The following is a 72,089-nucleotide window of genomic DNA, read 5'->3' on the forward strand; positions in this document are numbered from 1 at the left end:
GAAATTACTATGCAACTGCAAAAACTTATTGGAAATCAACGTCAAAGCATGTATCTTGTGTATGTGTGTTTTTTTTTTTTGTTTTTTTTATTTTAGTTTTTTTATTTTTTTATTTTTTTTAGTGTAGTTTGATTTTTTTTAGGTTAAATTGAAGTTGAATTTTTAACTATCTTCTTTTTTATTTTCAACCATATTTTTTATTTTTTTAGTGTAGTTTGATTTTTTTTAGGTAAAATTGAAGTTGAATTTTTAACTATCTTCTTTTTTATTTTCAACCATATTTTGTTGAAGTTAATTTTTTTTTTTTAAAAAAGACATGTATATATGAGTTGAGTGGGCGGGTTTGAGAATACATACATTTTTAAGGTAAGATTTGAAATGATCATGTACGCCTGATATTTATACCATGCTAGGCTTAGATAGACAATAAAGTCTCATACTAAAATAGTGCAAGCCCAACCCGACCCTAGCTTGGCTCGATAAATGTCAGCCTTAGTTCCAATACCTCATAAGGGTGCCTAGGGGCTCAACAGCCTACCCAACTTAATATTTTCCGAGCTTGGAAACAATATTTAGCCTATAAGACTGGATTGAGTTGAAATTGTGAACCCATTTAATTTTTAAACTAGATTTGGATTATAGAGTTTTAGCCTAATCTAAGTCGGCATGTCCATTTATAAAATATTACTATTAATTTTATATTATTGTAATGACTCGAATTCTAATACGTATCGAATTGGTGTAAATTGGTGGCCGTCACCTTAAAACTTGTATGATTCTTGGACTCTTGGTATTCATGGGTTGGCAAAGTGAACCTTAAATATTATAATTGAGGACCCCTGGGTGATATTTGAAACCTTGATTGAAGCCTTAAACAAGGTATTTAGGCAAGATTAGATCAAAAGCCGCAAATTTGAGTTTTCATTTTTGACCAACTTTCACTCTTTTTCCTTTTTCTCTTTCCACACTTTGAATTTAGATGTGAGACTAGAACCATTGAAAATCTTGTTTTCGGGGCTCCGATTTGGACACAAGAACGACCTAAAACGGAGTCAGAAACAGAAAGTTATGCCTGTTTGAATTTTGAGTTTTTGTGTTGGAAACAAGCTTGCTCGAGCAAACTTTTCTTCGCTCAAGTGAACTGCGCGATTTTTAGAGATTCTAGGAGCTTCTTTTCTATGATCGAGCCAAGCTTTCCTCGCTCGAGCGACCTAGTCGATAGCAGGCCTTATAAAATGACTTTTTGGCCCAAAAACTTTATTTTTTCTTTTTCTCTTCTTATCCTCCATACCCAAAACCCTAACACTCCAAACTCTTGATTTCTCTTCTTTTTACCCAAGATTCACCCCAAATCTTTCAAGAAGGTTGAAGAGCAAGCATAAATCAAGACTTCTACTAATTGTTTTTCAATTTCATTTGAGTTTCAAGTTGGGTCTTCATCTTTGGCTTCCAATCTTGAGGTAAGGAGTTCTCTTAGCCTTAAATATTTATGATTCAAAGTGATTTTGGTGACATTTTAGGATTTTGAGTTGATTATGGGTTAGAAAACATTAACGGCTAATTGTTTAAGTACAAATGGGGTTTTCCCTCAAATTTTCAATGGGTGTTGAATGTTTTAGCATATCAATAAATAATAATTGATGATTTGAGGATTTAACAAAGAAAAGAGGAAAACCCTCAATTTTCTTTAAAGCCCTAAGTTTGAAATGTTGAATAAAAAGGGGGTTTTGAAACTAAATGATAGTTTTATGTTAAAATTGACATTAATATGGTATTGGAATACATGGAGATTATGAAATGGGTAAATCCTAATAATATGATGAAACTATTTTGGGGATAGAAGTTGTGGATTAAATCATTTTGGAACCTTAGCTTGGGAGTTTAATGGAAATGAGATAACTTACCTAAGTAATGTTTAAAAGTGGAATTAGAGTTGTTTTGAGTTGATATTCACATGATGTTGGAACAATGGAGAATTTGGGATTGATGTTGTTATATTAGATGATTATGGAAATTGTTGAGATTGCCTTGCTTATGTTTCATGTTAATTATTCTTGTAGTAATGATTTGAACCTTAGGCAAACTATGATATTGGCAAAACAATTGCATTGCATTGTATTGTATCTTCATGGCTTTGGGATCAAGTGGGTAGAGTTAATTAAAAATAGGTTATTTTGAAATGTGTTGTGTGTGATGAGGTGCCCAATTGCCCTTCCGTGCTTATTGGTTAGTAAATGTGGGGGGGAAAGCTATAATGATTGATGGGTGTCCAATTGCCCTTCCATGCTCGGTAGTCGGAAAATGTGGAGATGTTTTACGAATGAAATGGATGTCCAATTGCCCCTCCGTGCTCGGTGGCCAGTAAATGTGAAGGTTTTCTAAAAGTAAAAGGTGCCCACTTGCCCTACTATGGTCGGTGGCCAGTAAATATGGGGAGTGTTTATGACATATAATATGTAGTTAGTTACAAAATGAAGGTCCATGGTTAAGTCAGTGGTTGACAAATTGGGTCAAACTTGAAATACGAATTTAGCATTTTACAAATTGGTTTTCTAATAAAGTTAAGTTGTATGCATGGCATGACATAACATGAACATAATCACTTTGAGCATACTTATTTGTTATTAAATTTATTTCCTACTAAGCGTCAAAGCTCACTCCCTTTTTATGGGTTGGATATCCTAAGAATCTAGGTGTTGAAGGTGTACCATGATAGTGTCGAAAAGCAAATGAAATTTAATATGGAGCGTCGAAGCTTCTTTGATGTTGTTTGCCTACAGCCATTGAGCTTGTTTGTCGAGTTAGGAATTTTATTTGTTGAATCAAGGCTCTTAGTTTTGATAGGTGTAAGCCCTTGTGGCAATTTAGATGGATATTTTTATATTACCGTGTATTGTAATTTTATTACTTTGAGCTTGACAAGAAATTATGAGAATGTGATAGATTCTAGTTATTAAATTGTATACCTTTGCTTATTGTTCATATATTGGGTTGGTAGCATATCGTGGTATAAATATCGGGCGTTACAACTTGGTATCAGGGCGAGGTAGGTTTGAATACCTTGGGCTCGTGGGAAGTGACATTTGTCACAATGGGTTACAAGGTAGTAATGGGACGTTTAAGTATTTGCTCTGATTGGTGTGTACCAACGTTACTATGTGAGTATGGGATTAAACTCTTAAGATAAAGTTTGTGCTCATGAATTTCTTATAAGTCTTGTTAGAAGGCACCTGATCAATGCCATTCTAACTTGAATTCTTTCAACATTTGTGGGGCAAATTAGTATCTTTGGAGGATCATCTGTATGTGCTTTATGTGACTATGTGTTTGTGTGGTATGCTATTGTGAAAATCATTATGTGCATAGACAAATGTAGACATTTTAGGTAAAGAGTAGAGTTTTGTTTAGGTTGATTTGTAAGTTAAGTTTATTCTTATTCTTATTTAGAATGTCTGGACGTAATGGTGGAAGCCGTGGTAGACCTCGTTATGGTGGTCAGGGTGTCTCTTCTCGAGGAGAGGGGGTAGGCCAAGCTAGTATGGCCGAACAAGAGGTGCAGGGTGTTATGGACTTGTTGGCTCGGGAGTTGGCAAGTACACTTCGGGAATCTATAAAAATTTGGAGGGCTAAAAAAGCAGCACAAGCAGCCATAGGAGAGACTAGATCTTATTCCTTGGCTAAGGAGTTCTTTAAATCTAACCCTATGGAGTTTTATGGTGGTGCTAATCCACTTCTAGCGGATACGTGGCTTAAATAAATAGTGAAGACGTTTGAGGTGTTTCACGTAGTGGATGATGAACTTTGGGTTTCGTTGGGGGCTTTTCAATTGAAAGGGGACGCTAGTCAATGGTGGAAATATGCCAAAGACCGTATAGTGCACACATGGGAGGCCTTCATTCATGCCTTTTAGGGGAAGTACCTTCCACCCTTAGCTAGAGAGCGTTTGGGAAAATAGTTTGAAGAGCTCGAATAGCACGACACAACAGTAGCAGAGTTTAAGGCAGCTTGTACTAGCTTGTCTAGGTTTGCACTGGAGTTAGTGGCAACCGAAGAGTGCCATTGTTTGGAATTTAAGATGAGACTTAGGTGGGAAATTAAGATGAAAGTGGTTGGTAGTATGATTCAAAATTATGATAGACTCGTAGAAGTAGCCGCACATGTGGAAATCACCTTGGAAAGGGAAAAGAAACAAAAGGGTAAGAGACAAGGGAAAAACGAGTCACAGGGTGACTCAGGAATATCTAAGAAGTCGAAAGGCAATATTAGAATGCTTTTGCAATTGCAGTAGACTGAGCCTCAGAGTTTGGCAATAAGGACGAGTTTAGGAGGTACCAGTCGGAATAAGATGACTTGTTTTCGATGTGGCCAGCAGGGTCACAAGGCTTCAGCTTGCCCTTAAAGGGAAGGAAACCAACTATAGCAGCAGTCAGCTCGTCCTCAGAGCCAGTCTCAGGATAGTGGTCGAGTGTCCACCTGTTATCAGTGCGGACAATCAGGGCATGTGAAGAGACTTTGCCCTTAGTTGGTAGGAGTCCTTAGTCCTTCGGGATCCCAGCAATCGTACGACCTTCTATCGGATTCAAACCAGGAACAACTCCACCAGTCAGTCCAATTACAAGATAGGATACTGCCTATTTTCTTTAAGTGCAATTAGTCGGGCCATGTTAAGCGCCATTCCCCCGAGAGAGGACAGAACTAATTCGTTGATCCTAGTAAGGACAGTAATGTTGGGAAGGAGTAGTGTGATCTATTGTTGTTTTGGTATGATAATACTACGAAATGATAGGTAAGGAAGTGTAATCACAAATATTACATATGTATATATATGTATGTGTGTTCTCGGAACCCAACAGTGTGGTAATGTAATTAAACCTCTGAACCTGTTTATATTGGGAAGTACTATCAGAAATTGTAATCTTAGCATTTTGTTATGTAGCAGTTTCTATTCCCTGAATGAAGTATGTATTGGTTTATGAGTCTTAAATTGAATTAAAGTGTTTGTAGAGAGAGGATTGGTCACGGGACTATCCTAGGAGGTTGCCTCAGTGTGGCAATAATATGTTTAATGTATTGTTGAATGGTATAATGTTTGATAGAGCTGAGTAACTTTGGCATACGTGTTCGTTGTTTGTTAACCTTATGTAGCCTAGTGTTAGGATGATTGTTGTTGCAGTGTGGTTTGTGAGTAGAACTCCGGGTGATATAGTAATGTTGTGTGGAGCAGGTGTTATTGACCCTATCGGTCCTTGTGGGTGCAGTGTGAGGTATTTGGTTGCCACGAGTATATGTATGTATGCAGACACCCCATTTTTGATGGCCCTTTAAGACTTGGATGTTCTTGCAGGTACATTTGATAATAAGTCTGATTGCTCAACGAGGGCTCAAAGTCTGCGGCAGAATGCCACACATTTGAGTTTTCCAAACCCTACATTCATTTTTGCCTTATCTTTGAACCATGCCTAGGTCTTTTCAGCATGAAGTCTTAAATGGCCTACCAGCTATCCTTGGAGGCTGTCGGCCGCCACTCCTCCTTTGCCAGCCATTGATGTGCCCTACCGGCCATCAATGAAGCCTTGCTGGCCATCAGTGTTTCCTGCAAATATTTTGTGATATTTTGTGCCAGCTGTTTGCACAGGTTCATGCATCTTCCAACACGTGTACGGCTGGATGTTTGTGAGGGGGTTTTGTATTTTCTATATATAGGACCCCTCTCTTGCATGTGTGGGGGTTAGAAAATTTGAAGACAAAAAATTCTCTCTCTCTAGATTTCTTTCTCTCTCTCTCTCTCTTACAATTTTGTGCTAAGTGCTTGCTTTCTTTACACTTTCACATACACTACCTTAACCAAAGTTGCTAGTCTTGGAGCTAAGGTAACTTGGGACCTTCTTTGAGCTCTAGAAGATGATTTTGGCTTGGATTGTTGGCCAATTTGTGTTTTGCTTCAAAGGTATAGCACTTGCCTTGTTTATACTTGTTTTGTATACTTGTTTTGCCATTCTTTTCAATTGTTTTGGGGTTGGTTTTGAGCTGTAAAAAGCTCTATTTTGGTGGCTTAAAATGGTGTTTTGAACCTCTCTTAGTTAGGGGTGGTTCACCCTTCTTATTTCCTTGTGTGTAAAGCTTTTGTGCCTTGATTCATCACTTTAAAGCCAACTTTTTTTTTGGGCCTTTTAACCACTGAATTTTAGAGGTTTTTCAGTGGTAAAAAACTTATTTTGAAGTCTAAAATTGGAGGGGTTAGCCTCCACTCCTTGTGTCTTGCTTGCATGCCTAACTAGCTTCACATGTTAGCATGTTTTTTAAGCCTAACTTAGCCCAAGTCCAGCATGTCTTAGCCTCTGAAATAATCTATTTTAGCTTTGTTTTGGGCTGGTTAGTTTGTTTGAGTCTTATTTTGCATAGTTATAGTGCAACCCCATGCGTTAGCTTAATGTTTTGGCTTTTTATGTCTTGAGTCCAGCATGTTTTATATCATATTTAGGGCTATTTTGCCTCTGTTTTTGGTTGTTTGTTTCATTTGAGCCTTGCATGGCATGGTTGTAGTGTTAATTCCTTCACTAGCTTAGTGTTTTAAGGCCTTAACTCTCATTAGAGTGAGTTGGTTGCATGTTTTAGTGCTTTTATCATTCATTTCCAGCACTTAATCATTTCTGCAATCCCCCTCAATTTTTCACTTTTGATTTGCTTTGAAAGTGGTTTCAACCACTTGTTTGCCTAAGTGTGAAATAGAGGTGTTACACCTAATGGTTTAATCCCTTAGAGGGTTCATTACCAATAATGTAATGCCTCTTTCAAGCCCAAAGCAACTTGTGATTTGAGCTCTCTTTCCATTAGAGGACACTCACCAATGGACTTAATGGATTAAAGAATGATTTAGTAATTCAAATGTGTAAACAAAAATTGACAAGTAAAAGTGACAAGATAAGCATGTCTTTGTGTTGTATTGCATGTGTTCAAACCCGACGTTAGTTTGAACACAAGGAAAATGGGGCATTTTATACTCAAAAGTGATGAAATATGCCATTTTCCTTGGTCTCCATTGCCCTTGATCATGCATGATAGGGTGGTGGTCATTCGAGTTTTATTTGTGCATTTATCGAAATTGTACAACTTGGATCTTTGGCCATCATGCAATGAAATTACTTGATTGGTGGTTTTAGATCCAAGTGTGTCATTCCTTTGAGGTTTTGAGATGATAAGGAGGGATACAGTATAAAAAAATCCTTGGAAAAACCTTCCTTTTGCTCTGTTTATGCTCTGTTGCAGTATAGTGATTCAAAGCATCAGTAGCCGGCAGTGCCTCTTTTTTGGTTGGTAGTACACATTTCTGGCCAACAGATGGCCGGCAGCAACCATCCATGGCTGGCGGGCCACTGGTGTAAGCCTCAAGGAATATTTGGTAAGGTGGAGCAGAAAGGTTCTGGAAATGTTCAACCTTGCAAACAGAGACTTCCGAGAGCAAAACGGTGGTCTTCTCGAGCGAGAACCGAGCATGTGCATTTTTCCACTTCCCGAGGCAGAGCAGTGGCAGCATAGTTTAATGTCTTACATGCTTAGTTAGTGCACATTTGTTTTGTAAATTAATTAATTAGTTTGCTAATTAGGTAAAGTGTTGTAATAATTAGTAATTAGTTCGCTAGTTATTCATTTGATTTGTAATAATTAGTCTAATTAGCTTAATTAGATTAGTTTAATTAGTGTAGCTAGTTAGCTCTTGTTCATTTAAACCCTCCTTCGCGAGGGCATAATGTTGTAATAAGTGTGCGTGCGTGTGTGTATGTTTTCTAACCTCACGTCTTTCTCCCTTTTATTTAATTGCTTTTGATGGTTAGACTAGGGATCATATTTCAATTAGCATATCGCATGCTTGCATCCATTCATTCGTATTGCATGCACCGAGGCTCGGCGCATCATTCAAACTGCATTGCAATTTCAATATCTTATTTGAATACGTGTTTAATCGTATGTTGTTCAAATCAATTTGTATGCCATATTAGTAGCTGGGCCTATTAATTGCATTATTGCATGCATTACATTAGGCATCTTGTATAGTTAGGATCATGTATCTTTCTAACTAGTTTCTGTTTTGGCTTGGAGTACTCAGTAATAGCATACTTGCATAAGTGTGAATGTTGCCATGATTAGCATGCTTGCCATGAGGCTATGTGCTTAAATGCTAAACTGTTTGAATGCTTGTAGATGAAGGCTTGTTGCTCAAATCGGAACGATTCAACGAATGTATGTTTTAAGCCTATTTTGTTGAGTGGCAAAGCATGGTTTAAGCCCACTATGTTTGGTGGCAAATCCGCAATTTTTAAGCCCACTTGAGGTGGCAAATTCAAAACATTTTCGCAAAAACAAACATGAGTTGAGTTGTTCCAAATTGAGCAAACTAGTCTATACTTGCTTGTGCACATCACATAGTAATGTTAGCTAATAACCGAAACAAGAGCACATAATGTTTATAAAATCATATCATGATTAGTAGAGGCCGATCTTTGATCGGGCTAGCGGGGGTGCTCAATTCATGACCTTTCCCCTTTCGTACCTAAGTTCCCGATCTGAGGCAACTTTGGTGATGACGGACATGTGGCCTTTGGCACGAGTCAAGGTTTCCTAAATTTTCCCAAAAACAAAATATTTAGGTGGCGACTCTGTATCTAGCAAAGCAGTCCAATTTTGGCATTATTTGATTTAAAATCCATTTTCCAAAAAGATTTGCTGGATTTGGACTCTTTAGTATTTATCAATTTCATATTGCACTTGTGAGACTAGATTTAGAACTGCGGGAGTCCGACCTATGAGGCCTTCATTTCAAACCTTTCTGAAAGGCGGGGCGCGGAGAAAGACGAGTCCACTACGTGTTGATTTGGGGAGGGTGAGTTGCGTGTTTAGGCCTTTAGGAGTCCAGCTCAGGCGCATGTATGATGTGAGGATGTGTTTGTCGTGTAGGCTTATGTGTAGTGGATTAATTGGGAGTAAGAATAATGTGCTTTAACTTTGAGGGATCCAATGTGATTCACTGGGAATGTGAGAGTGTGTGTGGAACACCATATCAGAGTTAGTGAAGATAAATAATATGTTGGTGTTTAGTGTCAAGTGTAGGATTGTTATGTGGTTATTGGTTGACATATAGTCAAGCTTGGCGTTGAGTACAAGTGTCTAAGGTGGAGCAATGTCGTAGTGTGGACTTGTAAAGCGTTAAGTCTCGTATAGTCAAGTGAGAAGTGGTGTGAGTTTGTGATAACTGGTTTGGAGTTACAAGTGGAAACTTTGGTTTGGGTGAGTGCTTTTCCTCCATTATATGATTAGTGATTGTGTTTTCTTTCTTCTTATGATTCGTATGCGGTTAGCACCATGCTAATACCTAGGGATTGTGTAATAGAGCTATGGTGTGGGTGTTATGGCATCATCGTCGGTGTGATGAGTGTTGTTGGGTGACTGTTGAGGTTCACCGGGGAAGTGTTGAGAAATGATTTTGGGAAAGACAAAACCACAAATTTCTTTTGGTGTTGTGGCCTTGAATGGTCTTATTGAACTGAGATTGTTTTAGCTCCCAAAAAAAAAATGTAAGTTTTTAACTTAATAAAAGCTCAATCTAACAAATCACAAAAATGAAATTGGTTTTGTGTTATGAATAACACTTGTTGTTTTGGAAAATGGTTTTGGAAAGTGTGGAGTTTCATGGTAAAGGATTGAAAATGTATTTTGGTTATGGGCCGTGCGAAGTTGAGCACCTTTTGAGGAAGGAAAGTGTTTTAAGGCAAATGGAGAAAAAAATGAATTTTCTTTAACTTGGGTGTGTTATCTTGTATTGTTGAATTGTGTAGTGATCTAGCCTGAGTTGCTAATTATGTGTTATGTAATTGTTATGCAGTATTTGTTGTCTTTTGACCATGTTTTGTGTTGAGCTCTCTCTTGTTATGAGAGCTGGCCAAGAGTTTTGTGTAAGAGTAATTTTCTTGTTCTCCTTAGACGGGTGTTGAGCACTCGAGGTTGGTCTAGGTATTGCTGGTGGTTAAGACATGGTTGACGTCTTTAAATCCTTGTTGTTGTTGAGGTTGTTGTTCCTTGTTTCACAGACCCCAGTGAGTTATATGGGTCGACGAGGTATTCGTGATCTTCCCTTGGTGTTTTTTTGTTGTTGTCTGGATATCTTTGGGACCCTAGGTGTTGGACTAGGATCTGAGAACTTATCCCAAATAGGATCTAAGCTTGGGTTGGTGTTGTGTTTTCTTTTATAGGTTATGGCTTTTTTTTGTTCTTGACTTTTCTTCAATTTCGAGGACGTTATTTCCTAAGGAGGGGAGATTGTAATGACTCGGATTCTAATACATATTGGATTAGTGTAATTGGTGCCCGTCACTTTAAAACTTGTATGGTTGTTGGACTCTTGGTATTGATGGGTTGGCAAAGTGAACCTTAAATATTATAATTGAGGACCCTTAGGTAATGTTTGGAACCTTGATTGAAGCCTTAAATAAGGTATTTAGGCAAGATTAGAACAAAAGTCGCAAATTTGAGTTTTCGTTTTTGGCCAACCTTCACTCTTTTTCCCTTTTCTCTTTCCACACTTTGAATTTGGATATGAGACTAGAACCATTGGAAAGCTTGTTTTTAGGGATCCGATTTGGACACAAAAACAACCTAAAACAGAGTTTGAATGAGAAAGTTATGCCGATTTGAATTTTGAGTTTCTGTGCTGCAAGCAAGCTCGCTCGAGCAAGCGTTTCTTCGCTTGAGCAAACTGCGCGATTTTCAAAGATTCTGGGAGTTTCTTTTCTACACTCAAGCCAAGCTTTCTTCGCTCGAGCGACTTGGTCGATAACAGGCATTATAAAATGACTTTTTGGCCCAAAAACTTTATTCTTTCTTCTTTTTTTCTCTTTCTATCCTCCATACCTGAAACCCTAACACTCCAAACCCTTTATTTCTCTTCTTTTTACCCAAGATTCACCCCAAATCTTTCAAGAAGGTTGAAGAGCAAGCATAGATCAAGACTTTTACTGATTATTTTGTGATTTCATTGGAGTTCCAAGTCGGATCTTCATGTTTGGCTTCCAATCTTGAGGTAGGGGGTTCTTTTAGCCTTAAATATTTAAAATTCATAGTGATGTTGGTGACATTTTGGAATTTTGAATTAATTATGGGTTAGAAAATATTAATGGCTTGTTGTTTAAGTACAAATGGGGTTTTCACTCAAATTTTTAAAAGATGTTAAATGTTTTAGCATATTGATAAATAATAATTGATGATTCAAGGATTCAACTAAGAAAAGAGGAAAACCCCCAATTTTCTTTAAAGCCCTAGGTTTGAAATGTTGAGTAAAAAGGGGGTTTATGTTAAAATTGACATTAATATGGTATTGGAATACATGGAGATTATGAAATGGGTAAATCCTAATAATTTGATGAAACTAGTGTGGGGATAGAAGTTGTGGATTAAATCATTTTGGAACCTTAACTTGGGAGTTTAATGGAAATGAGATAACTTACCTAAGTAATGTTTAAAAGTGGAATTAGAGTTGTTTTGAGTTGATATTCACATGAAGTTGGAACAATGGAGAATTTGGGATTGATGTTGCTATATTAGATGATTATGGAAATTGTTGAGATTGCCTTGCTTATGTTTCATGTTAATTATTCTTGGAGTAATGATTTGAACCTTAGGCAAACTATGATATTGGCAAACCTATTGCATTGCATTGCATTGTATCTTCATGGCTTTGGGATCAAGTGGGTAGAGTTAATTAAAAATGGGTTTATTTTGAAATGTGTTGTGTGTGTTGAAGTGCCCAATTGCCCTTCCATGCTTGTAGGCCGAAAAATGTAGGGATGTTATTGGTATGTCGGTAAAGGTGCCCAATTGTCCTTTCGTGCTTATAGACCAGTAAATGTGGGGGAAAAAGTTACAATGATTGATGAGTGTCCAATTGCCCCTCCGTGCTTGGTGGCCGAAAAATGTGGAGATGTTTTAAGAATGAAATGGGTGTCCAATTGCCCCTGCATGCTTGGTGGCCTGTAAATGTGGAGGTTTTCTAAAAGTAAGAGGTGCCCACTTGCCCTAATATGCTTGGTGGCCAATAAATGTGGGGAGTGTTATGACATATAACGTGGAGTCAGTTACAAAATGAAGGTTCATGGTTAAATAAGTGGTTAACAAATTGGGTCAAACTTGGAATACGAATTTAGTATTTTACAAATTAGTTTTCTAAAAAAGTTAAGTTGTATGCATGGCATGACATTGCATGAACATAATCACTTTGAGCATACTTATTTGTTGTTAAGTTTATTTCCTACTGAGCGTCAAAGCTCACTCCCTTTTTATGGGCTGGATATCCTAAAAATCCAGGTGTTAAAGGTGTACCATGATAATGTTGAAAAGCGAATGGAATTCAATGAGGAGCGCCGAAGCTTCTTTTGATGTTGTTTGCCTACCGCCATTGAGCTTGTTTATCGAGTTAGGAATTTTATTTGTTGAATCAAGGCTCTTAGTTTTGATAGGTGTAAGCCCTTGTGGCAATTTAGATGGATATTTTTATATTACTGTGTATTGTAATTTTATTACTTTGAGCTTGGCAAGAAATTATGAGAATGTGATAGATTCCAGTTATTGAATTGTATACCTTTACTTATTGTTCATATATTGGGTTGGTAGCATATCGTGGTATAAATATCGGGGCATTACAATTATTTTGTTACAAAATAAACAATAAATAAATAAATAACAAAGGATAAGAAAATAATATTTATTTATTTTAAAAAAGATTCATTAAAAGACTATTTATTTCACAGTTGAATTTTATTAATATTTCAAATTGAAATAATTGTTACAAAAATTTAAATAATTTAAACCCTTCAAGATAAATAAAAAATAAATAAATTTAAGAACTCATATTTATTTATACTATTTTCTATTATATTAAGTGAAAGCTAAACTTGGTATCCAAGTCTTTATTCACTTCTCCTTATGCCATGTATTTTTCATTTCTCTATTTAAAATATAATAAAAGAATTATATAGATAAATGTACAAAGCTTGAAACCTTAATCTTGAGTTTCAAAAAGAAAACATTTATCACTTGAGCAATACATATTGCGATATTAATTAATTTATTATTTATTATTATTTTTACTTACTTGAAGTGCGTGTGCCAATCGTTACTTTGAGAATTGAAAGTTCTTTTCAATCGAATTTGTGATGACTCGTATGCTTTTATTATATAGTACAAATTCGATTTGAATTCAATCGAACATGGTAAATGTTTTCTATTAGTCCAATACCTATGGCTCATTTTAAGGGAACTTACAGGCCGATCCTATAGACTAGACTTAATATGCAATAATCTTACACCAAATTAATAGATTTCACTAATCCATAATTTTTAACTCATATCAATTCTTACAAGAAACTCACTATTTTTCTAACGATTTTCGACAACAAAATACATGACTTCAAAACTAATATATCAATAAGAACCTCACTCAATACTAAAGGCCTATTTCGTAGCATTTATATTTATTGTTTTATGTTTATGTTTATAGAATTTTTTAAAACAGTAAACAAAAAATCGTTTGGTTTCTATTTTCATTTTCAAAAAATTGTAAACGCATCAAAGCCTCCGTTTGGGAAGTGGGTTGACTTTTTGGCTTTTTGACTTTTTAAGCTATTTTAGCCTGGGGCTAAAAAGCCTGGTTTGGGAAGGGCTTTTTGACTTTTTTGACTTTTTGACTTTTTGGTGATGTGTGTTCCTGTTAATTTACCAAAGTGCCCTTCCCAAAACACATCTACCTTAATTGCAAGGGCCATGTCGTCCACGTCAGCAAGCCAACTGTGCGAAATAGTTGTTGTTCTTTTTTAATTTTTTTTTTTAATATATTTTCGATTTGGAGTTGCGTTTTTTGCTAACCTTTTTTTTTATTTTTTTTATTTTAGGTTTGCATTTGGCATATTTTGTTTAAATTTTTTTATTTTTTATTTTTGGGTTTTATTTTGGGGTATTTTGGTAAAATATTTATTTGTTTATTAGTTGTTTATTTTGGATTTTGATTTGACGTATTTTGCTTAATTTTTGTAATTTTTTTTGAATTTATGTTTTTGTCATTTTTATTTTTTTATACATTGAAATAAGTTCTTGTTCTTTAATTCACGTTTTTTGTAATATTTTGTTTTATTTTTTTTTATTTTTTTTCATTTTCTGTGAAATGATAAAAAGTGAGATTTTATTTTATTGTCCTGTGTAATTTAAATAATTTAATTTTAATTTAATTTTAAATATTTAATTTTAATTTTAATTTTAATTTAATTTTTATTGTAAATATTTAAATAATGTAAATGATCTAAAAAATTTAATAAGCAAAAATTTAAAATAAATATTCAAAAAATTTAAAGCGTAAAAATTTAAATAATTTAAATATTCAAAAAATTATTTTAACAAAAAAATTTAAATAATTTAAATATTCAAAAAATTTAAATAATTTAAAATGTTAATATTTTAAATTTAAAAACAACTCTACACTCAAATCGTAACTAAACACATAAAACAAAACTTAATTAAAAAATTATTTTTAAAACTCATAGCCAAACACATAATTTGAAACTCCATACTACTTTCATAATTCTACACTCAAATCATAACCAAATACCTAACAAAAAAATTAAAATATTTAAAAATATTTTTATAAAATAGAGTTTGAATTTTTTTTATAAAAAATTTTAAAATTTAAAAAATTCAAATTGTAATATTTTGAAATTAAAATATTTAAAAATATTAAAAAACGTTTTCCTTTTTGCTGTTGACATGACTTGGCTGGTTGAGGTTATACTTTAGTGCAGCTGAGTAGGACACGTGGACGGTAGTGGCTAATTGGTTCAACATTTCCAACATGGGGCATTTTGGTAATTTAATCCCTTGTTGTATGTGAGCTACCATTCAAATGGAGGCTGATTCATATTTTGTCGCCTTATAGCTAATTTAGCCAATTTAGCCAATTTTGTCGTGTTTTGGCTAAATTAGCCCACAACCGACTTCCCAAACGTACCCAAAATATAGCGACCCCGGTCTTCTCCCATTTGATTATTGTATCCGGACTTAGGTTCCGTAGATTCTGTCATTGTATAACGGTTGTTGTTGTCCCTTATTTCTCATTTGGAATTATAGGGTGTGTTAGGCAGGTTTGTTTCAGGTTGGTTGGGTTTAGAAATCAAGTGTTGCTGTCCAGTATTTTGGTTCTTCGCTCGAGCGAGGAGTTTGTCGCTCGAGCGAGATGTTGTTTTTGGTTCTTCGCTCGAGCCGGGGTTTGATAGCTCGAGCGAGAGTTTGTGTCTGGTTTGGACCTGTAGCTTTGCACTCTTGGCTCGAGCGAGCTTTTCTTCGCTCGAGCGAGTTAGTTGTTCTTCGCTCGAGCAATAGTTCCTTCGCTCGAGCGTGTGTCTGATTACAGACCTGAGGGTTTGAGTTCTTCGCTCGATCGAGCTTTCTTTCGCTCGAGCGAGCTTTTGGCTTGTTGGCTCGAGCAAGGCTTCCTTGGCTCGAGCGTAGTTTCTCTGTGTCTGGTCGCTCGAGCGACCAAGTCTTCGCTCGAGCGAGCCTGTCCAGTTTATATACCCAGCAGCGGGTTTTGATCAGTCTTTTCTTATTCTTTTTGGTTCTAAACCCTAGGTCCGACTTCTCTCCCTCAAAACTCATCTTCTCTTTAGGTGTTCATCTACTTCTAGTGTGAATCCATCTTAAGTTCTTTGTAAGAAAGATAGAGGGCGGCTTGGGCTTCATTCTAATCTGAACATTTGGTGATTTGGAGCACATTGGTATTTAGGCACTCATCTCTGTCTTCACCATTTTGAGTTGTTGTCTTCGAGGTAGGGATTTCCTACTCCATTTTATAGGTTTTGTTTTAAGTTTTGGTATTTTGACATGTTGGGATACTTTGGTAAATTTTGGGAAAACCCTAGTTGTATTGTTGAATTAATTTGTATAAGTAATTCATGGAATTGGGAAAGGAGGGTTAAATTCATGGAATTTATTGATTAAATGGCGTAATTGGGTGATTGGTATCATTTTTCTATTGAATTGTTTACATAGTTATTTTCAGTTTAGAAATAACTATTTTGGGCTATCGGTGGAGGATAGTCGTGATTGTTGTAGACATTGCATGTGGATTAGGAATAACTGAAACTAATCACATCGGTTAAATAATTAATTTTTACTATGGCATTGATACAGAAAATACATGTATTGATTGAGCATTGCATTTGCATACATTGTTTTGTGTGTGGGAGGAGATAAGGGATGTACTCCACGGTTTAGGGGAAGATAGGGGATGGACCTCTAAACCGGATTTTGTTTGGGAGGAGATAGGGGATGGACTCCACTAGCATCACTTTTATGTGTGCTTATTTATATAGAAGTGTTTTATTGATACAGCACTAAAATGTGTATCAATCTGGAAGTATGAAGTGTTTGATTTGAGCTTGAGTCTCATTTGTTTGTTGATATTGGAAGGTTGTGAATATTATATATGTGATTCACTGTTGTAAGTTTGGCCAGGTTCTGAGCCATGTTGATAGAATTGGTAAGTAAAGCGTATCTTTGGCAATAGTGTCATGAGATTGTAAAATGAAGTAATTGATTATTTTGGTTGACCATCTGTTGAATGCTAATGCTTTATTCATTGCTTATATGTGGTTTAGTATATTTCTACTGGGCTGTGGCTCACCCTTTATGGGAACATCATTTTCAGGTTCAGGCGATAAACTACCTCCAAGGACTTAGCTTGGGAGGGTTTGGCATCTAGATTGAAGAAAACTACCTTTAGTTAATAGTTGTTATTTATTAGTACATGTAAACATTCAAGCCTAGGGCTTTTCTTGTAATGAGATTAGAACTCATATTTTTTAATCCAAGTGTTGGCTTGGAAGGATGTAAGCCTGTAGGGCATTTTATTCGATGTTACATGTGATGCTTTATTTAGTAATACTCTGATGAATGAACTAATTAATTGTCTTCTTTAAATAATGCATGTCAATGATATATATATAATGGGTTAATTTTGAGGGCGTTACAACTTGGTATCAGAGCGTACCGGGTTTGAATACTTTGGGTACGTGGGAAGTGATTAGTATCACATTGGGTTCGTCTCGTTTGATAGAGACTTAGTGTAATGTTATATGCTTATGTGATAACACGTTTATGTGATTATGTGGGTATGGAATGTAGTTTCTGGGATGTTGATTGAACCCTTGAGTTTCTAGTAGTCTTGTTGGAAAGGCACTTGATCACTGCTGCTTCCAACCGGAACTATAGTAATGCATTGGGACTATCATTATCCGGGAATGAAATTCGTAGGTGCTTATGTGATTATGTGCTTACGTGGAATGAATTATTGTTGTCCATTGCATTAGGACGCGAGTGTTTAGCTTCGGCACATTTATTAATGTGCTAATGTCTTTGTTTCCTTTATTAGGATGTCAGGGCGAGGACGAGGACGCGGTAGGCGTGGTAGGCCGGGTAGGCAGGAGGTGCCTGTGCCAGAGGAGATTCCGGCAGTTCAAGAGGGAATTGGCCAGGCCAATGTGGCCGAGCCAGTAGGCCAGCAGGCTATGGGCGCTCTAGCCCGAGAGATAGCAGGTGCATTCAGGGAGTTAGTAGGCATTCTCAGAGCTGAGAATCAAGCTCAGGCTGTTATTGTAGATGCAGGACCTTCCTTTCTGAAGAGGGAGTTCTTCCGGTCTAATCCGGATGAATTTGTGGGTGATCCTAAAGAGCCGCTTAAGGCAGATGAGTGGCTCGAACAGACAACGAAGACGTTTGAGATGCTTGGCATCGAAGACGAGGGGTTGAAAGTGACCTTGGCATCTTTCCAGTTGAAGGGGGATGCGGGTCAGTGGTGGAAGTTTACTAAGGGGCGTATAGGAGGTACGTGGGAGGCTTTTGTGAATGCTTTCCAGGAGAAATTTTTATCTCCGGCAGTCAGGGAGAAGCTGCGAGACCAGTTTTGTCAGCTTAAGCAGGCGAGTTCTTCAGTGGCCGAGTTTGAGGCTGCATTTACTAGTTTGTCTAGGTTTGCACCTGAGTTGGTGGCGTCTGAGGAACGCCGCTGTATTGAGTTTGAGAAGAAGTTGAGGCGTGGCCTCAAGCTGAGAGTTGGGGGAACTATGATTCGGGATTATGGGCGTATGGTTGATGCTGCAGCCCATATGGAGATCATGATGCAGGAGGAGGAAGAAGGGCAGAAGGGCTCCAAGAGGAGTCAGGATAGTCAGAATGATGGTAGGAGACAGAAGGGTTTTAATCCCCAGCAGTCTCAGGGTAGCTTTTCGAGATCGACTTTTCCTGTACCGAGTGCTAGTTCGGGGAAAGGCAGTCAGGGAGACATTACCTGTTTCAAGTGTGGCCAGCTGGGCCACAAGTCTCCAGTTTGTCCTCAGAGGGGAGGAGTGCAGAGAGCAGCATCATCTTCGGCTCGATCTCAGAGCCAGAGTCAGGGTAGAGGTCAGCCACTCTCGTGTTTTCAGTGTGGTCAGCCAGGGCATATGAAGAGGTATTGCCCACAGTTGGGTGGCACACCTGGTGCATCTGGTTTGAGGCCGATTCAGGGTCAGCAGCCAGCTCAGTCGGGTCAGGCCTCGAGGGCCAATCAGGGGGCTTCATCGTCTCAATCGATGCAGCAATCTTATGCTCCTAGGGTTGAGCAGGTTGATCAGAGGTCGTCTGGGCGCGTGTATGCTGTTACCGCGCAGGATCTTGTGCCAGCACCATCAGTTGTGAGAGGTACCTTCTTGTTTTGCAACTCGGTTGCTAATGTTTTGATTGATACGGGTGCATCTCATTCCTTTATGTCTGCTGCATTTGCATCTGTTTTGGAGTTGGAGTTAGCACAGTTAGCATCTCCTATTTGTGTAGTGTCACCTCTTGGGGGTGAATTGATTTTGAAACAAGGTGTTAGGGGTTGTGATATAGAGGTTGATTATCATAGAATCCCATTTTCCTTTGTAGTTATGCCTATGAGGGGTTTCGATGTTATTTTGGGTATGGACTGGTTATCGTCATACCGGGCAGTTATTGATTGCTACCGCCAGAGGGTCACTTGTTGTACTGTGAGCGGAGAGTATTTTCATTTTCTGGGGGACCGGGTTGGTGATGTGTTGCCACCAGGGTATGTTCCACGAGGACGGAGTGAGCTTAGTGGTCTACTTGCTAACCTTTCGATTAGTGAGGATGAGGAAACACGGATTGTGTTGCCAAGGGTGGTTTGTGAGTACTCGGACGTCTTTCCCGAGGATCTTGTTGGTTTGCCACCGCATAGGGAGATTGAGTTCTCCATTGACCTAGTGCCCGGCACGGCGCCGATTTCGATGGCACCTTATCGTTTTGCCCCAGCTGAGTTAGTTGAGTTGAAGATCCAACTCCAGGAGTTGCTAGATAAGGGCTTTATACGTCCTAGTGTTTCGCCGTGGGGAGCATCGGCCCTCTTTGTTAAAAAGAAAGGTGGTGCTTTGAGACTTTGTATAGATTATCGGAAGTTGAATCGGGCTACGGTCAAGAATAAGTACCCTATGCCCCGTATAGATGATCTGTTTGACCAGTTGAAGGGTTCCCGTTGTTTCTCTAAAATAGACTTGAGATCAGGTTACCACCAGTTAAGGGTCAGGGAGGAGGATATTCCGAAAACGGCATTCCGTACGCGGTATGGCCACTATGAGTTTCTGGTGATGCCATTTGGGCTCACCAATGCACCGGCAGTTTTTATGGATTTGATGAACCGGATATTCTGGGAATTTTTAGATCGTTTTGTAGTCGTATTCGTGGACGACATCCTTATCTATTCACCTTCTGAGGAGAAGCACAAGGAACACTTGAGAGTGGTGCTTGAGTTACTTAGGGTCCATAAGCTTTATGCTAAGTTTGGGAAGTGTGAGTTCTGGCTGGAAGAGGTCAAATTCTTAGGCCATGTAGTGTCTGGTGAAGGAGTGTCTGTGGATACATCCAAGACTGAGGCAGTGCAAGATTGGGCACAGCCTAAGAGTGTGTTTGAGATCCGCAGTTTTCTGGGGTTAGCCGGGTATTATCGTCGGTTTGTGAAAGATTTCTCCAGATTAGCTTCGCCTTTGACTAGGTTGACTCGGAAGGGAGTCAAATTTATATGGAGTGAGGCTTGTGAAAAGTCATTCCAGGAGTTGAAAGTTAGACTGACCACCGCTCCAGTATTGATTATTCCAGAGAGAGGGTTGGGTTATGCAGTCTATTGTGACGCCTCACGAGAGGGTCTGGGTTGTGTGTTAATGCAAGAAGGGAAAGTAGTTGCCTATGGCTCACGTCAGTTAAAAATTCACGAGCAGAATTACCCTACCCATGATCTAGAGTTAGCAGCTGTGATATTTGCCTTGAAGATTTGGAGGCATTATCTTTATGGTGAGAGGTTCGAGGTGTTCTCAGATCATAAGAGTTTAAAATATTTGTTTACACAGAAAGACTTGAACTTGAGGCAGAGGAGGTGGATGGAATTTATAGAGGATTATGACTTTGTGTTGCATTATCATCCGGGAAAGGCCAATGTGGTGGCCGATGCCCTTAGCAGGAAACCTGTTGGTGACATAGCTAGTATAGCCATCCGAGAATGGGAGATGTTGGGTGCACTTGGGGAGTTTGATTTACTTTTGGGCGAATCCGTTGAGGCTGCGGCCTTGTTTTCTGTTATTGCACAGCCTTCACTTGTGACTCGAGTGTTAGAGGCTCAGAGAGGTGACTTTGAGGTAGAATCTCTCCGTGAGAAGATTTCCGGTGGGAAGGTTGAGAAGGGTTTGACGGTATTTTCCGACCTGAGTGTGAGATACCGTGACCGTCTGTTTGTGCCGGAGTCTTGCCGAGAGGAGGTACTCCGAGAGTTTCATCATTAACGCCTTGCGGTGCATCCGGGAGGCACTAAGATGTACCGGGATTTGGGTCGTCAGTTCTGGTGGCGGGGTATGAAGAGAGATGTGGCAGCTTTCGTATCTAAGTGCCTTACTTGTCAGCAAGTGAAGGCTGAACATCAGAGGCCAGCGGGTTTGTTGCAACCCTTGCCTATTGCTGAGTGGAAGTGGGAACACGTCACTATGGACTTCGTTGTGGGTCTTCCGAGGGCTCAGCGGGGTAGTGATGCTATTTGGGTAGTTGTGGACCGGTTGACTAAGTCGGCGCATTTTATTCCTATACGTGTTAGAGATTCAGTCGATCATCTTGCCGACTTGTATATTCGGGACATAGTGAGATTGCACGGGGTCCCAGTGACGATCGTCTCAGATAGAGATCCTCGTTTTACTGCCAGGTTGTGGCAGAGTTTGCAGAGTGCCTTAGGCACTAAGTTGACCTTTAGCACGGCTTATCATCCTCAGACTGACGGACAGTCCGAGCGTACTATTCAGATACTTGAGGATATGCTTCGGGGTTGTGTTCTAAACTTTAGTGGGTCATGGGAAAGGCACTTGCCGTTGGTGGAGTTTGCCTACAACAATAGTTTCCAGTCGAGTATCGGTATGGCACCATTTGAGGCCTTGTATGGCCGACCGTGTAGATCTCATGTGTGTTAGGCTGAGGTGGGTGATGCACCTCTGTTGGGTCCGGAGTTGGTGAGGGAAATGACGGAGAAAGTTGAGCTTATCCGTAAGAGGCTTGTTACAGCACAGAGTCGTCAGAAATCGTATGCCGACCGTAGGAGGAGACCTTTGGTGTTTGAGGTGGGTGATCATGTCTTTTTGAAGATATCACCTAGACGGGGTTTGATGAGGTTTGGGAAGAGTGGGAAGTTGTCCCCTCGGTTCATTGGTCCGTTTGAGATCCTTGAGAGGATTGGCGAGGCTGCTTATCGTTTAGCTTTGCCGCCGCAGTTGTCCGGAGTACATGACGTGTTTCATGTGAGTATGCTTCGGAAGTATGAGCTGGATCCATCACATGTGTTGGATTGGACCGATTTAGTGGTTGATGATGATGTCTCGTATGAGGAGAGACCGGTTCAGGTATTGGATAGGCGGGATCAAGTTTTGCGAGGCAAGACCATCCCTTTGGTAAAAGTTTTGTGGAAACATCATGGAGTGGAGAAAGCCACTTGGGAGCGTGAATTGGAAGTCCGCGAAAAATACCCGGACATGTTTATTCATTTGTAATCTTGTATTTAGATTTTGTAATTGTTGTTGAACTTAAGAGCTTTACATATGTCTTAAGTTGTAAAATGTTGAGTATGTTTTGGTAAATGGGTGTGTCTTGAAACTTGCTTCATTATAGAAGTTTCGTATAGCATTGCATATGTTGATTACATTGCTGAGTGTGTTATATATATCATGTAACTGAATATGATATGGGGATTGTTAACATTGAAAGGAATAATGCATAATAATGATACAGGTTGAGATTTATGTTGTGTTATATATTTAATATGAGATGCCTCTTGATAAAGAGATGAAATGACCAGTTTTGGGTCAAGATGTTTACTAATGAATTGTAAAAGAAAATTTTTGTTTTCAAAAAAAAACTTATGCTTAATTTCGGGGACGAAATTCTTTGAAGGGGGGGAGGTTATAGCGACCCCGGTCTTCTCCCATTTGATTATTGTATCCGGACTTAGGTTCCGTAGATTCTGTCATTGTATAACGGTTGTTGTTGTCCCTTATTTCTCATTTGGAATTATAGGGTGTGTTGGGCAGGTTTGTTTCAGGTTGGTTGGGTTTAGAAATCAAGTGTTGCTGTCCAGTATTTTGGTTCTTCGCTCGAGCGAGGAGTTTGTCGCTCGAGCGAGATGTTGTTTTTGGTTCTTCGCTCGAGCCGGGGTTTGATAGCTCGAGCGAGAGTTTGTGTCTGGTTTGGACATGTAGCTTTGCATTCTTGGCTCGAGCGAGCTTTTCTTCGCTCGAGCGAGTTAGTTGTTCTTCGCTCGAGCAATAGTTCCTTCGCTCGAGCGTGTGTCTGATTACAGACCTGAGGGTTTGAGTTCTTCGCTCGATCGAGCTTTCTTTCGCTCGAGCGAGCTTTTGGCTTGTTGGCTCAAGCGTAGTTTCTCTGTGTCTGGTCGCTCGAGCGACCAAGTCTTCGCTCGAGCGAGCCTGTCCAGTTTATATACCCAGCAGCGGGTTTTGATCAGTCTTTTCTTATTCTTTTTGGTTCTAAACCCTAGGTCCGACTTCTCTCCCTCAAAACTCATCTTCTCTTTAGGTGTTCATCTACTTCTAGTGTGAATCCATCTTAAGTTCTTTGTAAGAAAGATAGAGGGCGGCTTGGGCTTCATTCTAATCTGAACATTTGGTGATTTGGAGCACATTGGTATTTAGGCACTCATCTATGTCTTCACCATTTTGAGTTGTTGTCTTCGAGGTAGGGATTTCCTACTCCATTTTATAGGTTTTGTTTTAAGTTTTGGTATTTTGACATGTTGGGATACTTTGGTAAATTTTGGGAAAACCCTAGTTGTATTGTTGAATTAATTTGTATAAGTAATTCATGGAATTGGGAAAGGAGGGTTAAATTCATGGAATTTATTGATTAAATGGCGTAATTGGGTGATTGGTATCATTTTTCTATTGAATTGTTTACATAGTTATTTTCAGTTTAGAAATAACTATTTTGGGCTATCGGTGGAGGATAGTCGTGATTGTTGTAGACATTGCATGTGGATTAGGAATAACTGAAACTAATCACATCGGTTAAATAATTAATTTTTACTATGGCATTGATACAGAAAATACATGTATTGATTGAGCATTGCATTTGCATACATTGTTTTGTGTGTGGGAGGAGATAAGGGATGTACTCCACGGTTTAGGGGAAGATAGGGGATGGACCTCTAAACCGGATTTTGTTTGGGAGGAGATAGGGGATGGACTCCACTAGCATCACTTTTATGTGTGCTTATTTATATAGAAGTGTTTTATTGATACAGCACTAAAATGTGTATCAATCTGGAAGTATGAAGTGTTTGATTTGAGCTTGAGTCTCATTTGTTTGTTGATATTGGAAGGTTGTGAATATTATATATGTGATTCACTGTTGTAAGTTTGGCCAGGTTCTGAGCCATGTTGATAGAATTGGTAAGTAAAACGTATCTTTGGCAATAGTGTCATGAGATTGTAAAATGAAGTAATTGATTATTTTGGTTGACCATCTGTTGAATGCTAATGCTTTATTCATTGCTTATATGTGGTTTAGTATATTTCTACTGGGCTGTGGCTCACCCTTTATGGGAACATCATTTTCAGGTTCAGGCGATAAACTACCTCCAAGGACTTAGCTTGGGAGGGTTTGGCATCTGGATTGAAGAAAACTACCTTTAGTTAATAGTTGTTATTTATTAGTACATGTAAACATTCAAGCCTAGGGCTTTTCTTGTAATGAGATTAGAACTCATATTTTTGAATCCAAGTGTTGGCTTGGAAGGATGTAAGCCTGTAGGGCATTTTATTCGATGTTACATGTGATGCTTTATTTAGTAATACTCTGATGAATGAACTAATTAATTGTCTTCTTTAAATAATGCATGTCAATGATATATATATAATGGGTTAATTTTGAGGGCGTTACACAAAGTGGGTTTCGTTTTCTATTTAATTAATTTTTTATTTTTTATTTTTTTATTTCTTCTTCTTCCTCCCACTCTTTCCAACTACCACCCATTGCTCTCTCATCCCGATCTACCCTTGTCCCCGTCTTAATTTTATTTATTTAATATATTTTTATGTATATAATATTTTATATAATTTAATTTTTTAATATAATAAAAATAAAATAATAAAATATTATGCTTAATATTCATTTTCACTTTTTTACTTATCATATTATATCTTTTAACTCTCATTAAATATAAATTATTATCTATAATATGCTATATTGCGATATTACTTTTAGTTTTTATTAATTTTTTATTTTTAAAGATATAAAACTAACATATCCCCACCCTCTATATGATATGGGATGGGGGCAAAGGACAACAAATCCGCCCCAAACCCGTCTTGTTGTCATTCCTTCTCATCATTATCGACTACCATCACTAACAATGACCTCATCTATCAACCACCTTTGGCCACCACATCCCTAAATTGCTAACCACCTTCTATTGCCACTAATCACCTCTTACTAGCGATAAGCATCTTTGGCCATCACTTTTTGTTGAAAATCACTTTCAACTACCACTTTAGACGACTGACCGACCATCATCTTCAACCATTGACAATCATTTTCGACCGACACTTCTTGTGGCCAATAACTACCTCTAGCAATTACCAACTGCTTCTTACCAACGGCAGTCACTTTCAGCCATTACCTCCCATTGCAAAAAAAACCATCCCGGGCTACCATCTCCAACCGTCGACAATCACCTCCAATAGCCTTCATTTTCATTTATTTTCAAAACAAAATTTTATAATACTTATGTACCAAACATGTTTTTTTTTTTTTTTTTACTGAAAATAAATATAAACATGTTTAATATTTTTTGTAAATAAAAAATAGTAAACTATAAATTTTTCCAAACAGCACCTAACATTTCCTTTAGTTTAAGTGATTTGGAGAGAAAAGAAAACAAATAGAGATAAATGAATTGCAATCCCTTATTTGGATTATTACATAGAAAATAAATGAGAAGAAATGGAGAGAAATATTTCTCTCCTAATCCCTATTTTCAATCTCTCCAAACATAGAGATAAATGGAGAGAAATGAAACTAATTAAATATTATTTTGTTACAATACCAAAATTACTATTTTAGATATAGAACAAATAAAAAGACTAACACCTATAAAAAAAAGTTAATTTGGTAATATCATATAATATCATATCATATCATATCATTTACTTTTCTTTTCTTTTCTATAATTTAACCAAACAATATCAATTCATTTCTTTTCTCCCTTATTTATCTAAGCAAAAAAGAAAGAAATCACCATCTTTTATTTTATTTTCTCTTAAAACTTATTAAGTCATTTATTTATTTATTTTTCCTTTCATAAGGTACCAAACACAGTATTTCTAGGCTTCATTTAGGAGGTTGGCTGGGGACTAAATTAGTTAATAAAGACAAAAATAGGTTAACTTAACCAATATGATAAAATTTTACTTTACAATCATTTCACTTTTTCTCTTACAAATATCAAATCAACTACAAAAAAGTCAAAAGTTTATTCCAAATTGAACTTTTTTAACCAAGCTAAAATAGTCAAAAAAATAAAAAAACTTAGACTAAAAAAATTTAAGGATTTTTATTGATAAGTCCAATTTAGAAGTGTTTTAACCCAAGAAGTCCATAAAGGAATTTTTTAACCCATTTAGTCTCATGCATGTATAGTTTTATTCCATAAAGTCCATTTTCTTGATTTACACTATTTTCTTGGACACTTATGCCCTTATATTTAATTTTGATACCCTTATAAATATTTTTTCAACGATTAGCAATTTAATGTTGTGAACATTTATATTTTAAAATTCACATTTGTAGAAATGTAAATTGGCCCGTGGGCGGTCCGAAACCCGCCTGCGAGCCAGGGCGGGCCCGGCCCGTTGGCAATGTGAATATTCACATTGACATGTTAAAATTCACATTAATAGGAATGTAAAATTGGCCCCCATCCCGTGGCGACGCGAAAACCCGCCCACGGCTCATGGGCGGCCCGGGGCGGGCCCGGTCCGGCCCGTTCACAATGTGAATATTCACATTGACATGTTAACATTCACATTGATAAGAGTATAAAATTGGGCCGCGGCCCATGGGCGGCCAAAAGCCCGCCCGCAGCCCGGGGCGGGCCCGGCCCGACCCGTTGACAATGTGAATATTCACATTGACATGTTAACATTCACATTGATAGGAGTGTAAAATTAGCCCGCGCCTCGTAGCTGCCCGAAACCCGCCCACGGCCCGTGGGCTGGTCCGGCCCGGCCTGTTGACAATGTGAATGTTTACATTGGCATGTTAACATTCACATTGATAAGAGTATAAAACTAGACAGCAGCCCAGGGCGGGCCCCGTCCGGCCCGTTGATAATGTGAATATTCACATTGACATGTTAACATTTACATTAATAGGAGTATAAAATTGGTCCCCGTCCCGTGGCGGCGCGAAACCCACCCGCGGCCCATGAGCGGCCCGGGGCGGGCCTGGTCCGGCCCGTTGACAATGTGAATATTCACATTGACATGTTAACATTCACATTGATAAGAGTATAAAATTGGCCCACGGCCCATGGACAGCCAAAAGCCCGCCCGCGGCCCGGGGCGGACCCGGCCCGGCCCATTAACAATGTGAATATTCACATTGACATGTTAACATTCACATTGATAAGAGTGTAAAATTGGCCCGCAGCCCGTGGGCGACCCGAAGCCCGACCACAACCCGAGGCGAGCTTGGCCCGACTCGTGACAATGTGAATATTCACATTGACATGTTAACATGCACATTGATAGGAGTGTAAAATTAGCCCGTGCCCCGTGGCTGCCCGAAACCCGTCCACGGCCCGTGGGCGGCCCGGGGCGGGCCCGGCCCGGCCTGTTGACAATGTGAATATTCACATTGACATGTTAACATTCACATTGATAAGAGTGTACAATTGGCCCGTGACCCGTGGGCAGCCTAAAGCCTGACCTCGGGCCAGGGCGGGCCCGACCCGTTGGCAATGTGAATATTCACATTGACATGTTAACATTCACATTAATAGGAGTGTAAAATTGGCCCGCAGCCCGTGGGCGGCTCGAAGCCCGATCGCAGCCCGAGGCGGGCTTGGCCCGACCCGTGACAATGTGAATATTCACATTGACATGTTAACATTAACATTGATAGGAGTGTAAAACTTGTCCGCTGCCCGAAGCTCACCCGCGGCCCGGGGTAGGCCCGGACCCAAACTTGGGCCACCTTGGGCAGCCCACGGGCTTCGGGCAGCCCATGGGACGCGAGTCAATTTTACACTCTTATCAATGTGAATGTTAACATGTCAATGTGAATATTCACATTGTCAATAGGCCGGGCCGGGCCCGCCTCGGGCCGCCCACGGGCCGTGAGCGTGTTTCGGGCAACCACGGTGCACGGGCTAATGTTACACTCTTATCAATGTGAATGTTAACATGTCAATGTGAATATTCACTTTGTCAACGGGCCGGGCCCGCGTCGGCCCGGGGCCGGGCTTCGGGCTGCCCACGGGTCACGGGCTAATTTTACACTCTTATCAATGTTAATGTTAATATGTCAATGTGAATATTCACATTGTCAACGAGCCGGGCCGGGCCCGCCCTGGGCAGCGGGCGGGCTTCGGGCGGCCCACGGGCCACGGGCCAATTTTACACTCCTATCAATGTGAATGTTAATATGTCAATGTAAATATTCACATTGTTAACGGGCCGGACCGGGCTCGCCCCGGGCCGCCCATGGGACGCGAGTCAATTTTACACTTTTATCAATGTGAATGTTAATATGTCAATGTGAATATTCACATTGTCAATAGGCCGGGTCGGGCCCGCCCACGGGCCGTGGGTTAGTTTCGGGCAGCCACGGGGCGCGGGCTAATTTTATACTCTTATCAATGTGAATGTTAACATGTCAATGTGAATATTTGCATTATCAACGGGTCGGGCCGGGCCCGCCCAGGCAGCCCACGAGCCGCAGGCGGGTTTCGGGCCGGCCACAGGCCGCGGGCTAATTTTACACTCCTATCAATGTGAATGTTAACATGTTAATGTGAATATTCACATTGTCAACGGGCCGGATCGGCCCTATTTTTTTTGGCTTGTGGGCCGGCCCGGCCCGACTCGAATTTTTCCGAGCACCCACGAGGATCGACATGAGCCGGGCCCCTACACATTGACGATATAAACATTTATATTGACGGTGTGAACATTCACATTAAGGGTATTTTGGTAATTATGTCACCCATAGGACTTATTGAAACATAAGAAAATAATGTGAATTAAATGGAACATAAGTAGATGAAAAAGGTATTTTGGTCTTCTTATCTCAAATTGGACCTAATGGAATAGTCAAAAAGAATATGAGTTTGATAGAATAAAACTCTTAGAAAATAGATTTATCAAAAAAGCTCCCAAAAATTTATCCCCAATAAAGCCTTATGTAATAACTACAAATCGATTAGTAATTTTGGGTTGTGAGTGGTTTAGTTTTCAAATTAATTCTTGAGAGATCAAAACTCAAAATTTGTTTGATTTACAATTGTCTAAAAATTATTTTTAATCACTTTTTTCTGTCTTCTCTTCCATTCTCTTACATCCTACACATCAATCAATTATTTTTTCTCTTTCATCTCTGATTCTTTCACATCTTACAAATCAATCAATTATTTTTTCTCTCACACACATCAATTTAATTACAAAGAATTTACAAATCATCACAAACTACAAAACCATCTCTTAAATATACAACTAAATAAATTTTTAAATTTTAAAAACTCTTTTCAAAATTTTATCTTTTAAAATTAATTTCAAGTCAAAATCAAATCAAACCAAACCAAACCAACGCTTGCTTTTTTGTATTTGTTTTTGTTTTGTTTCGTTTTTTTAAATCCTTGATAACCAAATAAAAAGCTATCTAGGGAGTCGGGCAACGTCGGGGCGGCGCTGGATTGTTGACACGGGTGGGATCCAAAATTAGGAACCCGGAGCCATACTCGGACTCGGCTGCGGCGGCGAAAGAAAGGAAAACCCTTATTCGCTTTACAAGGTAAACCCTAATTTAGCCTGCACATTACATTTTTACAATTACGAATTACTTTAGCTTATTAGAGAGATTACAATTGCCATTTTGTGGATGAAATTAATTTCATTTTTTAATATATTTGAACCTATCAGTTTTTCTTTTCTCTTGTTTTTTTTTTTTTAATTTACAAAAAAAAAAAAAAATGTTTTCAGTTTGTGATTGTATTTCTATCCCACAACAGCTTTGTCATTCTGTCAAGAAAATGCTGAACTTATACACATATATGGTAATTTAATGCAATGGAAATTCAATTGAGATGAGACTAATTAGAGAATCCATACTCTTCTTGATATTGTTGTTCTGTTTGCTTTTATTTTGCTTCAAACAAGGCAGTTCCCATGTAGACAAGATTTGAGTTTGCAAAACTATTCAACTTGGGCAAGTTGAGTTCTGCTTGGGAATATGTTTGAAACTAAGAACAACTTTTATGTATGTAATCACATCTGTCATAGTGGGGAGAGGGGACAAGTGTCAATCATGGTGATGTTTCCAATTCTCTGTGTTATTATTATTAATATTATTTTCCGTAGACCATTGGATGTGCATACCCATTTTAGGGGTATACATGTCGTCCATAACTAGGATATACGCAGTTTTTTGGAAATAGGTTTCAACCGGCAATTGACCTGCCTTGGTTGGAACCTTACCTATCCTCTTTTGAAAACATATCCCAATATCCTAAAGGCCTGACACTTGGACACATGCCCATACTAGATACTCGTACTTAACAAACATAGATTGACAAACATAGATTGACACGTTTCGGTTGGAACCTCACTAGCTACATGATTGCCGCAAGCACAAAGATAAGATCCTGCATTGCTTTAGATAGAAATCTTAGAGCTTCATAATTACTTTATAGAGGAGGATTTATGTCATTTTGCTGGATAATTAAGTAACTCTGGTTGCTCAGCCTTTGCTGCAAAAAGTGTCTCTTCATGGGGAGAGAGAGCTTCTGATGGAGCAGGGACTCATTGCCCACAACGTTAGTTTCTTCCATTCCTGGTCTTCGGATTCAGCTGAACTTTTAGCTTTTCACAACTTCATTTATATCTTCGTGTTTGTCTCCCTCCCTCTGTGGACAGCTTTTATTTTTTTCTTGTTTACATCTTTTCAAAATGTTATTCTTTTGGGTAAATTACAATGACTTTTGCTGAGGTTTGAAAAAATTACGCTTAGCCCCACAATTCTAACATAATTACTCTGTGTTCCCCTAAAATAAAATTTGCATAACATTTTATCCCAAGCCGGTAGTCTAATGGATGTAAAGTGATGAAATCAACGTCTTTAAACTTAAATGTCTATTATACCCTTATCATCCTTGTTCCCAACCAACATCCACAATCCATGTTTCAGCCCAAAGAGAGAGATGAAAGAGAAGCCATGAGGCAGCGTGCTGTGGTTGATCATGAAGGTTGTGGCGATGTGTGATCAAGATGGCTGTCTGTGGATGTGGCTAGTTCATTGTTGTTCGTAGCAGAGGTGGGTGATGAGGAGACGGTGGTGTGCGATTGAGGTGCTGGCGACGGCAACATGTGTTGAAGATGGAGGTGGCGTGCGGTAGAGATGGAAGTGATAGCGACATACACCCATGGTGGAAAGCTCGTCGGAGGCTATGTTGTGGTGGATCTGAAAACATGGAGAAGATGAGGAGGAGGAGGCAGAGGGAAGGAAGGGGATCTTGGAGAAAATGAAGGCTGAGGAACTGAAGGGATGAAACCGTTGGGTTATGGTTAGTTGGCTAGTTCTAACTTTTTGGTATTGATGCAAGGGTAGAAATGTAATATCATAAATTTTGTTTTTGTCTGTTTGTCTTCCAGTTAAGGGAGGTTTTGTAATTATTGCAAAACTATGGGTCTCGCTGTATTGTGCACAAACCTCAGGAGAGGTCAATGTAATTTACCCTATTCTTTTGACTCAGTTGTTCTTTTGTTAGCACATATTCCCCACTGTGTATTAGAGAATGTTTGAATATTTGAGAACCATTTACTTGTTTTCATTGGTAAAAGAAGCAACTATGAAGTGCGGAGTTTAGCGGCCTGTGCCTTTGTCACTTGTATATTTTTTAGCACAAATACTGGGATGTTTTATTAATTATATATCATTTTCAATAGTTCAAATTACGAGCTCCTAGGTTATCGATGTTTATATCAACTTTATGAATAATGTCTTTGAAAGCCCTAGTATAGTCTCCCCTTTTTCCTCCCTCTCCTGCCTTGTTACCAAAAAATAAAGTAGGGAATGCTCTAATTTGAGTTGGATTTATGAATGCACTGACTGAAGTAGTGGCACACAATCAATGTTCTTGATTGAGATCTTTAAACTTGGCTTCGAGATGTTAGTCTTTATTTACTCTTGAGAAAAGTTATCACTGGAGTTCCTTTTTCTACGTCGATTAGCTTTTGTACTCCAAGAGAAACACTAACATGGAAATATATTGTTGCAGAAGAGAATCTGTCATGGCTCTCTCCTTGGATCTGCAGGATTTCATTCTCCGTGCTCGGGTGCTGAAGCTGTACAGGTTGGCACTGAGGACTGCTAGAAGAGCTCCAGGTCATACGAGAGGTAGCTTCTGATGCAGAATAATCTCTCATAATTAGTTTTTTGTATTTGAAAGAAGCAAAGTAGATAGGAGTTTAGCAACTGATGGAACTCACAGGATGTTCTGACCAAATTAGTACTTGTTCTGAGTCTTCCGACTTTTTTCACACGATCATTTCCTGTTTGTTTGTGAACTTGTTTGAATGTTTTTAGTCTTCGTTTTAAATCTTGAGGAGATTGTCTAATATGAAATTTGAAAACAAAATCGTTGGAAATCAAATATTAAACTTATCTATTGCACTGGTAACCCTTTGGATCTTTTCAAACTTTGGTTTGGATATCACCATGCATAATTTATTATCACAGGTTTCCTCAATATGTTTTATTTCTGTTGAGAAACAATTAATCCATTTTTGTGACATATTATAACCCTTCACATCCTCCTTCATACCCTCTGTTGATCTTGCTTATCCAATTTGTTAACATTGTATATCCATATTTTTTACAATTGTTCTTATATCAGATTTTCCATGTTGGTTTGGGTTTTCACTCAAAAAATCTGGGAGCCATGCTCCAAACTTATGACTGTAATTGTGATTGATTATCTTTTATTTTCTGAGTTCACGTAACTTCATGATCTGAATTTATGTCATTGGTGCAAGTCTAATGGCATTTGTTTTAACTGTGATGGATACAGCTGAACTGACACAGACGATTAGACAAGAGATGGAGAATAATCGGAATTGCCGTGACAAGCAGAGGATTCGTTTCTTGATTAGCGAAGGGTTGGGAAAATTGAAAGGTTTGGATGAGATGCTTGATATGCAAGGTCATTGATAATGTAATGTAATGGGATTTTATCTAAAATATTTTATGAGAATTTTGCCCTTTTCCGAAATCTTGTTGAAGATGAATATTTATCACAAATTCAACCGCAACAATTCATGTAAAGTTGTACCAAAAGATACATTTGTTATTCATAGTTACAACCAAAAAACAAGGTCAATTCCTTTAGCAAATACGCTTCTCAAGCTTCTTTTCAATGATGCTTAAGCAAAGACTGGAACCTTTCCGAATTGCATGTCGTGTATTTGTCCCTTCCGCATTGCATCACCATTTTCATTGGATTGTTGCTGCATTAATCCACTTCGGATATCAGAATCACTTCCTTCACATCGTGTGCTAACAAGAGTATCTCTCTACTTAGCAAGCAGTTTGAAGATTTGAAAATGGAAACCCTGAACCAGAAAAAAAAAAAAAAAAGGGGGGGGGGGGGGGTAATTAGGATAATTGGTGCATTCTGCCCAAGACAGGGAGGTTGTGATCCACATAGGAGGTGCCATTTAAGCGCCCTAAATCTTTATATCTCCTTTATTCTGTTACATTTTCCCTTTTTCTCCCAACAAAATTCCTGCAATTTGTCACTATAAATATTTAATTTTGTTAAATCTTCTCTTATAAATTTTATGCTATTGCTCTCTCAAGTTTCATGGTTTTTCTCTACCCGTGTCTATATACATATATTTTTTTGTATGTGTTTGTTTTGGTGTGATTTTGTCGTCAATTTTAATGGAGGCATGTGATTACTTTTTTTAATTTAACTCTGGCATCACACTCATTTTTGGTCCTTCTATCACCAAATGAAAATCAGATTAGGGACTCAACTCAACATTGCCCCACATGATCACTTTGCAGCTTGAGCAAGGACTCAAATTTTGGAGGCAGTGGATTTGTGAAGTAAATAGAAGATTGTGCAACATTATTGCCTAAGAACCCCATTTGATCACCCTCGTTATAAGCCCTTATCCAATTTTGGGTTGTCTAACCTCAAAACTCTTGGATTGCATAAAAGGATCCTAGTGATTGAACTAGACTGCTTCATCTTGGGTGCTTTTCTGATAAAGTTGACACAACAAATTATTATTATTATTATTATTATTCTAGGAAACCATGACAACATTCAATGGCAGAGAACAATGGGTATTTGAACTATAGTAAACATTTTTTTTTTTCTTCCAAAACTGGTGAATGAAAATTTTCTGAAATACATTACCAAAATTTCTAAATCCAAGCTATCATAGAACAAACAAATTTGCCATAAATTAACTTCTTCATATGCTACAGGAGGTGCTCAGTAGAGCAGCAGTCCCATGTGAACGTGTGACTCTGAACTGTTGGGCATTGTCACAGGGACATACAATAACTTTCAGATATGTTGGTGACGACTACCAAGATTACGCTTCTTCTATAATGGTCGAGTAACAAAACCTCTATCCACCATTTTCTCTACCAATTCCTCATGCTTCTTTATCTGGCCTGCCTTCCTCAACTCTTGCAAAACCATTTGATAAACTGATAGACCAGGTTTTAAACGCTTCTCCTCAATCATCTCTCTGAAGAACTTATAAGCATTGTTCCAATGCCCCATCGCACAAAACATTGAGATTAAAACCCGGTAAGTATTCTCATTAGGCTCAATTTCCTTCTCAACCATTTGCTTCTTAAGCTTGAGAACCATGTCAGTTGATTTCGAATCAACAAACATCCGCATCAATACATTGTAAGTCACCGTGTTGGGCTTACATTTCAACTCCTTCATCCTCACAAACATCCTATGAGCAGCATTCACATCCTTGGCCTTCAAAATGCACCTAAAGATTGGATTGAAGGTATGTGCATTCGGAACACACCCTTTCTTGACCATTGTGTCAAGAATCTTAACCGCTTCCCCACAATTCTCGTCTTTGCAATGACTCTCAATGAGAAAATTATATGTGACCGTATCAGCCGGACAAGAAAGCCTCTTCATCTGATTATACACTTGCAAAACCTTCTCAGTCCTCCCAGCCTTCACATGAACCCTCATCAAATTGTTAAAAGTGATAGAATTCGGTTCACACCCAACATCAATCATCTCTGCGAAAACATCATGGGCACGCGTAATCTGCCCACATCGACACAACGCATCGATCACAATAGTGTAAGTATACACATTGGGCTTAATCCCAAGATTCTTCATTTCACCAAACACCTTCTCTGCTTCAGCTATGTCCCCTGCTCTGCACCACCCATTAACTAAACTAGTGTACACAATAACATCAGGTTCAAATTTCTCTTTCAAGCTATCAAAAAAAGATTGGGCTTCAAATGCTCTTCTCTTCTTACAGAGAATACTAATCACGATCGAGAACGCGATTCGATCGGGCTCACAACCATAATCTTCCATTCGATTAAACGCGTGAACGGCCTCAGAGGCCAATCCAGCACGAACATAGCGCCGAATCAAAATAGAGAATGTGTCAATTTGAATTTCAATGTTTCGCGATTTCATCGAATCGATCAAGTTCCAAGCTATGTCGAATTGGCGTACCTTTCCGGCGAGGTCGATCATCTCGTTGTAGAGTTCGGGGGAGGGGTTGAAATCGTCTGAGTTCGTCGCCCAGTTGAAGAAAGCTAGGGTTTGTAAAAAGGGGATGCCGTGGCGGACGCCGCCGCATTTCTCGACGACGCGGCGGACGAGGGCAGCGGAGAGGGGTTCTGCGGCAGCGGAGGAGGAGAAGTCGAAGGAGAGAGATGGGATGGTGAAGTTGGGGCTGGGGTTAGGGTTTGGGTCGGGGTTTTTGCGGTGGTGGTCTTTGATTAGAGAGTGAAATTTGTCGGCGATTAGGGTTTCTGAAGGAGACAGTGCTTCGACGACGTCGTGTTGAGGATTTTCTGATGAGGGAGGTGAGGAAGAAGAGGAAAATGAGTGGAAGATGAAGGTAGGGCTAGAGAGAGGAGAGAGAAGATGATGAGTAGGAAGGTATAAGCGTAGCTTTGATTTCATGATCGCCATTGATGGCTTCTTTCGATGCCCTTTCTGTTTTTAGCCGTTAAAACCCTGAAAAGTTCAAGCCAGGGTTTTTCTTTCTTTTTCGGTACATTGGAATAAAAAACGAGGGTTTAACACTCTCCGAACAAAGAGCATGATTAAAATTATAAAAAAAAAATTTAAAAATTAATGCAATAATAATAAATATAAATTATTAGAGCACCCACAATAAACTTTTCAATTTTTTAATCAAATTAAAACTATTTCATTATTTTAGTTACTCATCTTTTATCATTTACCGCATTAAACTCTTTATTTTAACTTATTCTTATTAAATATTATTTTCTTATTGTATTTGTTAATCTTTCTTTTTTTTTATTAAATTGATAAGTTACTAGTCAAATAATTTTTAAAAAAAGTAAAAAAAAAAAAAAATGTCGTTGACCGGCCAAACTTCCGGACAGACATCCGATAACACACAAGTAGCGATGAACAATGTCTTGCTTGTTATAACGAGTTACTGTAGTCATTGTAAATTTTGACGAGCTATAAGCGAGCTTGATGGAATTGATTTTTTTGAAGTTTTTAGCTAAAAAATGAAATTGAAGAGTTTGATGCAGATGCTCTTAGAAGCATGTTGAAATTAATTTTTTAATTTTTTTTAACAAGACGTGTAAAAAAATAAAGAGATGATACGATTCAAAAAAATTTAAAAAAATATTTTTTTAACTTTTAACTCAATTACCAAAATAGGCATAAATTTGTTAAAATTACATTTACAAATGCTAATTCGTTTAGTTAATATATATATATATATATATGCTAACTCGTAAAAATTACATTTACAAATACTAATAATTGTTCTCAAAAAATTGTTTAATGTTGGAATTGAGTTTAAAATTATTTAACAAATAGTTGAAGAGATCTTCTATTTACTCATACTTTAGCCCCTCCCACTTCTCTAAACCCCCAAGTGGCTAAATTAATTCCCTTAATTTTCTCTTTGAACTCCTACCATAATACTAATAATAACCCTCATCCTTACACCCCCAACTCAGCAAACCCTAACTCTACCACATTCCTTAACCACCACCTCAGGCAACTACAACTACCATCTCCGACTCCAACATACAAACCCCCCTCACCGACAACCTATCTCCAGCGATCTCCCTCACAGCCGCCACCTATAAACCCTAACACTAATGTCCTAAACCCTAACCCTAACCCTAACCTAACCTTTCTACCCCATCGCCGACCGTTCATCTTCTTCGATCAACAACGTCCTTCTTTAGCAACCCCACCACTGCGACCTACTTCTCAATCCCTTTGTCACGCTTTTCAAAGCCCTCATATTTGTCGGTTTCTCAAGGGCTATGACGGCGACTAAGGAGGAAAAATGGTAGAAACCCTAGATCTATTGAGATCAAAAAAGAAAGAAGAGAGGGCTCATGACACTGTATAAGGCGCGCACGCGTGCTAGAGAGAGATAGAGAGAAAGAGAGTGAATGAGATGGGTTGGAAAGGTGATCTTCTCTCTTTCTTCCTCTGTTTCTGTGATTCTAGAAAGGCGACGACAGAGGAGCGACAAGGCTAGGAAGGCGATGGCGATGGCGGTAGAAGGGTTGCAAAATGAGATGGAGATAGATTGGGTGCTGGTGATTAGTAGTGAGGGACTGGGTGGCTATGATTGGCGGTGAGGAACTGGGTGGTTACGGCTGGCAGTGAGAAACTGGCTGGCCGTGGGTAGAAGTGGTAGCTGGAGTTGAGAGGGATTAGGGTTAGGGTTTGGGAAATTAGGGTTAGAAGATTATGGGTGAGCGTAAAATGAAATTTTATATTTTGACAAAATTGGAATTAAAAAAATGGAAAAGATGAGAGTTCTAAGAAAAAAAGGTAGGAGTAGATAACAATACTCATAGTTGAAATAGTTATATATAAAAAAATCTTAAAAAAAAAGAAGAAGGATAAATTACACTGACATTTCCTATGGTTTAATGAAATTATAATTTTTTTTTATTGAGATTTTTGAAATGATTTAAACCTCCCTTAAGGTTTGATTTTTAATTACACTGACTTCACATAAGATAACCTCAATTGAGATTTAGGGTTGGTTTGACATGTTCTAAAAAAGTGTACTTTTTGACTTATTGGCTTATATGGGTTGGGTTTGGGTCAGGTTTGATGTGATGTGTTAGAGAGGTAATGTGATTGAAATAAGATGATGTGACTTAAATAGGATAGTGACTTTTTGACTTTTTAACTTTTTGTATTATTTAGTTTATGCCAAACTAACCCTTATGAAATGGTAGAAACCTATCATGAGGTTTCTAAAAAGGTATAAGCCTCTTATGAGATTTGTTTTTTATTAAAAATTTCCTCTTATGTTATTTTATCATAAAAATAAAATAAAATAATAGAAAATGTTGACAACATCAAATAATTTAATTACATTTTTAATTTTATCTTATAAAATTGTGTTAATTACAAAGAAATAAGAAAATACAATTTCGACTGCGATTTTGGATAAAAGAAGCATACGTAATCAAGAGTAATTGTAGGGATAACAAAGAGAGAAGACAAAAATTGAAACTGCAAGCATATTTTCTCTCTGTTATGCCCGTAGGTACTGTTGATTGTGTATGCTTTCTTTATCCAAAACCCCAATAGGAATATATATGTATATATATATATAAATTTGTAGTTGGACACAATGTAAAAAGGTAAAATTGAAATGTAATTAAACTATTTCATGATGTTAACATTTTCTAACATTTTTTTTTTAACGATGCAAAGGGTTTTGGATAAAAGAGGCACACACAATCAACAGTAATCATATGCATAATAAAGACAGAAAACAAAAATTGTAATTTTTTTATTTCTTTATAATTTGAAACAGTTTTAGAGAATAAACTTAAAATATAATTAAATTATTTTATTTTATGATGTCAATATTTTTTTTACGATAAAGTAATAAAAGAGCGAATATGCAACCTCAAAGGAGGTTTCTGTAATTTCAAAAATTTTATGGAAAATTTTTGTCATTTTAAAAACTTTATGGTGGATTTTTATAATTTCATTAAATTTCAGGGGGAGTCATTGTAAAACTAAACTTCAATGGAGATTTCTACATTTCATTAAACCTTAGAGGAGTTCATTATAATTGAAAACTGAGCTACAAGGTAGTTTAAGTCATTTTGAAAATCTCAAGAAAAGTTTATGTAATTTCATTAGACATTAGGGAGTATAAGTGTACTTCACCCTTGAAAATATATTAATTTCAGTAAAATGTGCATTAAATTCAATAAAAAGATATCTCATGTGTTTTAAATTTTATTTTATTTTTTTATATTGTACACCAGGAACACTTGCTAACAAGGACTAATTATATTACTTTTCAGAGTTGGTTTGGTAATGGAAAACATAAATATAAAATTACCTAACCATCCTTGCTATTTTTCATATGTCAAGTTCTCTCTATTCTCTATCTATACATCTCTCTCGCACTTATCCTTTCTTTGATATAACACAACATCCACCACTATCTGACTGAGGCCAACCAACCATCCTTTCTCCCTCATCTAACATACATTTTCCATTTTCTAAACATCCTCTGGCACACCTCTTCCAACATTGCTAATACATGAGCAAGGATCCTCTAGAGTGATTTTTCTCTAAAGTTTCCTAAAGTGCTACAGTGTATGGTTGAGATTTACTGACAAGTCACATCAATTTTTCTGATGTGACTTGCCAATAAATCTCAACCATACACTGTAACACTTTAGGAAACTTTAGGAAAATTTCACTCTAGAGGATCCTTGGTGCTAATACATACCCTTTTCTTTTTTTTTCCACAATGACTGTGTTGCTACCACCTACATTCTCTTCAATTGGGGCTACCACTAACTATCTCATCCTTTTTTCTCCTCTACAATCAGTGATACTGCCACCCATTTCTCTTTCTTTCAATCCCTGCTAGTGACACTAATACCACTAACCTCTCATTTCATCTTCTCTTCTACAACCTACATTACAACTATTCGTATCTCCTCTCTTTGAAAAGAGAAAAGTTAGGCATCATGAAAAAGATTATGAAATATTTATGATCTTTGGATTACCTTGATTAGTGTGTGGTGTTTTATTCTAAATGTAATCCAAATGTTACAAAGCTTTCATGATTATTTTTATGAAAGATTTTTCATGATACCTAGCATTGCTGCTTTCAAAAATCATACGGGTGGTCTTTGTAATTGTCAAATACCTCAAGGGAGATTAATGTAATTAGCCCTGATAAATACTATTTATAACATAATATATAATGAAAATTAGGCAATGTTTTCGAATTGGACTGAACTGAACGATTAAATTGGTGACCCATTCTAACACCAATCTGAATTAGTCATTAAAATTGTTTGAAATAGAGAACCAACTTTTTTTTAAAAAACACTCGAACGGGTGGTTCAATCAGTAAGCCTACTAAAGCGTGGATATTGACTGGGCTATGTTTTTGTGTCTACCGAAGCTCAAATGGGCAGTTCAATTGGTAAGCCCAATACGTCTTACCTAAGGTGAAACAAATTGAGAAAACATTCAATTTTTTTAGACATTAATGCAAGATTAGAGCTCTCAAAACTATATATATTTGTATTTTAGTTGGATTAATCTATGTTTTGAAATCATGTTTGCCCCTGACGTTTAGAAATTCAATTAGATTCATAAGAAAAAAGAAAAGAAAATAATGCTAGAAGATCAAGGATTATAACTTAGATATTTATTGAAGATCATATTTTTTACATAAACAAATTATATTAAAAATATATAATATTTTATTAGTGGGCTAGGCTGGATCAGGTCGTGGTAGAAATTTCAATCTCAAGTCCAACCTGAAAATTGAATGGGGCCTAAAAAATTAGTCCAACCTCACCCTACAGACTACAATACCAATCCCAGTCTTAAAAAATTAAGATTGGACTAAGCGGACTATCAAGCCGATGGCTACCCCCAAACTTCTCTAGTTGGGGTGTAATGTATAAACTTTCCAATTTAAGGTAAAGCTTTTGCCTAGTCATTCTTCCACTCCGTTTGGATTGTAAGGTGAAAAAAAAGAAAAGAAATGATTTTGTTTTCCTTTATTATCATGTTTGGATGAGTAAAAAAACAAAATATGTATCAAAGGGACATGAGTAAAGTTTATTTTTATTCTTTTATATTTTAAGAAACAATTAGGATATTAAGTATAACTTTATAATTTTATAATCAATCAACTTATTTCTCATCAAATAATTACTTTTGATAAGAAATCAAATAGATAAAATTAAGAGGTTTCTTTTTTTTCCCTTTTTCCTTTTTTTGATTTCTCATTATTTTTAACATAATTGCACTGATCTCTTTAAAAATTTTAATTCACATAACAATTAGGTTGTTTTTATCAATAGTTGATTAGTTGTATGAATAAGAAAATGATGTTGTCACATCTTTTCAACTAAAATGTATATTTTACTTTTATTCTTTTATTATATATCCACCATGTTATTATAGTTTTGGTTATTTCAACCTTATTATAAGAGAAATTAATATAATTATATCAATAATAATATGAGACTCCCTAATTGTATTTTATCCAAATCCGCCATGTAAGTGTACGGTAATTCTACTATACACCTTTTATCATATGTACCCATAAGTTATGTCATTTTCTTTAATTAGCATTATACCTGTGCTATGCATGGTATCACACAAGTAATTAAAAAATAATATTAATAGTAAATAATAATTAAAAACATTTTTAAATAAAGAGGAAAAAGAGATTTAGAACCAAATAAATTTTAATTATTTTCATGACAATTACAATTAAGGTCTTTTTTTATGGTCTTGTCATCAATGGTGTGTTTAATGTATCAAATATAAAAATATGTGTTATAATATAATTAGTAAAAAATAAAGACAAAAAATAGAATAAATTATAAAAATTGTCTTTACGGTAAAACATAAATAAATTATGCCATTGAAATTTTATAATTATAATTCATCTTATATTAAAGTTCATCCGATTATATAACAAATTATATGTGCCAATTAATTTTTAACATTTATCTTTCTTGTGAAACTTGATAAAAATAGTTAATAAAATAAAAAAGAGAACAAAGGGAGTGTTCCCTTTCTCGGTTACTCCTCGAATTAATCTTCTCCTTAGGGCTGCAAATGAATCGAGCTGTTCACGAACAAGCTTGGCTCGGCTCGGCTCGTCTCGTTTAGTAAACGAGCCGAACTCGAGCTCGAATATTAGGCTCGTTTAGTAAACGAGCCGAGCTCGAGCTCACATGAGCTCGAGCTCGCATAAACTCGGCTCGTTTATCTTTATTTAAATTATATAATAAATATATTATTTATATATTAAATAATATATAAATATACATAAATACATTATTTATATATTAAAAATATATAAATATAATAATATAAATACATTTTTTATATATTAAATAATATAAATAATATTTATATTTAAATATTTATATTTAAATAATATAAATAATATTAAAAAAAAATTATCGAGCTGAGCTCGAGTTTCATTAAAATTAACGAGCCGAGCCGAGCTCGAGTCCAGTTCCTTATTGAGCCGAGCTCGAGCTCAACAAACGAGCTCGATAAGTAAACGAGCCGAGTTCGAGCTCAGCAAAACTCGGCTCGGCTCGGTTCGTTTGCAGCCCTTGTTAAGCATAGATGCAAGTTCTCCCCTCAAATAGTTCAATTCCAATAAAATTAACCATAGAAAATAAAAATTGAAGTTCAAACTTGGAGTAGATCAGTCTACTATTTGAAATTGGGGTGGCTGCTGTGCGGGGTGCACAGCAGCCACTGCTGTGCAGCTATTTGGGCCCTTTTCGGGGCCTATTTTAATAATCTGAACCGTTCACATTTTAAAATATATCAAGTAGAACATACCTGTAAAAAATCAAATTAATCAGATATGATTTACCCATTCATTCACTCACTTCACCATTAAGAGCAGCATTTTCATAATTTTAAAATTAATATATATATATATATATATATATTAAAAATTTTCATATTAATAAATTAAACCATTTATTAATATCAACTTATCTTCCAAAATAACTTTTCTTGGTCTAGACCCAACAAAACAATTATCATTTTTGAATTATATGCCACTATTAAAATTAATCTATCAAATAAATAAATAAAATATATTTGTATACAAAATACTTTTGAGTTAGTCCCCAAACTTATTTTTTTGACTCATTTTTTAATAGAACCATTTTACTGTTTAAAGCCTAACATATTACTAGGAAAAATGACTTATAACCCCACTGGGGGTCGACCCCCAGTGAGGTGGAGGGCCATGATTGGTAGAAAAAAATTGTTTTTTTTTTTTTTTTTTTTTTTCCAGTTGGCAGCCAGTGGGGGCGTGCCACCTCACTGGGGGTGCGACCCCCACTGGGGGTATAAGGCATCACTGTATTACTAGTGTAGATGATATGACTTGTTTTCCAATGCCGATCTAGTTAGGATTGTTTAATTTTGCTTTGAAGTTTTGTGCACTTATCATTCCTTTATTGATGTTTGTCTTAATACTCTTTGTATATTGATTTTCATCAATAAAGTTTTGGGGGACTTACGTATATGTCCTAATAGATGGACTTATTGTCCAATAGGTCCTATGATAATTAATGACATTTTTTATTAAACACTATTAAAAAAGTCACTAATTGTTAATTTTAATGACAGTTTAAAAATTTTGTTATAAAATATACTACTAATTACAAGTTTTAGCGACAATTTTAAAAAAAAAATCACTTATTTGTAATTTTCAGTGACAATTTGAAAATTTTGTCACAAAAAAGTCACTAATTATAAGTTTTAGAGACAATTTATAAAAATCATGATAAAAAAAAGTTACTAATTATTAATTTTTAGCGATACATGCAAACAATTGTCACAAAAAAATTATTTTTAGTGACAATTTTATTAGGATTTATTTTCAATAAAACTTTATGGGAATTAAATCCAACTATTAAGACCTACTAGTAATTTACCTTAAAAAAAATTTGCTGATAAAAAATGACCTAATTTACTGATAACAACTCGAGTCTAGGCTTATTTATTTTTTTTTTTTTGGAGCAAACCATTTAGACTGTATAAGCTATTTGACTATGGTCACCATTAGAGGATGAAGTCTATTATGATTTATTTTTAGTTTGGTAATCTAACTAAAATTTATATATATTTGTATTTTAATAAATTATGTATAACTCACACTTCAAATAATATTTTTTCATATAGATTTTTGAAATGAGTAATATTATGTGATTATATTTTCATATCAGATTTTAGTACCATTTATTGTAACACATTACATGACACTAATCACATTATTTGATGGGCGTCACATGACACATTTAATTATTGTCTTTAAAGCGTCACATCATATATTATCAAATATGATTACCATAGTATTACTAAATTTTATATTTTACGTTTTTTTAATATTCTAAAATTTCAAATTTCAAATGAGATGGGGCTTAAAAATGAATAAGTTTTTGTTTTGGAATTTCCATTTAAAAGATTTTCAAAATTTTAAATTAGATAAATGGCTAGATGTGCCAATAATTTTATGCTAAATATATTTCTTAGCTTTTTAAAAAATATAGAAGAAATTAAAAAGAGAATTAAATGAAAACTTCAAACCAAACAAATAAAACTTTGCTTAATTAAATTTGGGGTTAATTACCAAAAAAATCCCAAAGTTTCATGCATTTTTCACTTTAAACCCCAGTGTTTCAATTTTGACAAATTAAACTCCGGAATTCTATCTGTATTTCAATTTACCCCCTCTGTCTATCTCCACTTGTCTCAGGTAACAGAGGGGTTTAAAATGAAAAATATTAGGATTTAAAGTGAAAAATGAATGAAATCGTGAGCTTTTTTTTTCTTTCTTTTTTTGTGTAACCAACTATTTTTTAAAAATCAAAATCACTAAAAACAAAAAAGAGTTAATTACAAAATAAATCTCAAGATTTCACGTGTTTTCCACTTTAAACCCCCTCTATTACCTTACACAAATGGAGATAGACAGAGGGAACAAATTAAAACACGAATGAAATCCAAGATTTAATTTGTCGAAATTGAAACACTGGGGTTTAAAGCGAAAAACACGTTAAACTTTCAAGTTTTCTTTTTCTTTTTTTTTTCTTTTTTTGATAATTAACCCTAAAATTTAAAAGTTAACGTTGATAGGCCATGATCGATATGTATTGTATAGATCCATCTTTTACTATTATCGTAAAAAAAAAAACAGATCTAGTATTTCATTGTAACTAATTTAAAATTATGAAGAAATGTTCAATTGTTATTATCATTTAAATTTTTGATTTATTTTTCATATCAATATTATAAAAGAATCATACGCACCATCTAAAAAAAAGTGATAATTGCATAATTTAAAATATGTTATTATAAATAAAGTGAAATGATCAAAGATGTTACTGCACATGTATTTTTATATTTTATTAATTTAAAATTATAAAAAAAAATTAGATTAAAAATTTTAATTTATTGACCCAACAACGTTTTTATTTATATAATAGTATAGATAGAAGTATAAATATAGATACAAATTTTATACCATAACTATTGAAACTAAAATAGTAATAATATCATTGCATGTTTTGAAATCATAAAATTTAAGGAAATAATTTTAACAATGATTAAAAGGATATAAAAATTAACTTAATTTATGTAATCAAATTTTGAACTAGTCGCAAAATGATATGTATATTTTAAGTGATATAAGATTAAAATATATATATATATATATATATATAAAATTAGATTGAAATTTTCAAACTCAAAAAATTCACAACATGTTTATTTATATTATATAATTGTGATCATTTTTTTATTTAAATTATAAACTTATAATTTTAATTATAAATTTTATTTATGTCTCATATATATTGTTTAGTTGTTTCGAAGTGTAACAGTTTTCTTCCATGGCCATTTTTTTTCCGAATAATGCTATATGTATTAATTGATATACTAATTAGTGGATGATGTGACATAATTTAAGAGATTTTTGAAATTTGTAATGTAATTGATGAGTGGAGTCAATAATAATATCATAACTAGTGTTGGTACACTAGTTAGTATACTAATTGATATACATGTAATACCACCTTTTTTTTAATATATTTTTTCTATCTCACCAAAACTGTCTAACCAAAAGGACCGTTCGTCTTTCTCTTCGCATCTCTTGTTCCAATCGCGACTCTCTGAATCTCAGCCTCTCATTCTCAGAGAGACTCAGTCCGGCGACAAAGGGTCTCTCTCTCTCTCCTCTCTGACTTTTGTTTTAATTAGAAGATCCAGATTTCAAAAACCCATCTGTATTATTAATAACATGATTTATTAGGTTTTAATTATAGAATACATTCAATTGACTTACTTAGATGTGATTACTCATATTTCTCCAAGTTTAGGAGCAAATCAAGAGATGCACTTTATGTTTCTATCCCTGCTGTGAATTTGGACTTTTTTTTGTTCTTTTGAAAACTGCTGAAATTAGAATATGAAGTCTAGGATTGGAGTGAAACTATTTGTCATAGGTAGTAATTGGCTATTTTGAAATGACAAAGGGGCTTAAATGACATGGGATAAAATGAATTTTTTATTGGAGAAATTGCAAATCAGTAGGTGAGTGGAAAAATAATTCAGGCGGAATTTTTTTTTGGTACAATCCAGACACACACGAAAGAACTTGTATCATATACACAGGAAATTTGCACCACATGAAAATAAATATGTTTTCACTATCCCACTTATTTGTAATTTTCCCTTTTCATTTTGGCAAGCGGCTGTCTATTTTTGTTTTTTTTTTTACTTTTTTTTTTTAACACAAATGTGATTTGATGATATTCTACTGGTCTTATTTTTCGCATGATATGCTCGGTGATTCATATGGGGATCGAATAAAAGTGCGCTTAGTTAAGCGGTTCAAACAAGACGCCGAAAAGACTGGTGAGGCTAACTCAGCATGACCAGACCCATTTAAACAAGATTAAGGCCAAGTAGAATCTATCCCGCAGGCCGAGTATGCCGAAAAGCTTCTGGCATGTTTGGGGGTTCCAGATACGATGGTGAAGGTGATGATGGAAAAGTGGACCCTGGAGAACAATATAAAAAGGAAGAGCGTCAGCCAAAGTAAGGTATATAAAAATAAAAATAAAAAAGATAACTTGTGAGAGAAGAAAACTTGAGAGAATACTAATTTGTCCGTCGGAGTGCTAATTCCGGCGCCCCCGACAGGAGTATTCATTTCTATTTCAGGTAGCAATTTGAAGATCAAGATCGTCTGTTTGGATCAAAGAGTATTTCCAAACCACTTCACCACAATTGGCGCCGTCTACGGGAATACTCAAGTGCATTCATGGCAGGCATAACAGATGATTCTTCGCTCGTTGCTGACGATGTTATACCAAAAAATGATGTTACTCTAAGAAACATGCTTGAACCGGAGAATATCACCGCGCGAAAGGCCCTGAACTTCGACCCAGTAGCTCAAACCTCACCTTCGACCTCTATGTAGGAGATTATGCAAACGATCATAGATCAAGCAATACGAAACGAACAACGTCTAGAAGATATGAGGGCCAATAACAAGCACTTACGTAAGGGATTGGCCCTGGAGGTAGCCAAATCCCAATAGGCCGTACATCATGACTGGGGTCGATCGCCAGAGGAGAAGAAGGATGATCAACGACGTTGACATCGGAAACATGATAGTGGCAGTGATTCTGATTCGCCATCTTAGGAACCCAGAAAGAAAAGGCGAGTTGATATATCCAGCTCATCTGAGGGCAGTCCGTATGTATGACACAAGCAAGGGAAATAAAGCGATGGTTCGAATGAAGAGGATAGGCATGACCCTTCCGTACGACGCATTGCAAGGGCTGTGCTGCCTAAAAAGTTCAAAGCACCGACATTCACCCTGTACGATGGAAAGTCAGACCCCATGGACCACATTCGTCATTACAAACAAGCAATGACGTTGCATGCTGATGATGAAGCCCTCATGTGTTGAATGTTTCCAAGTAGCCTGGGATCATTGGCTGTCAGATGGTACTATAATGTGGAGCCAGTGTTGATCAAAAGCTTTCATTAGCTTCAAAGATCCTTCAAGGCAAAATTCATCACCAACGAGGTTCAACCAAAGCAAGCCGACCCTCTTTGGGCGATGCAAATTGAGCTAGAAGAAACCCTCCGTGAGTATTCGGCACGCTATTGAGAGTGTTTCAACTTGGTGGGTGATGCCCGCAATGATTCCATGGTCCTTATTGCCTTTAAGATGGGGTTACACCCCGACAGTCCTTTCTGAAGTTCGTTAACCAGACGACCTCCCAAAACAGTTTGGGCACTAATGAAAAAAGTTGAGGAGTACCGCAAGGTGGAAGACGATGCCCTCCGTATCAAGGCCATACAGAAAGTCGTGAAATCGATGCCGACTGGTCTGGTCCAGCCGATAAGCGCCGTGCCACCAAGGAGCCCTGAGCCTTAGATTCGGGCTAAACGAGACAACCGCCGTGAGTCACGCCGATCAAGCGGACAGTGTTCTCACCGTTCGAACGAGCAATATCAAGTGGATAGCAGACGCACCAGACGTTCGAACAAAAAGTATACAGAATTGGCGGAGCCGATCAGTAAAATCCTACCCAAAGTCCAGCATCTTCTGTTCTTTAAGTGGCCATCCAAGATGATGGGGCCCCCTGATATTAGAAAGAGGGATAGGCCCTGCGAATATCACAAGGACCATGGCCACGACACTAATAGCTGTTATGCATTGAAGGATCACCTAGAGGAGTTAGTACAAGACAGCCGGCTGGCACAACATATCTGAAAGAACAATCCACCAAACATGGTGGCCCTACAGCCGGATTCACCTCCACTTGGTGTAATTCACATAATATACAGCCTACTGTCCCCGACCTAAGTACATACCATTCAACTGCACCCTAGTCTATCCAAGCCGATCACACCAGCCAAACGGTCCCATGAAACTGGCAAGATTAGCTTCGATGACACCGATCTAGATGAAATAACTCTCCCATACGCTAATCCCCTCGTCGTCGAGCTACGTGTGAACAGATTCACGATCGAGCGTGTCCTCATCGATCAAGGAAGCACCTCAGAAATAATGTATTACAAGACATTCATTAAACTCGGCTTCACTGATTCAGATCTGTTACCTGCCGATTATCCACTGTGCAGCTTTAACGCCAACCCCGAGTACCCTTTAGGCAAGATCACACTACCAGTACGGACAGGTACCAAATAAGTCGACGTAGAATTCCTGGTCGTCAAACTACCGTCACCATACAATTAGGAGCGTAAAAATGGCCGCAGTCTGGGGTGGACCGAACCCGGCCCGACCCGTGGTCCAGTCCATCGGCCTGTTAAAGGCCCACTCAAGGCCCGCCCCGCCCGAGGCCTAGTTTCTTTTTTAGTAAAAAATAATAAAATTTTGGTAGAAAAAATTTAAGAAAATATATAATCAACCCTCTTATAAATATAAATAAGAATCCAAACAATTAAAAATAAATATATCACTCTATAGGTCGAAAACCTTAACCAGATCAGTTGCTAGAAATTAACTATACAAAGTAAATCTTGCAACAGACAGAAATTTCTTCATGAAACATGACATATTGAATACAGTCAAGGAAAGAAACATCTTTAGAGAATATTTTAGTAATGAAAAACCTGAAACCTTAAATTATATATGTCCTATTTGCTAGAATATTTTCTACAACAGTAATTTTTTATATTTTTCCTACCAAAAGTCATAGATTGAATAGTATCAACAAAGATCTTTCACTCATGCAATTTTAGAGCAATTTCTCCAGTCAATTTGTTTGGATTAAATGATGGCTTTGAAAATGGCCACTTTAGCTCACATTATGATCCCAAAAATTGGTCAAGCTCGTACAAGCCCGAGGTTAGGCTTAGGCCCATCGGCCTGCCCAAGGCTTGAATACCCCTTGGGCCTAGTTTTGTTGGCCCGCGTGCCGGCCTAACCCGGTTCGACCCGAATTTTGACGGGAACCCGTGAGGCCCGACATGGGTTGGGCCGAGCTCAACCCCGAGCTCGAGTGGGCCGGGTCGGGCCAGATTTACACCCTTACATACAATCTTATCATGGGAAGAACATGGCTGCACGCTATGTAGGCTGTACTAAGCACCTACCATCAACTACTTCGCTTTCCAATTGAATATGGCATTGAGAAAATTCGGGGCTCTCAAAAATCGGCACAAGCATGCAATCTTATTACTTTTGCAAAGAGGCCAAAAGAACTGGAAGTGAACTCAATTAAAGTACCGAATCGAAAAAGCCTCGAGGACATTGGGAAAACCCCCAGCGAGAAGGCAACTGAAGACCTTGATCGGGTTGAAATCAATGGGGACCCTGATAAGTTCTTCATGATCGACACTTCCCTGAACGAAGTGGAAAAACGCAAGCTGGTTTCCTTCTTACTCGGCAACATCGACGTATTTGCTTAGACACCATATGAAATGCCGGAGGTAGATCCAATCGTGGCCCAACACCATTTAAACATCGACCCCAAAGTCAAACCAATCATTCAGAAAAGTCGGCGGTCCGCCGCGGAGCATGCATCAGCCATTGTTGATGAATTTAACATGTTGCTTGATGTCGAGGCAATTCGCGAAGTAACTTATCCCACATGGCTATCCAATATCGTGGTTGTAAAGAAGAAAAGTGGATCTTAGCACGTTTGTATAGATTTCACGGACTTGAACAGGGCTTGTCCTAAGAATTGCTTCTTTCTTCCCAGAATTGACCAACTTGTGGATGTAACGGCGCATCATCAGCGCATGAGCTTCTTGGATGCCTACAGGGGTTATCACCAAATTGTCATACATCCGAAGGATCAAGAAAAGACCACATTCCTCACCCTAAGGGGAACCTACTGCTACAAGGTCATGCCTTTTGGATTGAAAAATGCAGGGCAACATACCAGAGGTTGGTTACCACTATGTTCAAGGAACAACTTAGCCGCACTATGGAAGTATACATCGATGACATGGTGATGAAATCCAAGGAAAAGCACGCCCATCTAGCCAATTTATCAGAGACCTTCGGCATTCTCCAAAAGTACAAGATGAAACTGAATGCATCCAAATGTGCATTCGACATCGGATCCGGTAATTTTCTCAGCTATATTGTGAACCATCGTGGAATTAAGGCCAACCCAAGGCAGATCATAGCAATTCTAGAACTCGACTCCCCTCAGTCGGCTAACGAAGTTCAGAAGTTGATGGGAATAGCTGCCGCTCTCAATAGGTTTATCAATCGTTCCTCAGATCGCTGTCGACAATTTTTTCACACACTTCGGCAGGGCAAAGCATTCGAATGGGCCCCCAAGTGCTAGGCCACACTGGACGACTTGAAAACTTATCTCCGTTCAGTGCCACTCTTGGCAACCCTATCGCCAGGCGATTTGCACATCTTGTATCTAGCGATATCCGACCAGACAGTCAATGCTGTGTTACTAAAGGAAGAACTCGGGGAGTAGTGACCGATTTAATATATAAGCAAGGCAATGGTTGATGCCGAAATACGATACCTACCACTGGAAAAGCTCATTCTAGCTCTCGTGGTGGTTGCCAGAAAGTTGATGCACTATTTTCAGGCTCATACAACAAGGGTATTAATGGACTATCCTCTCCGAGCAGTGCTCCGTAGTGCGAAAGCATCGAGGCGAGTCTCTAAATAGGCTTTGGAACTCGGCCAATACGACATCCAATTTTTTCCTAGAACGGCCATCAAAGGGTAAGTGTTGGCCGATTTTGTAGTCGAGTTCACAGGATACCATGCCGACTTCAAGTCCGATCAGGTCCCCCTTCAACATCAACTCGACTGGAGAATGTATGTCGGAGACATTTGGAAAACGTATTGTGATGGATTATCCAACCAACGTGGCAGCGGGGCAGACGTAGTAATCATGACCCCCGAAGGGGCAATAATCAAGCATGCAGTCAAACTAGGTTTCGATGCATCAAATAACGAGGCCGAATACGAAGCATTGCTAATCGGCCTTTGTAACGCACTTCATCTTGGTGCACGGCGGTTGCATGTTTTCTGTGACTCAAAGTTGGTCATTAACCAGTTGAAAGGGGAATATGCGGCTAAAAATAAGCGAATGACGGCTTACATGAAAACGGCGAATTCTTTGCTTACGAAATTTGACCACCACGAGTTGAATCAGATAACTCGGGATCAGAACACGCATGCTGATGCCCTTACTTGCCTAGCTTCCACCATTAACTCAGAAGTCAAACGAACCATCGAAGTAGGATTTGTCCTAGAGCCGAGTATCACTTTTTCTGAACTAGTTCAGATTAACACCATTGAGTCAGGACCGAGTTGGATGGACCCTATCGCTGCATTTCTTTCCTCAGAGCAGCTCCCAATAGATAAGAAAAAAGCCCACAAATTGCGGAATAAAGCCTTGTGATATTATTTGGATCCGCAGGGAAAGCTTTACAAAAAATCTCTCTCTAGGCCGTATTTAGAATGTGTTCGCCTAGACGAAGTTGAAGACTTCTTGGCCGAAATACATGAAGATAACTGTGGTGCCCACCTTGGAGGACGCTCATTGGCCCACTGAGTCGTAACACAAGGATATTATTGGCCGACCATGCGTACTGATGCCGAGAACTACGTAAAGAAATGCTAACAATGCCAAAAGTTTTCCCCATTAACTCATCTGTTTGCCGAAGAATTAAATTTCGTTACTAGTCCTTGGCCATTCGCTCAATGAGGACTCGACATCGTCGGACCATTACCGCGGGCTCCAAGAGACAAACGATTCATGATTGTCGTAACAGACTATTTCACGAAGTGGGTCGAAGCAGAGGCATTGACACATATCTGAGACATCGATGTTAAACGCTTTGTATGGAAAAACATTATAACTCGATTCAGCATACTGAGAGCACTCGTATCTGACAACGCACCTAATTCGATTGTGGCTTCTATCGAAAGTTATGCAATACCTACGGTATTCAGCCGTATTTTTCCTCCCCCAGTGTACCCACAAAGCAACGGCTAGTCTAAGGCCTCTAATAAAGTGATCCTGGAGGGAATCAAGAAACGATTGGAGAAGGCCAAAGGCAAGTGGGTAGAAGAGTTTCCTAGTGTATTGTGGGCTCATCGTACCACTCCGAGGTGCTCCACTAGAGAAACGCTGTTTGCCTTGTGCTTTGGGACACAGGCCATCATTCCCCTTGAAATCGGCCTACCTACTCTAAAATCAAAGGTTTTTGACATGGGGCGTAATGACATGATGCTAGCCTTAGATCTAACTTTAATTGAAGAACGCCAAGATCGTGCTCTTGCGTACATAGTGCGGTATCAGTAGTAGCTCGCCAAGTCGTATAACCAGCGCGTGCAGTTGCTCTATTATACACCTAGAGAGCTTGTCCTCAAGAAAGTGCTTCATGCTACTAAAAGCCCGGCAGACGGTAAATTAGGCTCCAACTGGGATGGTCCGTACCAGATTGATTCAATTACCGGAACAGGGGCGTATCGGCTTTCAGACATGGCTGGCAGAAGTTTACTGCGCCCTTGGAAATCAACCCACTTGCGTAAATTTTATCACTAAGCCAACTTGTACGGTACCCTAGTTTGTTTTTGATTTTCGCTACTAGACAAATATGTATGCATCTATGTATTACGCAATACAGTATGCCCTTTTTTTTTTTTTATTGTCGTCTCATTAAAAATGGTTGAATGGTGAATAAGCCTTCGGAGCGCCCTTTGTAGATATCACGATTGGCCAAAACAAAGACACCGAATTCGGAGAGCCCTTCGTGCATGGTCACGTTTGGGCCGAATAAGCCTCCGAATTTGGAGCACCCTTCGTGGATATCATGATTGGCCAAGACAAAGACTCCGAATTTGGAGTGCCCTTCGTGCATGGTCACGTTTGGGCCAAATAAACCTTCAAATTCGAAGTGCCCTTCGTGGATATCACGATTGGCCAAGACAAAAGATTTCTAATTCGGAGCGCCCTGCGTGCATGGTCACGTTTGGGCCAAATAAGCCTTCGAATTCAGAGCGCCTTTCGTGAATATCACGATTGGCCAAGACAAAGATTCCGAATTCGGAGTGCCCTTCGTGCATGGTCACATTTGGGCCGAATAAGCCTCCGAATTCGGAGTGCCCTTCGTGGATATCATGATTGGCCAAGACAAAGACTCCGAATTCGGAGCGCCCTTCGTGCATTGCCATGTTTGGGCCAAATGAGCCTCCGGATTTGGAGCGTCCTTCGTGGATATCACGATTGGCCAAGACAAAGACTCTGAATTCGGAGCGCCTTCATGCATGGTCACATTTGGGTTGAATAAGTCACCGGATTCGAAGCACCCTTCATGAATGTCATGATTGGCCAAACCAAAGACTCTAAATTCGGAGCACTTTTCGTGCATGCTCACAATCGGCACTAAATTCGGGGCGCTCATTGAAAGGATTATTAAATCACTATTGCCTAAGTTTGTGAAAGTTAGTAATTAAACTGCAGCGGTCAATAGAAAAATAATTCTAAAGATGCATGGGAACACAAACACATTTCTGACAGAAATAACCAACATATTAAACAAACAAGCACATGGGATATTTATTCGTTACAATTTATACAAGTACATGGGTACCGACAGACTAAGAAATACAATGTCTGAATTATCTATGCCTTCTCCTGGTCGCCACCTTCTTCTTTGTCATCAGTCTTTTCAGCTTCATAAGCCTTGAAGGGGACCTTGTAACTTTGGTATAATGACAACGCCGAATCGACACCCGTAGCTTGCAAAGCCTTAATCTATCCGTGCTTAAATCAACGATTTTCGTATCGGCAGACATCATCCGCCAACTTCTCCCTGGTCTTCTTAAAAAAGCCTTGTTTATAGGCCCGCGCTCTTATCGTCTCTTTTGCGAACATGCTTGCCGTATCTCGATCGGCTATGACATGATCAAGAAGGCGCTGGTTTACTCTGTCCGGTACAACCGAGTTCGTTTGACCCGCCGACTGTATCTCGATAGCCGTGGTCTTTCTTAGCTTGTTCTCGGCTTTCTCTACGCAGTGTTCCAAGCTTCAAATCCGACTGTCTTTCTGTTCTATCTCTTTTTGTGTGGCGCGAAGGCCCATGCCGATCTCATAAAAGGTATATAGTCCTTTAACCGCTCCATGGATGCCTTCTCGAAATATTTTGTAATCAGGCTGACCGACCATTGATTGTTGGACTTCGGGCGGAAAAATTTGTTAAGTGAACTCTACTACCACATTCGGATCGCGGATAATTGAGTCCGCTTCGGTCATCGATTTATTGTCAACAAAAACTGAAAAACTTAACGGGCGTGGTGGCCTATTGGTTTCGTTTTGCGGTGAGGCATGTGTACTGGGATAACCTTGTTCTGTATTATATTAATTAATCATGATTGTATTTGTGATTATGTGCTTAATTTAATTTGGGTGCCAATTATGTGATAGTTTGTATTATTGTCGAAGTTATATCTGTTCATCGTAGGAAAACCTGTTCAACTTATCTTTATAAATTGAAATTAAACGTCGTAGAGGCGTCAGAAAGTGAAATTAACTGTATTTTTGTGCTTAGCATGATTTTTAGAACCTGCGGTGAAATTCAATTAAAAATTGATTCGGAATGAATTAATTAGTTTAAATTGAATTAATTAAGCACCATTGATTAGTCCTAATTAAGTGTGATTAGGGAAAGCCTATATAAATGAGCTAAGTGTGCTTAAGCTCATATTTTTTAGCTCAAATCAGATTCTACACTCTACAGAGAGAGGGGGAACCGAGTTTAGAGAGAGAGAGAAATGAGCTATTCTTGAAGATTTTTGTAAAGGAACCCAAGTTTTGGAAGGCTAGGCTCTAGAACTAGCTACAATTAAGGCTGTGCAAAATACTGCCCAACCTGCTAAAACCGCATCGATCCGCATCAATCCGCACCGCTCTAACCGCTAACCGCAGTTTAAACTTTAAAATTTATAATCCGCCAGCCGAACCGCTCCGCTCCGCTATAGCTAATACATATATATTTTTTAACTTCCAATGAAATATCAATGTAAAAATGAGTGTAAGAGAGATTTAAGATATATAATTTATTACAAATTAGTGGTTATAAATATGAATTAGTAGTTATATATATGAAACATATTATGTAAAATTACTTTGTGTTATATATTTAAAAAATATTATACAAATTAGTGTTTTATATTATGCAAATGCATGATAATTAGTTAAAATATTCTTCAATCCGCCAAAAACCGCCCAAACCGTAATTTGTCAATCCGCTAACTCGCCATTCAGTTTGTAATTTTACTCTCAAACCGCCCGAACCGCACCGCGCACACCCCTAGCTACAATTGTGAAGATTGAAGCTCCTAGGTGAGTAATTGAGTATTAATTCATGAGTTTGAGTTTGTAATTTTGTGAATTCAAAGTTATATAGTAATCAAGAACAAGGTTTAAGTTGTATATGATGAAATTGAAGTCTATATGCATGAACGTAGAGAATTGTCATGATTTTGCATATTTGAGTATGAATTGAAAGTCATTTAACACATGCATGCAAGGATCAAGCTAAATATGATGAATTTTAAGTCAAGATAACCATTCACGTAAAGAGTTGCCATGGAATTACATAATCAAGCATGTAGCATGTTAAATATGAGAAATTGAGTACCAAATCATACATGCAAGCATAGTTTTGTTAAGTTACATGATTTTGACCATCATTTCTACCATTTGAAATGGCAATAGGGTCTATACTACACATGCATGCTTAATCCATGTAGTTATGAAGTTGGTTGCATGTGTTTTGAAGTTGTCAAGAATAATGTGAGATAATTTGAGAATTGAATCATGGTTTTGAACAATTGGTCTCAAATTACCTATGTTCTCATGTTATGCAATGACCTTTCATGTTTTTGTACCAAAAACACGAGCTCTGGACCTTTGAACATCAAGTTTGAGCTTCAAATGCAGTTCTGGAAATTCCAGAATTTGTCATGTCCGCTCGAGCGGGGAAAGTGCCGTTTGAGCGTAAAATACTAGTTTCTAGAAATTTTGCAGACATTGATATCCGCTTGAGCGGGAAGAGTTACGCTTGAGCGCCCAGTCACATATTTTGACTTCCAGCTCGAGCGTCTGAAATCACACTCGAGCGCGAAAATGAGGCAACCAGTACTTTTGCAGACCAAAGGGGTCCGCTTAAGCGGAGGGCCTTGTTTCAGAAAATTTGAAAAGTTGCTTTGTGTTTTGTTTTCCGTTCTCTTTCATTTCTAAACGCTCTTAGGCATACATTAAGCATTGTAAATGACCTAAAAGGATAAGAAAGAGGCCTAAGAGAAGCAAAAATATTAAGAATGGATTGAATCGTTTGTGACCCAATATGTTATGATCATGATATATATAGGGTCAATCGCGAGGGCAAATCATCGCCAGATCACTGTGAGTAATATCTTAATAAATATATGTTTAAGTACGTTATTTTCCACAATGTTACTTCTATGTGAGCCTTATGGGTTTGTACTTTGAATTATGAATGAACAATCTGAATGACAGTCTTTTATACAAGACTAATTGAATACGAACGTGATTATAATCATGGGTATGACACACACACATGGATACGAATTTGGAAAAGAATAATTCGGCCAAAGGCCGTCTAACATAAACGAATTGGGCTAAAGGCCGTTTAACATGAATGATTAGGCCAAAGGCCGTTTGATCTGAATGATTGGAGCAAATGTCGTTTGATATGAATGAATGGGCCAGAGGCCGTTTGACATGAATGATTGGGCCAAAGGCCGTTGGATATGAATAATTGTACCAAAGGCCGTTTGATATGAATGAATGAGCCAGAGGCCGTTTGACATAAATGATTGGGCCAGAGGCTGTTTGATATAAAGAAATGGGCCAGAGGCCGTTTGACAGAAACAAATTAGGCCTAAGGCCGTTTGATGTATTAGATTGAATCATGAATGGGTCTAAGGTCATATGATATGATTTCTATAATTTCATTCATATATTCCTTTATTTTGATATTATTCACTAGGCTATCACCCACTCTCATTTATGTGTGTGTAGGTGAGCAAAGAGATGTCCAAACCCAGCCCTAGTGAAAGGCATGAGGGGAGTCAAGTTTTTGTGGAGTCAGCCTGACCGTCTCTCGCATGAGACCTTGTTTTGTTTCTTCTACTTTTGAATTCCCTTTTGTTATTTTGGTGAATATGTTGGATCATCATGTACATAAGCTTTTTGTTAGGTTGACTATATGTTTGAAAGGTCCTGGATACATGAAATGTTAATTTTGCCTATACGTGTGAGTTATTATGGAATGTTTGTTTTATCATGTAAGCACAGCCCGTTGGACAAAATTTTTAAGTCTGCTTCCGTTTTGGCCCCTTATTCTATTGAAGGTATGTTTGATCAAGTTTAAGGCTGCAGATAATCCCTTGATTACTGGTCAGTTATGACCTTAACCCTTAGGGACGAGTTCGGGTCATGACATGTACTCCCAGTCTTGGAGTGTAACAACCCCGATCCCTGCATAACGTTAACCCGTACTTAATTATGCCTAACAGTAATTAAGGAGGGATTCTTAATTAATTTGCATGTGTGCTTTGCATTATTGTGTTTATATCTGTCTGCTGTGGAAAGATCTGTTCATGTTTTAGTTTCGGTTTGTGAATGGAAGGCCTTGTCGGCATCTGAATCAGAAATTGGCTTAATTTATGTGCTAATTAGGATTTATAGAATTTTATGGTAGGCTCTATTGAAATTTGATTTGGAATGATTAAATTAGATTAAAATAATGTCCACTAATTAGCCTTTATTAAGTACACTTTTGTTAATGGCCTAATTAAGGCCTTAGTGGTCTCATTGAACACAAAACACTTCCACTCACTCATTTCTTCATCTACATGCATCTTTGAGTCCTCTAAGCCCCAAAAACGTGAGAGAGAGTAAGAGAATGGAGAATTAGTTCAAGACTTGAGGATTTTGGGCTCTAATCAAGGGATTGCTAGGAATTGTTGTCAAAGTGGAGAAGATTTGAGGGTTTCAACTTCAACTCTTGTAGATTCAAGCCTCTAGGTCCTCGAACCACTTGATTAATCTGCTCTGTTTATCTGCACCCGAAGGCAACTATGAGTAATAACTCTGTAAAATTATGTTTAACTTTAAGTATTTTCAGACTGATATGATATGATCTGTTTTCTGAAATGCTATTTTATGAATTACGAATGAATGTCCAATTTTCTGAAATGTATTTGTGGCACCCTTAGTTCACGTGGCCCTCGCCTGGGGGTAACAATACCGCAGTCAATCTGCATGTGGCCTTCGCCTAGGGGTAACAATACTGTGGCTTATATTCACGTGCCCCATGCCCGGGGGTTACAATACCGAGGCCTATATTCACGTGGCCCTCGCTTGGGGGTAACAATATCATGGCTACTTGCGCGCAAGATATAGACCTTCATGGTCGTTGGTACCAACTATGCATGTGGGTCTCTGGACTAAGTTGATAAGACAGTTAATGGGTGTACCACGTATGATTTTATGAAAAATCTGAATATGAACATGAGTGTGTATCTAAATCTATTTCTGATTTGAAGTCTGAATATGTTTCTGATATAAATTCTGAATCCTAACTTGTGCTGGATATCATTCATTAAAACCCTTTACCTAGTTATTATTCACTAGGCTCTAGCTCACTGTATTATTTATATGTATGTAGGTGGGCAAGCGCGTGATCATGCCTGAGATACCGCCTAGCGAGTTTTGGTGTCAGCTAGCCATCATGCCTCCCGTGGAGGTTCCTTTTGAGATCTACCCGAGTTTGTAGTCATTGGGACTTTTGTATTTCTGAAATGTTTTTGTCTAGCCTGAATACGTAAGAATCTTGTATATGTGGCTTGGATGATGTAAGGCTACTGTATTTTAATGCCTTATATGTATGTATGCAAACATGTATATGAAAGTTTCAAATATTCTGTCCCATATATATTTGCACGGCTCTATGGACTATGTAACTTTGTATATTTGCTTCCGCAGCCCCTGTTATACATATTATTCCGTTCAGAGGCCTTCTGTAATCCAAGGATTACTGGCCGGTTACGATGCTAAATCCTTAGGGGCGAGTTTGGGTCGTGACATGGAGCTCCATCGTCGTTGCTTCTCCCTCCTTGGTGACTTTTCTACTTCGCTCCCTCTTGAAGACTTGCTTCAACGATGAGGGGAGCGACGCCTCTCACGCTCCTCCGACGTCCTATTACCCGTTCGTGCGGGTTCGCTACCATCCCCTTGATTAATCTCTGAGTCCAGTTCAGCTAGCGTCTTGCCTTCCCCTCTATTAATGAATATTTTTGTTGACATACGAATCTCTTCAGGTTGACGTAATGCTCTTTTCCTTCTCGCACTTTGCTGGATCTAAGCAGTATATATTTAATGACAGCACAAGCCCCACACGCGCCTGGTCTCCCCCGCTTATTAATTATGGATGCAGCGTTTACGAAGCAACTGTTTACTTATATATTCGGCGGTTATGCTCTGTGATTAGCTGGGGCAAGGGAAGATTTATTAATCTATTCGGCTTATCTTCTAGCATTTTGCCGAATAATTGCAATGCCCCACTTGATCCAATGAACATGATTCGTCCATATATTCGGCGGTTATGCTCAGTGATCAGCTGGGGTGAGGACATATTTATTAACATATTCGGCCTATCTTCAAGCATTTTGATGAATAAATACAATGCCCCACCTGATCCCATGAACATGTTTCGTCCATATATTCGGCTGTTATGCTCAATGACCAGCTGGGGCAATGGCAGATTTATTAATCTATTCGACTTGTCTTCAAGGATTTTGCCGAAAAAAGACAATGTCCCACTTGATCCCATGAACATGTTTCATCCATATATTTGGCAGTTATTATTAATCTGTTCGGCTTATCTTTAATCATTTTGCCGAATTAAGATGTAAAAGTCATGATCTTAATTGATATGGCATATTTTTGTTTTTCAATACTTAATGATTAACATTCATTAACAAAATGAACATTTTCATTAATAAACTATATGAGTACATCCACTTTATACATGAAAATGGCCTACATACAAAACAAAGCTAACTAAAACTAATAAGAGCCGAATATCCATTACAAAAAAGGCCAATCAAAAGTCCAAATCCTCTAGATCCGATTCCAGCGGTTCGACTTCTAATTGTTCATAAGGAATCGGCCGATCAAGTGTCACCTCAGCAATCGCCAAAGCTTTGAGTCATCCATGTTTGAACCCTCGATTCTCAAACTTCAAGGCTTCATCAGCGTACAACTCCTTGGCCTTCAGCTGGCCGACATCAAAGGCTTTAGCCGCGTCTGCCTCAACGAGCTCTCTCGCCTTCTTCTCTACTTCAAGATCGGCCTTCATCTGGGAGATTTCTTCTTGAGCCGACTTTAGAGAGCTGTCTATCAAGTTAGCTCTCTCTTTGGCGGCTCTGTGGAGCAAATCAGCGTGTTGAGCTTTCTCTTAAGCAGTAACTGCCTTGCCTACTCTTCTTCGACTTTTGCATTCGCTGTAGACAAATTGGCGATTGCCACAATGGCTTTGCCCTTCTCTTCCTTTAGCTGGCATTCAAGGACGCCGAATAGCTCTACGATGTCGTAGTGACGACGACCAATCTCTGCGATCCTTCTCACCTTCTGGAAAAGCAATGAAGTTAGTTTGAGTAGGAACAAGTATTTAAGCTATTTGGAAATTTGAGGTGTTTTAATAACTTACCAAAATGGCCGACTGTGCTGCCAAGGCAATCGAGATGACAAGTTGCTCGGTTTGCCGACAAACAGAGCGCCGAAGCCATACTCAGGGCCATGGCGGGATCTCCGATCTCGACCCATTGGTGAGCACCAGCGCATTCTTCATCCGTGGTTAGATGACGAATGCCTCAGCCAAATCATCTTCGACGGACGGCATATCCGCCCTTGGCCGTTTCTCAATCGGCTCCTCTAGTAAATCGATTATAGTCTCTGCAAGTTACTTCTGTCTTGTAAGATCGGCTCCTTAGACTTCAGCTTGATTTTGTTCAGGAATAAATTCAGCCACAGTTGTTTTGTGGGCCATTTATTCTTGACGCACCTCATGAGTTAGCGCTATTTGGCTTCCCTCAGAACTGCCAACTTGCCTCCTGGCCGCCATTTTCTCTGCATTTCGTCACCTGGCAAATTGAGCAAGTGATTCTCTACTCATCTCTTCGGCTTCGGATTTGGCCCCGAGAAGATTTTCTAAGCTGGTAAAGATATCGTCCTCTAGAGCAGATAAGTCTACTCGCCCGGAAATAGAAGGGAGATCGGTGTGTAGACACCCCATTTTTGACCGTCCTCAAGACTTGGACGTCACCGTTTGAACACTCGGTGATTATCCATGTTTGTGTTCGTTTGGAGTTCCCGGAGGTCTCGGCTCACGCGCCCCGCCTCAGGATCCCCGAACTCGACCGTTTAGTGTCTGGTTTTGCACCAAACACTTGCATCTTGCCTTTGAGAGGCAGAGTGGGGCTTGTAGACCATCCCCACCCATCACCGGCAGTGGCTAGGTGCCACCGGCTGGTTTTTGCTGCCACCGGCAATTTAGTTTGCCGGTCGGCACTATTTGTTGCCGGTCAGCACTTTTTTGTGCCGGTCGGCACTTTGTTTGGCCAAGATGGCATTTTTTGCCGGCCGATTGCTGTTCATCTGCTTTTGCAGATATTTTTGGACAGCTGTATAACTTTTGCTCCCCTCCATACACGTGTATGGAGGGATCTCCCTCTTGCAAAGCTTGTCTTGTAAGCTTTACAAGAGGCTTATAGGGAGAGCTCTCTCTAAGGAAAAAAGGAGAGAGGCTTAGACATTTTTGAGAGAGAGAAGACAGAGGAGAGCTCTGGTTTTCTAGGGTTAGGGTTAGATACATTCACCTATCTCTCTTTCCTTCTCATTTTGCACACTAGGTGTTTTGTGTCTCATTATTGCACACAAACACCTAGTGTTTCACCTTCCTCTAGGAGCTGAGGTTCTAAAGAGTGTGTTTTGAAGTTTTGGTCTTGGATTCAAGCTCAAGGAGGCCATTGGAGCACCATTGTTGAAGAAGGCATCAAGGGTGAGAAACTAGTCCTTTTTTCCCCATTTTTTGCATCAATTTTCTACTAGTCTTAGAGCTGTTTTTGTGATTATTGTATAACATAAAAAAGTTCTATTTTTAAGCCCTGTTTATTGTTTATTAAGAGTGTTTTGTTGTTTGAGGGGTGTTGACCACCCTTAGGCCTCAAAAGGCCTCATTTTGAGCCATTTTGTGTTAGCTCCGGGATTTTAGTGTTGAGGTCTCTTCACCACTGAAATCTTGAGGGATTTCAGTGGTGAAGATGATGCTTTGAAGTCCCAAGAAGGAGAGGGCCACCCCCTCTCCTTGTTGTCCTTGAAAAGGGCATATTTTGGCCTCTTAAAGAAGCCTATGCTTGAGTGTGTGTTGAGCATGTTTGGTTTGTTTTTCATGCTTATATATCCATGATATAACATGATTTCAAGTTGGTTTTGGAACCTTATGCATGTTTAGCATAGTTGCCATGTAATGCCTTATTTGTGCCTTAACATGTTCTAGGTTGTTAGCCTTTGTTGGAGCATGTTTTAGGCTTGCATTTGTGAAGTTTATGTGCTTATTTTGCCATGCTTTAGCTCTGTCCATAGTCGTTTGGGTTGATCTTTGCATGCATTATATAGCTCCTTTGTATTTGGGCTTGTTGGCCTTGAGTATGTGCATGTGTAGCATGCCATCTTTGCATGAATTTGATGATTTGGAATCGTCTTGCATGCTATTTCAGTCCCATTTCCATGCTTGTTTGATTGCCTTGCATGTCTCTTTAATGCTTTGGAAGCATGTGTTGCAATGCTTCATGTTTTGGCCATGGTGTATGCCTTTGTATTTGGGCCACTTAGATGCCATCTAAGGAGTCCTTTGGCCTTGTTTTAACATGCTAAAAATCTATTTTTAGTTGCTTAATGCATGCCATGTTTGATCATGATAAGTGTAGTTCAATGCATCATTGATTTGCCTTGAACACTTGGACTACTCTTTGCATGTTTTGGCTTGATTTATAACTTGATTTGGCATCATTTTATAACATAATTTTAGGGCTCGTGTTGCATGCCAATTGTCCATGTTTCCTCCTTTCAAGTGTGCTTGAATGTTGGCCCTTATGTGCATGTGTGTGTGCATGCCATTTAGCCTTCGTTTTATAGCACTATGGCTACTGTTTTAGGCCTATTTTAGAGTTGCCTAATTCATGTATAAGCCCATCTTGCCATCCATTTGCATTGCCATATGTATGCTTGTATGCTTGCATAAGTGCCTTGCCATGCCATGTTGCATTCCTAGCTTGTATGCCTAGGTTGCATTGCATCTTGCATGCATTCCTTGTCCCTTGACTTGGGTGATAGGGATTGGGAGTTTTGTTTGATTGGTTTGCATTGCATTTGAAACCAAAGTTGCATACTTGGTTCTTTGGGCCATCATGCATGGAAATGCGTGATTGGTGGTCCGAGAACCGAGGCACGTGTCCCTTTGAGTCATTACAATGATAAGAGACATGGTTGGTGCATACATGCCTTGAAATATGCTGCCATGCCTTGTTTTGCCCTCTGTTGCTGTGAGTTGCAGGTTCTGCAGGAATACTCTGCCGACCGGCAGTTTAATGTGCCGACCGGCACAATTTTCTCTGCCGACAGACCCTATTTTGTGCCGATGGACATACTACACTGCCGGTGGAAGTTTCATTCAGCCGGTGATGATCCCTCCTGTCCAAGGATGCAGTCCTGAGGCTTTGACAGCCTCCAGAGGAGGAAAGGGAGGAAAACAGAGGCAGCTTGCGCATGGTGGCGCGTTTCCCGAGACGCTTTCCTGCTTTAATTAATTTAATTTAATTTGTTAATTAAATTAGTTAATTTGTAATATTTAATTAGCTTGCGTAGTTAATTAATTTGTAATATTTATTCGGTCCCTCCGAGCGAGGGCAAATCTGTAATAAGTGTGTGTGGGTGTGTGAATGTCTTCCAATCCCCACTTCTTTCTTCCCTTTTACTTACCCGCTTTAATGGTTAGTATTAGGGCACGTCTAATTTAGCATACCTTATGCTATGCATGTGTGCATCCATGCATTTGTATTGCATGCATTAGGCTCGGTACATCACGCTAATTGCATCAATACTTCAATTTTCAAACTGAATACGTGATAATTGTGCATTTTCACATGACATGTTTAGGATAGCCGAGCCTATTCTAGCAACATTTTGTATGCGATGCATTAGGCACTTCACATGGACTTGGATCATGCATGTTTGCTAACAAGTTCTTTGTTTTGGCACGGAGTACTAGGTAAGTATTTCCGCTTTAGCATATCGCATGAGTGTGAATGTTACCATGACAAGCATGCTTAACATGTGGCTAGATGCTTATGTGTTAAACTGTTTTGGATGCCTGTGGGTGAAGGTTGGATTGTTTGAGTTGGAAGAACTCGTTGAAATCCGTATTTTAGCCTACTTGCGAGTAGCAAATTCCAAAGCATTTTCAAACCAAACGGATATGCAATGTTTATTTCCAAATTAGGCAATCTAGTCTATACTTGTTTGCTGTGCGCATAACATAGTAATTCTAGGCTAATAAATGGAATAAGAACACGTAAAGTTTTCAAAAACGGATATCACGGTTAGTAGAGGCCGATCTTCGGACCGGGCGAAAGGGGGTGCTCATAGCTGACCTTCCCCGATCGTACCCAAGCTCCCGAGCCGAGACAACTCCGGTGATGACGGACATGTGGCCTTCGGCACCGAGTCAGGGTTTCCTAAATTCTCCCATTTTAAAATATTTAGGTGGCGACTCTGTATCTGGCAAAGCAGTCCATGTTTGGCACTACTTTTTCAAAAATCTGTTTCTCAAAACGATTTGCCAGATTTGGACTCTTTGGTTCAGATTAAGAACCGTGACACAAATCGAGTCCGAACTGTAGCATCGAGGCCCCCCACGCGGGCGCTGTTACACGGTGCAATGGTCTGGGTCGATATGCTTAAACGCCAAGTCAATTTCTCTATTCAACTCTTGGTCCCCTGCACGGTCCTCCGATTGTACGTCTTCACCAACCTCCTCGCCGATCTCTTCGCCGGCGTCGAAACCCTTGATACCAATATCCCTTAGATTTTTGTAGCCAGGGAAGATAAGTGCAGTAAGCTGCCATTCGTGTGTCGGCATAGGGATATTATTTGCAACCGAGAAGGTGGAGTAAGTTGGATCGAATCTCAGCAAAATGTGGGCTGCACGCCCTTGTCCTTGAAGGTTTGCATAGCCTTTGTAATTGAGTTAACCTGCTCTAAAACGGCTTCGTCCGCGGATGTCAATGCTCTTTTCAAGTCGTTGCCTGCAAGAAACACAAGTGATCAGCACAGTATCTAAGCTGAATAAACTGTTCATTTTAAGACATGTTAGCAATTCCAACCGGCCACCTGGTTTGCCCTACTGCCTTGGCACTGGGTCTTGGTGATCTTCTCCTTCGTCGAATTCCCAATTACCTCGGACGATGACCATAACATCATCAACCCTTTTGCCAGAGCTAGCGAGTATGGTTACCAAATGATGGCCAACATCCTTGGCTCCTAAAAAGTAATGGCCTTGCCGACCGGTTGATTTCGCCACAACGTAGTAGTGTCGATTAGTTGTGATTCCTAGGTTAAGACCCAGTTGGTGATTCAATTCTACTATGTCCATGATTATACGGTAAAAGTTCACATTTGGCTGGAAGGGAATTAATCCCCAGTAACGTAGGACTGTCCTAAGAAGAGGATGGAGGGGGAATCGAACTCCACCCTCTACAATCGCCAAAAGAGAAAAGTTAATGGTGCTTGTGTTGGCCCTGTCCATGTCCACCACATTGTCTGAAACAAGGGATAAGTGAACTTCGTTTGGAATTGAAAAGTGACGACGGAAGGCTGTAACTCGATTATCAGAAATGAGAACATTCAAATGCCTTGCCATTTGAGATGAAATGAAAACAACGTGTACAAAAGACAAAAGCAAAACACGCAGGGAAACTGAAATGAAGAATAGAATGAGAAGAGAAAGGGGACTTACAGGCTGAGGAAGAAGACGAACGGTAAGAAGTGGGGTTGCAGAGGTCTTGAAGGAGGTTGATGTAAAGGATGCTCAAAGGATGTTAATAACCTTTCAATTCAAGAGTATACGGGCTTAAATAATGTTAATAGCCTTTTGATTCAAGTGTATACGGAGGTACAGATTTCAAAAACGTATTAAATGAATGTCAAATACGAAGGGGTGGGAAGTTGTAATGATTTAAGTAGTGCGTCTGCTTTGATGGCTCTGACGAATTAGTACGAAAAGGAGTGCAACCGCCGTATCTCTGTCTTTCGAGGGTTTTTTGTTTCGTTGGCCGAGAAACCAAACACGCCGAGTAAATATGTTATTCGAATGTTTGGGGAGAAATTGTGGGGGCCGAATAAAAGTGCCCTTAGTTAAGCGGTTCAAATAGGACGTCGAGAAGACTGGTGAGGCTAACTCGGCATGACCAGACTCGTCTGAACAAGATTAAGACCGAGTAGAATCTATCCCGCGGGCCAAGTATGTTGAAAACCTTCTAGCGTATCTGGGGGTCCCAGATACGATGGTGAAAGGTGATGATGGGAAAATGGGCCCTTAGAGAACAATATAAAAATGAGAAGCGTCAACCAAAGTGAGGTATGTAAAAAAAAAAAAAAAACTTGTGAGAGAAGAAAACTTGAGAGAATACTGATTTGTCTGTCAGAGTGCTAGTTTCGGCACTCCCGACCGGAATGTTCATTTCCATTTCAGGTAGCAACTTGAGGATCAAGATCATTTGTCTGGATCAAAGAGTATTTCCAAATTACTTCACCACAGTTCCCACAAGATGAATTGTTTAAATCACCAAAATAGGCCATCGAGCCTGAGCAGCACTTGTTCCGTCGATGATGGTTTACCTTATGTAATTTATCCTATGTAAGGCCAATCCTATTATAAACTTAAGTTGTTTTCGAAACATGGGTTCTTTTGGGAAGAATTAAAAAAAAAAAAAAAGTTAAAAGTCAATTTTTAATTTATTTTGAATCATATATCACTCATATTTTTTTATATATTTTTTTAAAAATAAATTAAAAAATTAACTTTTAATTATCAGAATATTGTCTAATATTAGTTAAATGAATCATCTCGTCTTCTAACATGGATGAGTCAACAATTTTGCGTAAAAATTTTCACTAGGAATCATCTCCTTCACTAGTCAATAATTACCCCTTGTTTTGCTCTCCAAATTTGTTTTGTTAGCCATATCGACCCAACCGCCCATAGCACCAAGCAAAGATGACTGCCAAGGTTGAAAAATGCCGAAACCTCGCAAATTTTTTATACCATAGGCGCATCAACCTTGCCATCCGCCACCGGCGTTTGTTACACAATGGCCCAGACACAATTGATGAGCTATTGGACAGACACGTTGTGAAGAAAGAGAAAAACTACAAGGATGATGAAGAAAATGAGCAATTGACTCGGCAGCGACTCACCAGCACTCGTCGTGAGGCACTGAGTCTCTACCGAGACATCTTTCGAGCCACTCGGTTCTTCATCTGGTCAGACACACGAGGCATGTTGTGGCGTGACGTTCTCAGAGAAAATGCCCGAAAGGAGTTCGAGGCGGCCCGGTTTGAGAAAGATCCAGAAATCATTACTCGTTTGCTTATTGGCGGGCGTGACGCTGTGCAATCGGCTCTCAATAAGCTTGCCGAGAAACAAAGAGAGCAGATTGCCAAGGAACAAGGCAATCAGAATCGTCACTGATTACGGTAATTTCTTCATTTTGTACTCGAAATTGATGTAGAAGATCATGTTAATGTGTTCAAGTTTCTTATTATCGATCAAAGAAGTTAATTTTTGATTCTTGAATTTTGCCGTTACTTCATTTCAAATTGGGGGTATTAAATGGAAGGAGACACAAGAAATATTGGGCATGAGTTTTTCTTGTCTTCGGAGTCAATGTGTGAAATATTGTGGTTTACATTTTCTTGTGTAGCTAAAAAATTTGGGGATTGTTTGCAGTATAGAGTTATTGCATGGCCTTGTTCTCGATTTTATGGAGCTTTAGTTTACTATGAAAGATCTGTTCAGTTTTTTTTTTTTTTAATCTTAGCTTTCTTTTAGAGGTTGGAATTGGAACAATTTAAGTATAAATTCTTTGTTGCTAAGGGGTTTAGTTGGGAGGTTATGGGCTTGCAATTTGCCATAAACTTGTGGGCTGGTGTACAATTGATGTTATCTTGAAGATCCTAGGGAGAAAAGTTTTGTAGTTGGGAGTGAAAATTGTGAAATGCATATGCACAGGGAGAATGTGATGTTTGACATATGAAACAAATGGATTAAGGCTGAACAATGGATAGGAAACACCCATTTTTTTTCTTGATTCACCATTATAGAACCTTACAAATTGCTAGTGTGTCTTCAGGGTACTTGGTCAGAGTTTGATGAATGGCCTAGATTTTCTTATAGAGATAGCTAGGTTCTAGAATAGAAATGGGTTTGAAAAAGTTAATCTTTTCTTCGAGGTTAGGTTGGCAATAGAGGACTTAGTTCTCCCGGAGTCCCGGTATAGATGAGGTTACTTTGTGGATATTATGAGATCTAATCTTTGTTGCCGTGAGGTGTGAGTGTTATGTGCTGTTTCATCAAGTTGATTTTGGATTGTCAATTTTGCAGAATTAACCCCATCAGCCCATCTAGGAATGAATTGCTGCTTACATGCATTTGGTGGTTGAGACGTGGAGATCTATTCGTATAGGTGACAGCCATGAAACAGTCATTCAGGATTAGGCATTAAGCAGTTGAATTTGGCGATTAGAGGATAGTAATGTCTTCTCTATCTCTCTCTCTCTCTCTCTCTCTCTCTCTATTTTTATTTATGTAACCCTTAGTTTATGCCTTAATTGGCCAGGGTTTTGTCTAGAGGATCGAAGGGAGAATCAGACTTTGCCTAAATGAGAGAGAGAACATTAATCTTATTTGCTTTGCAGCCAACAAACGGTGGCCTTATCCAGATCTTGGAGATGGGAATATATTAAAGGCAGAGCTGAGTGAAAGATAACGGGATCAGTTTACCTATTGTTAATAAAATCTCACCTTCAGGCCTAAGTTGCCCTTTATCCCATTTTAGGTAATAGAAGTGAGTGATGTCAGATCATATTTCGGGTTATTTGCTGACCAATTTTCTTATCACAACCTTAGTTTATCAAAAACTAATATCTTTAGTTGTTTTGATTGACAAGGTTGTGTTCTAATTTGGTCCTTGCAATTTACTTTTTCCAGTCTGACATTGACATGGTAGGCTAGGCAGTCATGCTGGGAAGCTGGTGAACTCACTGTGACAAAACTTGTTAGCTACTTATGTTTATCTTAATTTTTTTTTATTTTAACAGTGGCTAAAATGGATGTGATGCTGACATTGTCTAGAAAGAATAGGAGTGTGAAATATAATGCAGGTCCACACAAGAGTGGATCTTGATTAGCTGGAATAGAAGCCTGATTGTGAAGTTGAACCAAACAATCTGTGGCATTTATCTATGTTTAAGAACTTATTTCATGGGCACCACAGCATTAATTTTTGGTTTTTTCTCTTAGTTTGTTTGATTGTTAAATGGCCAGGTGCTTGGCAAGGAACGAGTTGAAAAAATAAAAAAAAATAAAAACCTTATTTTTTTCCTTTTTGGTAATGAATTTCCATATAGAGTTTCTGTAGATGTTGGAGCCTTTTTTTTTTTTTTTTTTTTTTTTTGGGGAGGGGGGGGGGGGGGGAAGCTTATGAATGCGTTTCTTTTCACTATTCCCCCCCCCCCCCCCACCCACACACGCGCTCTGTGCATGGGGGTCGCATTGCTGTTGGTTGACATAATATAGGAATGACATGATAATTATGTTTTGAAGCATATATGAACGTCATTCAGTTTGAACCTGAAACAAGAATAGTTGTGTGACGGTAAAATGGACTAGCAAAAGGTTTTCAATGACTGCTACTTCTGCTCTTCATTCTCTACAAATATCTCGTATATATCAGGTCACCTTTTATCTTGAGAAGCTTTCAGCAGTTGCTGCAGCACTTCTGGACCATGCCCACCACACAATCAGAACCATTAATCTAAAAACAAGCAACCAGTGTTTTAAGGATTTAATCCTCAAATTCATGACCATCATAAAAAATTATAAAATAAAAATTAGATCCATATCAAGCGGTCAAATGAATCAGATAAAGACATTACAGAGGTCTAGCATAGAGCACTTTTTTGAGTTCTTCATTGCCTTCACAAGCACCACCATAACTTTTTGCCTGCATATTTATATATGTCATTGTATTGAACAGGATAGGTACAATTCTTGATCTCTTGCTTGGGACTAACAGATAAAGCATTACCAGAAGGAATGGAAACCTAGCTTTTGGATCTTTAATTATACATTAGTGATAGAGTTACACTTGGTCACACCCTGTAGCACCATACAAAATATTGTTTTTTTTTTGGCCTAGGGACTGTCTCTTGATGGTTCAACTTTTTGAACCTCAATTCGTTTGCATCAAGATTGCTATTTTGGGGTGCATGTAAGAATTTCTAACTCCTGCATTTTATGGGAATTGTTGTGTTGGTAGACAGAATTTTGTTAAACAATTGATTAAATTTTTTAATTTTTTCCCCCCAATTGCTAGAAGTTTGGAATTCCTAACTTGAATTTCCACGCAACAAATAGGCTCTGATTGGTATTATATTCAGAATTGAACTTAAAAAAAGTTAATAATAAACAGACAATAGTTTTACCCAAACAATGCCCTATCAATAGC

The 72,089-nt window shown here is 38.3% G+C and overlaps 1 protein-coding gene and 2 non-coding genes across 3 annotated transcripts in view; 2 read left to right on the forward strand and 1 right to left on the reverse strand.

Moving 5' to 3' along the window:
• The first annotated feature begins 29,534 nt into the window (after positions 1-29,534).
• Positions 29,535-31,237, forward strand: LOC114260466 (uncharacterized). The gene is made up of 2 exons (XR_014332010.1): positions 29,535-29,673; positions 31,066-31,237. It is a non-coding gene; the product is annotated as an uncharacterized LOC114260466 (transcript).
• A 2,996-nt stretch (positions 31,238-34,233) lies between these two features.
• LOC114260455 (Pentatricopeptide repeat (PPR) superfamily protein) lies at positions 34,234-36,191 on the reverse strand. The gene has a single exon (XM_028200597.2). It carries the CDS (start codon positions 36,083-36,085, stop codon positions 34,496-34,498), a length of 1,590 nt encoding a protein of 529 aa, XP_028056398.2. The 5' UTR covers positions 36,086-36,191; the 3' UTR covers positions 34,234-34,495.
• Positions 36,192-68,420: 32,229 nt separating this feature from the next.
• The window catches only part of LOC114260437 (uncharacterized), a 6,910-nt gene continuing 3,241 nt past the window's right edge, over positions 68,421-72,089 (forward strand). Inside the window, exons 1-2 of the transcript XR_014332012.1 lie at positions 68,421-69,057; positions 71,619-72,089. The exon at positions 71,619-72,089 is cut by the window's right edge and continues 3,241 nt beyond it. This is a non-coding gene — a transcript (uncharacterized LOC114260437). The remainder of the gene's footprint in view (positions 69,058-71,618) is intronic.

Source organism: Camellia sinensis, chromosome 6 (assembly GCF_055761805.1).
Source record: "Camellia sinensis isolate YWXY chromosome 6, ASM5576180v1, whole genome shotgun sequence".
Lineage (NCBI taxonomy): Eukaryota > Viridiplantae > Streptophyta > Magnoliopsida > Ericales > Theaceae > Camellia > Camellia sinensis.

What these genes read in the sequence shown, in the direction of transcription:
- LOC114260455 (XM_028200597.2), bottom strand. Translation starts at nt 36,085, where the DNA reads ATGGCGATCATGAAATCAAAGCTACGCTTATACCTTCCTACTCATCAT.